The sequence below is a fragment of the Tachyglossus aculeatus genome, unplaced genomic scaffold (assembly GCF_015852505.1).
Source record: "Tachyglossus aculeatus isolate mTacAcu1 unplaced genomic scaffold, mTacAcu1.pri scaffold_89_arrow_ctg1, whole genome shotgun sequence".
NCBI lineage: Eukaryota > Metazoa > Chordata > Mammalia > Monotremata > Tachyglossidae > Tachyglossus > Tachyglossus aculeatus.
In genome coordinates this window covers 676,049-748,137 of record NW_024045097.1, presented here as the reverse complement: position 1 = coordinate 748,137, position 72,089 = coordinate 676,049, and the positions used below count along the sequence as shown (strand labels likewise).

The window sequence follows — 72,089 nt, the reverse complement described above, 5'->3', positions numbered from 1 at the left end:
CTGAACAAATACCCCAATTATTATTTTGGTTACTGAACACAAAAATCACTTTAAATATACTTTACTAATAGTGTTCAATTTTCATGAGGCTATAAAATATTTCCCAACATTCCCCGCCTATCCCATCTCCTTCTAGGCTTAAAGTTCCTCCTGGACAAGTAACATGTCTACCCACTCTATTGTACTGTACTCTTCCATGCACTTAGTACAGTGCTCTGGACACAGTAAGCATTCAATAAATTTGATTGATTGATCTACCAATACGCCCCTATTTCCTTTTTCTCCCTGGGTTGAAAGAACATGAACACATACTTCTTCTCAGGCCATATTTCGCCCTGTCCTTGCAGAGAAGCAGCACGGCCTAGTGGATAGAGCTTATGCCCGAGCAGGATGGATTCAGTGACTGAAACAGTGGGGTAACAGAATGGGTTTAGGGAATTAGAATGTTCCATCCTCCTAAACGTGCTCCCAACTGAGGCTTATCTGCTCACCCACACCCACCCTCACCAAACAAAGCCCCCACCCCATCCCTCCTCTCCATGCTGGCATAGAATGTAGAGAGGGGGTTGGTTCAAAGTCTTAGTGAGGCAGTCTTGGTCTATGAAAAGCTATCCTTCATACCCCATCATGGCCAACTTCCATCATACCCCACCTACAATCAATCAATCATATTTATTAAGTGCTTACTGTATGCAGAGCACTGTACTCAGTGCTTGAGAGAGTACAGAGGTGGTAGGCATGCAGTAAGCAAGGTGGTTGAGTGCTTTATAGCCAATAGTAATGAGTTTCTGTTAGACGCTGAGGTGGATGGGCAACAAATGGAGGTTCTTGAGTGGGGAAACATGGACTGAAACCTTTTGTAGAAAAATGATCCTACAACTCTCTAGGGTCTGAGAACCTGCCCATAGGGAAGGCTTTGTTAAATAAAAAAATGGTATTCGTTAAGTGCTTTTTACGTGACAAACACTGTACTAAGCTCTGGGATAGATACAAGCTAATCATGTCCATGCCCCACATGGGACTCACAGCCTTAATCCCCATTTTGCAAATGAGGTAACTGAGGATCAGAGAAGTTGAGTGACTTGCCCAAGGTCATGCAACAGACAAGTGGCAAAGCCAGGATTAGAACTCAAGTCTTTCTGACTCCCAGGCCCACACTCTATCTACTAGGCCAGGATGCTTCTTTTCAATTTTTAAAAAGGGTAAAGGATGCTATATAGTGAGAGGGGCTTGTGTTGGGAGAGAAACATGCATGAGTAGAAAAAGTAACTTTACCTAATAATTACTGATGGTGACATGCTGCTGTCTATAACCAACCCAAAGGAGTTTTGCAGAAGTAAAGGATTTTTGGCCGGGAGTGGAGACGATACCTGCTGGTGATCTCCGGTTTGACACCAATGTAGACAGGGTTGTGAGCCCACTTCCCGTGTTTCACTTATCATCATCGTCGTCATCACCAATGGTATTTATTGAGCACTTACCATGTGCAGAACACCGTATTAAGGACTTGGGAGAGTACAATACAACAAAGTTGCTAGACACATTTCATGTGCACAATGAGTTTACTGTCTATGGGGGAGACAGACATTACTGTAAATAATTCATAATATATAATTCATAGATTTATACAAAACTGCCGCAGGGTTGAGGATGTAGTGAATGTACAGAGGTCATCGATCCATGTGCATAGACGATGCAGAAGGGAGAAGGGGAAAGAGGGCTTAATCAGGGAAGGCTTCTTGGAGAAGATGTGACCTTACTGAGACTTTGAAGGTGGGGAGAATGGTGATTTGGCGTATATGGAAGGGAATGGAGTTTCAGGTTCTGGGGAGTATGTGGGAAAGAGATAGGCAAAAAAAGAGGTGACATCATGGTACAGTGAATAATACTAGAGGAGCAGAGTGTGTAGGCTACTAGGAGACCAATGAGGTAAGGTAAGAGGGGGCAAAGTGATTGACTTCTCCGTATTTAGTTTCCATCTCTTAATCGGAATCTACTTTAAAACTACATTGAGTGTGAGTCCTGGAGGTGGGGTGTTTGGTGGAAACAGAGTTGCAGAGTTCATCCTCTTGGGCCTGACTGTTAATACATGGATGTTTCATGACATTTTCCGGTATGTATCTTGTAACGTTAGTGGGAAATCTTGGAATGATCCTGTTAATCTGGATTGACCCTCAATTTTACTCTCCCATGTACATTTTTATCGGTCATTTGTCTCCGGTTGATCTTGGTTATTCCTGCGCTGTCACTCCACACATGCTATCAGATTTCTTAAGGAAGGGGAAGTCAATTTCTTTCAGCGACTGTGCTACCCAGACGCATTTTTTGTCACTTTTGAAAGCACAGAATGTTACCTTTCGGCAGCAATGGCTTATGACCGTTATGTCGCGATCTGTAACCTGCTGCTCCATGCGGTTACCATGGTGCCCAAAATCTGTGCCCAGCTGGTGATCGGACAATACCTCATGGATTTTGTGAATGCAACCCACCCAGACCATGCTGACATTCCGTCTATCTCTCTGTGCCTCCAATGTCATCAATCACTTTTTCTGTGACCTCCCTCCCCTGCTGGAACAGTCCACATCAAAGAGACTGCACTTCTCCTGTTTGCTATCTTCCTGGGGGTGTTCACATCTCTAGAAATCCTCCTCTCTTCTATATTCATCCTCACCACACTTTGAGGATTGGCTCTGCCGAAGGGAGGCACAAAACCTTTTCTACCTGCACCTCCCACCTGGCAGCTGTGACCAGTTTCTATGGGACCACAGTCTTCATGTACATGCAGCCGAGGTTCAGCTACTCCCTGGACTCGGACAAAGTGACCTCTGTGTTCTATAAAGCAGTGATCCCCATGTTGAATCCCATGAGAAATACGGAGTTGAAGAATGCCATGAACAGGTTTATAGTCAGGGAAGGGGACCTTGAAGGAAGATCCCTTTCGATTGGAGGGGCACTTTGTATGGAAAGGACAGGGTGGATTTTAGTTACATTGAGAGATAGAACCAACGGGATTTAATGACTGATTGAAAGTGTGGGTTGAATGAGAGAGATGAATTAAGGACAATGCCAAGTTTTTAGGTTTGGGAGCCAGTAAGGATGATGGTGTCGTCTAAACTACAGTGATGGGAAAGTCACGGGGAGATCAGGAATTGGATAGGAAGAGGTACAGTTCTGTTTTATCCTTTCTATAGGCTGAATGTCAGGTCCCACAGATTTTGAGTTCTTGGGGCTCTACGTAACCTGGAAAAACTCCATGGCTGTGAACCTTCCTGCCCATAGCCACTCACACTTTAGACTCTATACCTCAAGGCCAAGGTCATTGATGACCTTTGAGAGGGCAGTTTCTATGGGGTGAAGCTCCACTTCTCTCATTCAACCTACATATTCAGTCTGTCACCAAATCCTGTTTGTTCTACTTTCACCACCTTGCTAAAATCCATTTTTTCTTCCCCATCCATACTACTACTATGGTGATCCAAGCACATATATTATCCCACCTTAACTATTGCATAAGATTTATCGCTGACCTCCCTGCCTCCTGTCTCTCACTGCTCCAGTCATTTCTTCACTCTGCTGCTTAGAACCTTCTTTTCTAAAAGAAGTCTCTCAACTCCTCAAGAACATCCAGTGGTTGACCATCCACCTTCACATCAAACGGAAACTCTTTACCATTAGCTTAAAGCCATTCAATCAGTTCTCCCCCACCTATCTTATCCACTGGATAGTGCACGGACCTGGGAGTCAGAAGGCCAGGGGTTCTAATCCCGGCACTGCCACATGTCTTCTGTGTGACCTTGGGCAAGTCACTTCACTTCTCTGAGCCTCAGTTATTTCATCTGTAAAATGGGGAGTGAGACTGTGAGCCACGTGGACAGGGACTGTGTCCAACCTGATTTGCTTGTATCCACCCCAAAACTTAGTATAGTGCCTGGGACATAGTAAGTGCTTAACAAATACCTTTATTATTATTATTACTATTTCCTACAACCCAGTCTGCCCATTTCCCTCTTCTGACACCAAACTACTCTCTGTACCTCAATCTTACCTGACTTGCTGCAGGACTCTTACCTATATCCTCCCTCTGACTTGTAACTCCCTCCCATTTGACATTCATAGAGCACCATTCTCCCCATTTTCAAATCCCTACTAAAATAATATCTCCTTCAAGAGAACCTCCTTAACTCCTCATTTCCCCAACCTATTCACCATCCCCTCTGCATCACTCATACACTTGGGTCTGCATCGCTTAAGCACTTAGATCTTCACCCCATCTCCAGCCCACAGCACTTAAATACATATCCTTATACACTGACATTTCTTCTATTCATTCATTTTAATTTCTATCTCCCCCTTCTAAATTGTAAACTCCTTGTTGGCAGGGATTGTGACTACCCAGTCTATTGTATTATATTTTTCCAATCAATACAGTGCTCTGCACAGTTAGAGCTCAATAAATACCAATGACCGATTAATTGATTGGTAATGACTATGTAAATCTGGGGATTGAGGGTAGTAATAATAATAATAATTGTGGTATTTATTAAGTGCTTACTATGTGCCAAGAACTGTTCTATGTGCTAGGGTAGATATAAGATAGTCGGGTTGGACACTGTCCATTTTACTGTTGCAGTAACTGAGACAAAGAGAAGTTAAATGACTTGCCCAAGATCACAAAGCAAACCGGCCGCAGGGCCTGTATTAGAAGCCACGACCTCTGACTCCCAGGCCCATGCTCTTTCCACTAGGTCATGCTGCTTCTCTGTAAATCCTGTCACCTGGAGATTCTTGGGGCAAAGTGGGAGAAGGAAGATAATCACTGCTTTCCACCCAGGAGGTTTCATTGCTTCCATTCTGTGGCTGGAGAAGAGAACATGGCTCATTGTCCTACTCATGGATGTTTACATGCATCTTTGTGCATATGCATGTGTTCACGTGCACATGAACTTATGCAATTATGATCTTCATATATGCACATGTTCACATGTATATATTCACATACATGTGAATATATCTATATATGAATCTTTTCCACATACACTGTATATGTATATATGCACACTTCTGTGTGCTGAAGAATTCGAAATAGGACTACATTATTTCATAAGATATATACATATATACACATAGATATTTGTATATAGATATATATATATAGAGAGAGAGAGAGAGATTCATATATGTAAACATGGAAGAATTTGATTTCTTTTAAATAATTAACTATTTACTGTGAAGTTCTTCCAGACATTGACCATATGGGATTTTGGTTCCATTTTCAACTACAGTTATTGGAGACCTAGCTGCAAGGTGGTAGAAGGTGCTTTAATGCCCCTCACACAAGCCTTGGTGGAGAAGATTTATGTTTTGAACAGGAAGCCAGACAAAAAAAAATTCATAACTGTGAGGACTCTGATGGTACAGGTGCCCATGCCACCAAGAACCTGGTCTCTAAGGAAGAAGAGAGGCAGGGGATCAGAGACGAGGTAATGGCAGAAGGGGAGAGGGGAGATTCTGGGGTGCTGGTACACACAGGTGATTTGGGGACTCAGACCCAATCCAAGGATTGGAGGAATCAGTGGGGTTACCCAGAACATCCCAGGAGGTAACCCCAGGGCTGCAGACCTGGATCCTGAAAGCTCTTCCCATCTTTAAAATCTGAGCAGCTTTGAAAACCCTACTGCATTGTAAGAATAGCAGAATTGACAGGGTGGATTCCTTAGGCTCAACTGCATCCTGAATCCGACCCTGAAGACTGTATTTCTGCCTTGAGATGTAAGGAGAAATCAGGGAAGGATTTGATGCGGTGGAAGACATGGATCGAAAATCAGCTATGGCTGCTAATTATGGCCTGATGATTAACAGAAACTTCAAAGAGGGTCTGCTGATTGCCAAGAAAGGAGAAGCTTCAGGCAGCTTTAATCTCTAACTCAAGTTCACTACCTTTTCTCTCCTGCTCCAACTCCCTGATCATAATTGCTCATTCAGGAAGGTTAAACAATCTTTCTCACCTCCATCTATTGGAACATAAAATTAAACCTAGCAATATTACCTAAAAATGTTCTTATAGAGCTTTGTTGTAAATTTTAATTTAAAATGTGAAATTAATTGCATATGTTTATCCATTCACGTTAAGGCTAAACAGTGCTACCTGAACTATCTAGCTCTATCGCACCAGGGACCGTACATATTCTGCAAAAAGCCATTTTCTAAGGCAAACCATGAAAATGTCTACAATTTTGAGGAACACAGTTTTCTTCTCAGTATTTTCTTCAGTGCACCTTTCATCTCACTGCTTCTCAAACTGTAGATGAGAGGGTTTAGCAGGGGTGTGAGCGGAGAATATGCCAGAGAGAGTAATTCCTTGCTCTCTGCAGTATAACTGGCCTTCGGTTGCAGGTAGGTGAGATTAGCTGGGCCGTAGAACAAGGTCACAGAAGTCAAATGAGAAGCACAGGTTGAGAAGGCTTTTTGTCTCCCTGCTGTCGAAGACATTTTCAGAATAGTGTAGAGGATACGAATGTAGGACAGAAGTATCATCAGGAAAGGAAGCATAACCACTGAAACGGTGCCTATATAGGAATAGATTTCAAAGAGAAAGGTGTCTCCACACACGAGCTCCAGTACCGGGGGTGTTTCACAGAAGAGGTGGTTAACTTTATTGTGGCCACAAAACGGAAAACTAAATACCCAAGGGGTTTGAATAATGGCAATAACTGTCCCAGACATTACAGAACCCGCTGTTAGCTTGGTGACAACTGCTTTACTCATAAAGATGGGGTAATGCAGGGGATTACAGATGGCCATGTAGCGATCACAGGCCATTGCGCAAAGGAGAAAGCATTCCGTAACCCCTAGGAATAGAATGAAATACATTTGCACCGCACAGCCAGCAAATGAAATGGTTTTGTGATCCGTTGAAAGAATCAGAAGCATTTTGGGGACGATCGTTCCACTGAAGCAAGTTTCTAAGATGGACAAGATCCTCAGAAATAAGTACATAGGAATGTGAAGACTTTGTTCCAGGGTGATGATGAAGACAATGACCATGTTTCCTACCAAGATAATTAAATAAATGATTAAAAACACCACAAACAGAAGAAACTGCAGTTCGGGAAAGTTGGAAAAACCCAGGAGAATGAAGTCAGTCACAGCGCTCTGATTTCCCCTCATCATTTCAAGCATGAAAACAGGAACGCAAATCATCATCATCATCAATCGTATTTATTGAGCGCTTACTATGTGCAGAGCACTGTACTAAGCGCTTGGGAAGTACAAATTGGCAACATACAGAGACAGTCCCTACCCAACAGTGGGCTCACAGTCTAAAAGGGGGAGACAGAGAACAAAACCAAACATACTAACAAAATAAAATAAATAGAATAGATATGTACAAGTAGAATAAATAAATAAATAAATAGAGTAATAAATCTGTACAAACATATATACATATATACAGGTGCTGTGGGGAAGGGAAGGAGGTAAGATGGGGGGGATGGAGAGGGGGACGAGGGGGAGAGGAAGGAAGGGGCTCAGTCTGGGAAGGCCTCCTGGAGGAGGTGAGCTCTCAGTAGGGCCTTGAAGGCAGGAAGAGAGCTAGCTTGGCGGATGGGCAGAGGGAGGGCATTCCAGGACCGGGGGATGACGTGGGCTGGGGGTCGATGGCGAGACAGGCGAGAACGAGGTATGGTGAGGAGATTAGCGGCGGAGGAGCGGAGCGTGCGGGCTGGGCTGTAGAAGGAGAGAAAGGAGGTGAGGTAGGAGGGGGCGAGGTGATGGAGAGCCTTGAAGCCCAGGGTGAGGAGTTTCTGCCTGATGCGCAGATTGATTGGTAGCCACTGGAGATTTTTGAGGAGGGGAGTAATATGCCCAGAGCGTTTCTGGACAACGATAATCCGGGCAGCAGCATGAAGTATGGATTGAAGTGGAGAGAGACACGGGGATGGGAGATCAGAGAGAAGGCTGATGCAGTAGTCTAGACGGGATAGGATGAGAGCTTGAATGAGCAGGGTAGCGGTATGGATGGAGAGGAAAGGGCGGATCTTGGCAATGTTGTGGAGCTGAGACTGGCAGGTTTTGGTGACGGCTTGGATGTGAGGGGTGAATGAGAGAGCGGAGTCGAGGATGACACCAAGGTTGCGGGCTTGTGAGACGGGAAGGATGGTAGTGCCGTCAACAGAGATGGGAAAGTCAGGGAGAGGGCAAGGTTTGGGAGGGAAGACAAGGAGTTCAGTCTTCGACATGTTGAGCTTTAGGTGGCGTGCAGACATCCAGATGGAGATGTCCTGAAGGCAGGAGGAGATGCGAGCCTGGAGAGAGGGGGAGAGAGCAGGGGCAGAGATGTAGATCTGGGTGTCATCAGCGTAGAGGTGATAGTTGAAGCCGTGGGAGCGAATGAGGTCACCAAGGGAGTGCGTGTAGATCGAGAACAGACGGAGACCAAGCACTGAACCTTGGGGAACCCCCAGAGTAAGAGGATGGGAGGGGGAGGAGGAGCCTGCAAAAGAGACTGAGAAAGAACGACCAGAGAGATAAGAGGAGAACCAGGAGAGGATGGAGTCTGTGAAGCCAAGGTCAGATAGCGTGTTGAGGAGAAGGGGGTGGTCCACAGTGTCAAAGGCAGCTGAGAGGTCGAGGAGGATTACGACAGAGCAGGAGCCGTTGGATTTAGCAAGCAGGAGGTCATTGGTGACCTTTGAGAGGGCAGTTTCCGTGGAATGTAGGGGATGGAAGCCAGACTGGAGGGGGTCGAGGAGAGAGTTGTTTTTGAGGAATTCGAGGCAGCGCGTGTAGACAACTCGTTCAAGGAGTTTGGAAAGGAATGGTAGGAGGGATATGGGGCCATAACTAGAAGGTGAGGTGGGGTCAAGAGAGGGTTTTTTTAGGATGGGAGAGACATGGGCATGTTTGAAGGCAGAGGGGAAGGAGCCAGTGGAGAGTGAGCAGTTGAAGATGGAAGTTAAGTAGGGGAGAAGGGATGGAGCGAGAGATTTCATGAGATGAGAGGGAATGGGGTCAGAAGCACAGGTGGTCGGAGTAGCACTTGAGAGGAGGGAGGAGAGCTCCTCTGAGGATACTGCTGGGAAGGATGGGAAAGTAGCAGAGAGTGTTGAGAGCCAGGGGGTTGGAGAAGGGGGGGAAGAGACTTTGGGGAGGTCGGACCTGATGGATTTAATTTTGTTAATGAAGTAGGAGGCCAGATCGTTGGGGGTGAGGGAAGGAGGAGCGGGGAGGAACCGGGGGCCTGAGAAGGGAGTTGAATGTACGGAAGAGCTGGCGGGGGTGATGGGCATGGGTGTCAATAAGGGAGGAGAAATAGTTTTGTCTGGCAGAAGAGAGGGCTGAGTTAAGGCAGGAAAGGATAAACTTGAAGTGAACGAGGTTGGCATGGTGTTTAGGCTTTCGGCAGCAGCGTTCGGCAGCTCGAGCATAAGAGCGAAGGAGGCGGACAGTGGCAGTGATCCAGGGCTGTGGGTTAGTGGTACGAGAGCGGCGAAGGGAAAGGGGAGCGAGTGAGTCTAGCTGAGTAGAAAGGGTAGAGTTGAGAGCAGTAATCTTATCATCAAGACTGGGTAGAGAGGAGAGGGCGGCGAGGTGGGTTGTGAGGCGCTCTGAAAGATGGGTGGGGTCCAGAGAGCGGAGATCTCTGTGAGGGAGTAATACGGATTTACAGGGGAAAGGAGTGTGAGTGAGGAGGCAGGTGAGAAGATTATGATCAGAGAGAGGGATTTCAGAGTTGGTGAGGGTGGACACAGTGCAGCGGTAGGAGATGATGAGGTCGAGGGTATGACCAAGTTGGTGAGTGGGTGAGGTGGGGTGGAGGAAGAGGTTGGCAGCGTCGAGGAGAGATAGAAGGAGGGCGGCAGAGGAGTCGTTAGGGATATCCATGTGGATATTGAAGTCTCTGAGGATCAGAGTGGGCATGGAGAAGGAGAGAAGGAAGGTGAGGAAGGGGTCAAAGTCGTTAAAGAAGTTGGAAGTGGGACCGGGAGGGTGGAAGATGATGGCTACAAGAATCTGGAGGGGGTGGTAGAGGCGAATAATGTGGGCTTCAAAGGAAGGGAAGGAAAGGGAAGGGAGAGGAGGGATAGTGCAAAAGCGACATCGGGGGGCGAGAAGGAAACAGACACCTCCTCCTTTTCCGGTGAGTCTGGGGGAGTGGGAGAAGAAGATGCCTGCGCTGCAGAGAGCAGCAGAAGAGACCGTGTCGTCTGGAGACAGCCATGTTTCAGTTAGGGCGAGGAGGAGTAGAGAGCTGGAAAGGAATAGGTCCAGGATGAAAGGGATTTTACTTAAAACGGAGCGGGGGCTCCAGAGGCCACATTTGGCAGCAGCTGTCGATGGAGGGGAGGGAGGTGGAAGGGTGCGAGGGGTGGGGAAGGTTTGGATTGGGATGAGTTGGCGGGTGCCTGGGCAGGGAGAGTGGGAATGGGGGTGGCTATGGGAAAGGAGAACTGGGATGGGGTGGGGGCGGGGAGAAGGGGAGGGAGGGGGCCGGGAGGGAGGAGTGGAGGACTGGCGCTGGTGCAGAGGGATCCTTGGTTGGGGGTGAGGGGGAGTGGTCTTGGTGGGGGAGAGGGAGGGAGAAAGCTGGGTGGGAGAGGGAAAGGGGAAGGTGAGGAATGGGAATGGCAGTTGGGAGCAAGGGAATTGAAGGTTCATGGTGAGGTCAGCAGGGCGAGTGACAGTACAGCGGGAGGTTAACAATTGAGACGCAGAAGCAATAAAACAGTAGCAATGATATAAGTAGGCGATGGCATCACAGGGTGTAGTTAAACAATCAATATGCTATGGCAATAATAAAATTGGCAGATAATGATGTCACAGAGAGCAGATACAAACTATTAAGTGCTGGAGTAGGGTGGACCAGTTAAGGGGGGTCAGGGAGCAGAGATACCTGGGGAGAGCAGCGAACAGTCAACTAGCATGGGAGGGCTGAGGAGGTGCGAATGAGGTTGTCGTTAATGTTACATGGTTGTCGTTAATGTAACATGGTGCTCACAGGGGCTTTTTACCTGGGGGCGGGGGGAGAGTCATTCAGGACCGGACTGTGAAGGGGGGGATGAGGGGCACTTTAAGGAAGGTCACCTAAGTTTGGGGCGGTGGAAGCAGGGGGGCATCCGTGGGGGTGCTGTGATGGCGGGCGATGGCGGGCCTCTCGGGAACGGAGTCCCGGGCGTCTATGGCGGCGCTCTGAGGAGAGGATCCTTCCGGGAGCAGCGAGTCCTCGCGGTGTGATGGCGGGCGGGCGGGCCTCTCGGGAACGGAGTCCCGGGCGTCTATGGCGGCGCTCTGAGGAGAGGATCCTTCCGGGAGCAGCAAGGCCACGCGGTGTGATGGCGGGCAGGCCTCTCGGGAACGGAGTCCCGGGCGTCTATGGTGGCGCCCTGAGGAGAGGATCCTTCCGGGAGCAGCAAGGCCGCGCGGTGTGATGGCGGGCGGGCGGTGGGGCCTCTCGGGAACGGAATCCCGGGCGTCTACGGCGGCGCTCTGGGGAGAGGGTCCTTCCGGGAGCAGCAAGGCCGCGCGGTGTGATGGCGGGCAGGCCTCTCGGGAACGGAGTCCCGGGCGTCTATGGCGGCGCTCTGAGGAGCAAATGGCATGTTAATGCTCTTCAGCATGAGTTTAACCTATTCTGAAATCTGGCTTCTGCAATGACAACACCTTTTTCAACTTTAATTCCCAGCCATCCGTGAGAGATCAGAAATCAGCATTCCCATCTCTTCTGGGATCTCCATCTGGCATTTGTTACTTTCGCTGTGCAAATAACCATGATGATTTGCAAATTACCAGTATGGTAAATATCTCACAAAGCTGAAAAATGGATGATGGTTAGTCCTAGACCAAAAGGACAGAAGCAGATTTGCCATTAGGTGGAAAGTTTTATTCTACACAGTCACAGATAACACGGGATTCTGTATCCATAAGCATAAAAAAGGCTTTGCTGTTCATGTCTAAATCATTCAATCAATCCATCATATTTATTAAGCACTTACTGCATGCTTGGAAGAGCACTTGGAGAGCTTGGGAGAATACAATATGACAATGTAACTGAAACAACCCCTGTCCACAATGAGCTTACAGTCAAGAGAGGGAGAAATGTCAGAAATGGGATTCGAATACCCACCTCTCTTCAGAGACCAGAAGCCCCAACAAGGGGAAGTGACAACTTGAGTTTGTGTTCTCAGACCACTGGGCAAGGGCTCTTGCTCTTGCTCTTCCTCTAGGAATACAGGCACATAGATAGTTTCTGTTGACAAGATTTTCTGCTGGCAGGTATTCTATATGATCAGGTTTGGTTTCAGATGTTAGACCACTCTGAAGAGAGGAATAACTCCACCTTATCTAGGATCATATGACAGCCAGTGATGACATGCAATGTGACTTATTGTTGTCATTTGGAACAATGTACAGTAGTCCTCCCTAACCTATTTTTCACCCACCTGAATATATCCAACCGACCAATCAATCCATAATACTCTCCCAAGCTTATAGTACAGAGTAAGCACTCAATAAACATGATTGATTGATCGATTATATCCATTGAGCTATTCTTCTGTGTAGCACACTATGCAAAATACTTGAGAGAGGACATTAGAGTTAGGAGACATGATCCCTGCCCTCGAGGAGTTTACAATCCAGTGGGAGAGACAAACATTAAAATAAACTACAGATAAGGAGAAAGTATAAAGTAGGAAGATATGAAACTCAAATTCTGAAACTGCTACCTCTAGAGATATATCAATAATTCAAAAATCGAAATAGCAATTCTTCAAAAGTTCTGAAGAGAAAATCCATGATGATAAAAACCTTCAGAGTTTTGAGAGATCACTATACCTCAAAAGAAACTATCACCCCCGTGATGATGTACCCTGAGTATTAACGTCTCTTACAGTCTGAAACCTGTCCTGTATAAATGTGTGTCTATGTATATGTGTGTTTGTGTTCCTTGGGGAAGTCTCTGCAGTGCTCTATGGAATTCTCCTTTATTGGCTATAATCAAGAATGTGGTTTTAAGAACTCCAGAATAGCTCATACTTGGGGATTGTGGGATTCATTTTCATACCTTTATTTTCCTTCCATTCTCCCTGCCTTTATGTCATTTATGACTCTTCTGATTTGTACCTCTCATATGCAATTCATCTTCAAATCCTGTTGGTTTTTCCGCCACAGTTTTCCAGTTCCATCCCTTCCTCTCATCATTCCTCACTCTCTTATGCCCGCCATCTGCATCCATATCTCCCCTCTTCTTCCCCCTTCATCTTTGTAAGTTTGAAGTGACTCAATAGTAGTATTTATTAAGCACTTACTATTCGCAAAGCCCTGAACTAAGGAATAAGAAAAAATACATAGAGAGGCATTAGACATGGTCCATTAATTTTGTCTTGTCTTATGCCTATGAGTCGGCTCTGACCCATAGTGATGCCATGGACATATCTCTCCCAGAACGCCCCATCTCCATCTGGAATCATTCTGGAAGTGGATCCATAAAGTGTTCTTGGTAAAAATACACAAGTGATTTACCACTCCCTCCTTCCACGCAGTCAACTTAAGTCTCCGCCTTCGACTATCTCCCATGCCGCTGCTGCCCAGCATAGTTGAGTTTTGACTTGTAGCAGATTGTCTTCCACTTTCTAGCCACAGTCCAAGATAGGAATGAAATGGATATGCTTCTCCTTGACTCTCTATCCCTTAGTAGAGACTGGTAGAGTCCTGGAAACTCTCCAGGTGTGATCCTGAGAGAAGGGTCCATTAATGCAGCAATATAAATAAATAAATTATGGATATGTTAATAAATGCTGTGGGACTGTTGGGGTTAGTAAATGGTGAAAATCCCAGTGCCAGGGTGATGTGGAAGGGAATGGAAGAAGAGGAATTGAGGGCCTAGTTCAGGAAGGCCTCATAGAGTTTTTGCCTTCAGTAAGGCTTTGAAAGTAAGAGAATTCCAGAGAGATTCCAGGCCAGGGATAGGATGTGGGAGAGAAGTTGGTGGTGCGGTAGATGAGAATAGTCTCCAGTCGTGGCAATGGGAACTGTGTGATTATTTACGTATTTATTCTGCTAATACCTGTCTTCCCCTCTAGACAGTAAGCTCCTTGTGAGCAAATACTGTGCTTACCAAGTCTGTTTTATTGTACTCTTCCAAGTGCTTAGTACTTAGTGCTTAGTGCTGCATTAAGTGCTCAATATATACCATCAATTTATTGATTGCTGGTTGCCCTTATTGAAACATCTCAATGTTTAGGGATGTACAAACATTTACCCTTTCCAGCCCTGATTTGCTCTTTATAGCCCATTATACATCATTCATCCATTCATTTATAGAACTCCATCTTGAACCTGCTAATATTTTCTACCTGTACAACTTTCTGAAGCAATAGGTTCTGAATGTTCATCATCAAGTATGTGTAGAAGAGCTAAGCCCTCAGAGCTGGCTAACCTAAAGCATTCTTTCAAAATATGTCTCGTTATATACTTTACACTTCTATCATAATAATTCTACTTAGCAGAGTGAAGACCTGAAGTTTATATAGCACTTGATTAAAAGTCAGCAGACAAGGAACTATCAACCAATCAATCAATCAATCGTATTTATTGAGTGCTTACTGTGTGCCGAGCAGAGTAAAATGTAACAGAGTTTATAGAAGAATTCCCTGCCCACAGCCTGGTTTAGTGGATAGAGCATAGGCCTGGAAATCAGAAGTTCATGGGTTCTAATGCCCGGTCCACCACCTGTCTGCTTTATGACCATGGGCAAATCACTTTACTTCTCTGTGCCTCAGTTACCTCATCTGTATAATGAGGATGAAGACTGTGAGCCCCATGTGGGACAACGACTGTGCCAAAGCCGATTTGCTTTTATCCCTCCCAGTGCTTAGTACAGTGCCTTGGCAAATAGTAAGTGCTTAACAAAATGCCATTATTATTATTATTATTATCATTATCATTATTATTATTATTAGTATCTTTCTAAATGAGCTTAGTAGAATGACAAACTTCCTGGGTTTCATTTTGCCTACGTAATAAGAGGGAAAAAACTCCCCAGCCAATTGGTATAATTGTCATTTCTAAGTAATGATCTATGTCAAGAGCATTATCTTCTTATGAAGGAAAGTAGCAAGTCCCAGTGGATAAAGCATGGGCATGGAAACCAGCTCTGCCACTTGCTCACTTTGTGACCTTGGGTAAATCACTTAATTTCTCTATGCCTCAATTTCCTCAACTGCAAAATGGAGATTCAAAACATGTTTTTCTTCCTACTAAGACTGTTTTCCTCAGGTGGGCCAGAGACTGTATCCATTCTGATTAACTCCAGCACTTAGAACAGTGCTTGACATATAGTAAGCACTTAACTAATACCAAAAAAAAAGGATCTCAGGTAAATAAAACAAATGGACAACTTTCCTTAGAGATACTTCTAATTTTCAAAACAATTAAACATACTGAGTTCCTTAAGAAGTTGAGAAAATAAATTATTTTTCATATACTACTATTATCGATACATCTCAAAGCGACTAAAATAGCCTCACAAATAATATCAAAACAGAATGCCTTGGATGACCCTTTTAGGCTAGACCACCTGGCTCTCCTGTCCCTCTAATTCCTCCTCCTCAACTTGGAAGGGGATTTGGCTCAATTTTACAAATACATCATCATACATTCCCTCACATGAAAGCTGCAGTGGGAATTGGCTTTATGTGGAAATCCCAATTGAATGGTAATAGTTCCTTACTTTACACTACAATTTCTATCCGAGAAAAAGATAAGTACATCAAACTGATACTAGGAAAAAGCAGATTAAAACATAGACCTGAAAATCATGAAAAACTTCGAAAACAAATGCTGTCTGAAGCAGCGTGGCTTAGTAGAAAGAGCCCAGGCTTGGGAGTCAGAGGTCATGGGTTCTAATCCCAGCTCTGCCTCTTGTCAGCTGTGTGACCTTGGGCAAGTCACTTAACTTCTCTATCCCTCAGTTACCTCATTTGTAAAATGAGGATGAAGACTGTGAGCCCTATGTGGGACAACCTGATTACCCTGTATCTATCTGAACGCTTAGAACGGTGCTTGGCACATAGTAAGCGCTTAAGAAATGCTATTATTATTATTATTATTATTATTACTATCATTATTATTATTATTATTATTATTATTATTATTTTCTTTTTCAAGCCATTTCCCAGGCATTATACTTGACAACCTTTGGAATGAGAAAAACTATTTTTTTTATTTTCAAGGCAGAGTTTAATAATATGTCTTTCCAGTAGTAATTTTTGGAAGAAAAAGAAATAAACTTCTCTTCTTTCACTGCTTCCCTTTTCCCTCTTGTCTATTTTCCCAATAAAGCAAGGTTTGGGATGGAAGCATCCTTGTGTGGTCCCTGAGCAACTTTCCAACCACTGCAAAATGCATGCAGGTCTATAATTATTAATATCATTATTCTCACATACTAATGATAATATTTATAATAACTGCGGTATTTGTTAAGTGCTTACTAAATGCCAAGTAGATGCAAGATATCCTGGGTAGATAACATTCAACTGCATTTCATTCAATCATATTTATTGAGTACTTACTGTGTGCTGTACTAAGTGCTTGGAGAGTATAATTTGGCAAGAGGTCCCACACTGGGATCAAAGCCTAAGTAGGAGGGAGAACAGATAGTCTCCATTTTGCAAATAAGGGAACTGAGGCACAGGGAAAGTTAAGTGACTTACCCAAGGTCACACAGCAGAGAGGTAGTGTGGTTGGAATTAGAACTTAGGTCCTCTGACACCCAGGCCCAGGCTCTTTCTACTAGGCCCCGTTGCTTCTCAGGACATGCTACTTCCTTGCCCTCCTCATGCACTCCATGTATGTAAAGCCCACTCTGTGCTTCCAAATCTGGCAGGCTTAAAAGTGATAAAAGTGTCCAAACCTAAGTGCTAGAATTATGAGTAAACTTAGTATGAAGCATGCAATCACATCATGTCCATGTAATTGCTCATGTGATCTGCATTCTGCTGAGACTCGTACATCATCATCATAATAACAATAGTAATAATTATGGAATTTGTTAAGCGCTTACTATTTGCTGAGCACTGTTCTAAGCGCTGGGGTAAATACAAGGTAATCAGGTTGTCTCACATGGGGCTCACAGTCTTAATCCCCATTCTACAGATGAGGTAACTGAGGCACAGAGAATTTAAGAGGCTCGCTCAAGGTAACACAGCAAACAGCAAACAAGTGGCAGAGCTGGGATTAGAACTCACGTCTTCTGACTCCCAAGACTGTGCACTTTCCACTGAGCCACGCTGCTTCTCATCAAACCACAGTCTCCAATCCAAATGAAGATAGCAGAGTTCACAGCAAATACAAATCATCAAGTCTCCTCTGCAGTGATGTTGCACTGTGATTGAAAAATTTTGTTCTCAGATTCATAACAGCCCAGAATCAAATTGGGAATATGAAGACTATACTTTAGCCATAACTATATAAGAGCATCAGAAGAAGGTAAAGTGAGCAGGAGGGTAAAATTTGACAGATGAACATTTCAAAACAGATAAGTTTACTGTCAATTTGAAATGTGAACTAAGAAGAAGAAAGAGCAAGAAGAAATAGCATTAACATTTATTCACGAAAGAGATGATGAATTAACTTAGATTGTTTTCATAAAGATATAGTAAGAATAGTATGCTTACTATAAGACGATTACCTTCTCTGTTCTTCAGTACGTGGAAATATATTTATAATTACATTACAATAAACACCTTTACCTCCTAGCTGAAAAAGAGTAGCCAATGCTTTCACTATTGCAGAGGGCTTTTGATTCCATTATATTAACTGTCCTCAGTTACTGCTGAGACTAAATCCCTTGAGTATCTTCTGATACAATGCAAGGGAATATAGCAACAATAACATCAACTGTTGCCTAAATTATGCTCTTATGCAGCCAGATTACTAAATATATTGACCCCAATATATTTTCCCAAATTTTCCATTCTTTTATTTAAATGTTAACACGAAGCCGAGATTTATCCATGCCCCACCAAATCTAATAAACACTAATCATGACGGTTGAGATGTCACCCCAAATATAAGGAACATAAACATTCTTTACAGATATCTTTTAATGGAATGTAAGCCCACTTCCATCATCCTCTTTCACCCATTATCTACAGTTGGAATAACTGACTATATAAAATGTAAGTAAAGGAAGTAAGAATATATGCATAACATTTTGGTTTTAAATATACTCATTGCAGTACCATTAAGAGTTGATAATAAATTATGAATAAAGACAAATATTTATTAGTAAGGATAAATTATGCGTGAAACAGGAAAGCAGCATTAAAATATTCATCAAGACATCCTGTGCTCAGTTTTATATTAGGTGTTAGGACCTTGCTGAATTTAGGACATTTTCCAGGCTGCCCAGTAAAAGGTCAGATTTGTTCATCAAATGGGATATCAGAAATTTTGTTATCCTATAACCCACTTGGAGAAATTATTAGCACACTTCACACCATAAACCACATAACAGCATGGTTCAGTGAAAAGAGTCCAGGCTTGGGAGTCAGAGGTCATGGGTTCTAATCATGGCTCTGCCACATGTGTGCTGTGTGACCTTGGGCAAGTCACTTCACTTCTATGAACCTCAGTTCCCTCATCTGTAAAATGGGGATTAAGACTGTAAGACCCACGGAGGGCAACCTGATTACCTTGTATCTACCCCGGGGTTTAGAACAGTGCTTAAGAAATATCACCATTTTTATTATTATTATTATTATTATTATTATTATTAATCCCAGAATCTATATAATGATAAATATTTAATTTCCACACACTAAATCTCACCAGTACATCCTATATAATACAGCACAGATTCAACCTATAATTTCCACCCAAATAACCACCACCTTGGTTCAAGATCTTGTCATCTCTGGTTATATTACTCTATCAGCCTCTTCGATGACCTACCTTCTTTCGGATTCTTCCCACTTCAGGTTAAAATTCACTCCATAGCCCGCATCAACTCCTAAAATGCAATTCTACTCACAGCTCTCTCCACTTGAAAAATTAACAATGTCTACCCATTTCCTTCTGGATAATGTAAATCTCCAGATGACTGGCTCTAAGGCTTAGCTTGTGACCTCTTAGACGGTGAGCCCACTGTTGGGTAGGGACTGTCTCTATACGTTGCCAACTTGTACTTCCCAAGCGCTTAGTACAGTGCTCTGCACACAGTAAGCACTCAATAAATACGATTGATTGATTGATTGATTGATTGATTGGTCTCCCTTTGTACTTACCTACCCTCATCACACATTAGGCCTTAGCCTGCAATCTATGCTAGGCCCAAGTCAGTTGGTCATTTGATTGTGTTTATTGTGCAATTACTGTGTGTAGAGCACTGTACTAAGCACTTGTGCAGACACAATCCCTGCCCACAATGAGCTACAGTCTAGAGGGGGACTATACTTACATACTATACACACTTACATATACTATAGTTATAGAATAGGTACATATAGTATGTAGAATATATATGTATATATGTATATATATATATATATATATATATATATATATATATTCTTTCCATTTAGTCTTACTAAACTATGATTTGGATCAATAACTGAAAATATTAACCTTTCTAGGTCAAATTTAAAACACAATTTAATATTCTATATTTGCAATGAAAAATTGAATCCCTTGAGATAAATAAAATTAAATCATTACTTGACCAACTATCTCCAGTAGAATAATAAGGATAATGTGGCATAAAATAGTTCAATATGTAAATAGGGTAATTTGTCAATATTCAACATGATTTGCTAAGGAGTCGTTGTTATTGTCTTATGCTGTCCAATCATGTCCAACCCATAGAGACAGAATAGAGCATCTCTCCCAGAACACCTCACTTCCATCTGCAGTTGTTCTGGAAATGTATACAGAGAGTTTTCTTGTAAAAATGCAGAAGTGGTTTACCATTGCCTCCTTCCACACAGTAAACGAGTCTCTGCCTTCGACTCTTTCCCATGCTGCTGTCACCCAGCACAGGTGAGTTTCGACTTGTAGCAGATTGCTTTCCACGCACTAGCCACTGTCCAAGCTAGGAATGGACTGGATATGCCTCTGCTTGACTTTCCTTCCTGTAGTCGGGACTGGTAGAGTACTGGAAACTCTCCAGATAAGACCCTGAGAGGGGTGCCAAGGAGTAAGTGTTCAATAAATACCATTGATTGATTGATTTGCAAGGGTATTTATATTACTAGTATAAATGAATATTATGTGGAATTTATAAAAAAAGAGATGAATTAGAGCAATATTACTCAAAAAGAATAAAGCCTCCCAAAATGAATTTTCTGCATATTGTCATAAAACAGATTTGAGAGCATTTCCATGGGCTAAGACTCATACCATTACAAAATGATCTTATACTTCATAAGAGAATATTCATTCATTCATTCTTTCAATTGTATTTATTGAGTGCTTACTGTGTGCAGAGCACTGTACTAAGTGCTTGGGCAGTACAAATCGGCAACATATAGAGATGGTCTCTACCCAAAAACGGACTCACAGTCTAGAAGAGACAGACAGACAACAAAACAAAATAAGTAGAAAGGTGGCAATACCATCAGAATAGACAAATAGAAGTATAGGTATATACACATCATTAATAAAATAAAGTAATGAATATGTACAAATATACAAGTGCTGGGGGAAGGGGAAGGGCAGAGGGAAGGAGTGGATGTGATGGGGAGGGGAAGAGGGGACAATTATATCTAGCACAGTCACCTTTATGCAATGTGAGAGAGTGGATGCAAGGAGTTAGAGTGGCTCGATACAAATCTAAAGGACTTGTTAATTCAAACATATTTGCCTTCTTCTGTGTGTACTGAGTTAATCATTGGAATACTAACTAATCTGGTAATTATTCACAAATAACACCCAGACTAAACCTGTGATTTGCTCCAAGAAGCTCACCGGAAATTTTTTAAAATTGATAACTCATTTCCTTTCTTCTGATTTTCTGTTTTAATTTTGTTTCCAAAGAAACATTATTCATTGCTCAGATACAGGTATTACATTGGATAATGTAGTGGATGAACACAATCATCAATAATAATAGTTATTATTATTATTATTATTATTATGCTATTTCTTAAGCACTTCCTATGTGGCAAGGACTGTTATTAGCAGAGTGCTAAATATAAGGTAGTCACGATGGACACAGTCTCTGCTAAATACAAGGTAGTCAGGATGGACACAGTCCCTGTGCCACATAGGACTCACTATAAATCCCCATTTTAAATATGAGGTAACTGGGGCCCAGAGAAGTGAAGTGCCTTGCCCAAGGTCACACAGTAGACATATGGTGGAACCAAGATTAGAACCCATGATATTCTGACTCCTTGGCCCATGCTATATCCACCAAGTCATTTTGCTAGATCATATTAAGAAACATTTCCCAGCATCTGACTAGGCTAAATTGGAAGCAGGGAATACAAGTGCTGAAAAGTCATTTTTTTTCAATACTCTGCATTGGTGAAACCTGTGAGTATTTTGTCCTGGTCGCTGATCTTTAAATAGGACATGGAGAAGCTGGAGAGGATCCGGAAAAAATGATAAAAACTAGGAAGGACAGAGCAGGTAAAGCCTTTAAGAAGTAGCATGGCTTACGTGCAAGCACAAAGTCCTGGTATTCAGAGGACCTGGGTTCTATGTGGCTCTGCCACTTGTTTACTGTACGACCTTGGGCTACTCACTTAACTGCTCTGTGCCTTAGCCACCTCATCTATAAAATGGGAATTAAGACTGTGAGCCCTATGTGGGACCTGGACTGTGTGCAAATTTATTAGCTTGCATTTACTCCAGAGCTTAATAGAGTGACTGGCACATAGTAAGAAATTAGCAAATATCAATAAAATAAGAAATACATTGGAATTCTTTATCCTAAAGGGAAAAAGGTTTAAAGGGTAATTTACATATTTATTTATGTATGAAAGGCTGTTATGATGAACATGATAGTGACTACTTCTCCATAATCATAGAGTAATGAAGAAATGGAAATAGACTTCAATTAACCTAAGAGAGTGCTCAGGCAGATAGAAAGGATTTCCTGATGGCAAGGATGGTTTTACAATAGCCAGGATATTGTGTGAGGTTGAGGGACATCCACCTTAAAATATTTTTAAATAAACATGGGTAACCATTGGTCAAATGATTTAGACCTTTTTCACTCTAATCATTTTGTTGAAAGTACACTCGGTCACAATCCCCATCTCACAGTATGATTGAAAAGGGGAAGCCGACTAAAACTAATAGATAGAATTGCAAACCCAAATCAGTGGAACAGAGAAAGCTCCATCAAAAACTAATGACTCTTTCATTCTCCTTGTGTTCCACCCAGTGAGGACATGATGCAATAAGTATTACTTATTTGCTGGTGCTTGGATGTTTTTCCTCAACCTCATTGTTTGCAATCTTCTTTGATGATGATTGAATCTTTTGTAGGGAATGATGGATGAGCAGCAGTCCTGAGACTCCAAAGGGATTTACTATAGTGTTCATTGTCCTCAGCGCTTAGAACAGTACTCTGAACATAATAAGTGCTTAATAAATGTCATCATTATTGTTAGTATTGTGCAGTGCTAGTCACATTATCTCTTTCCTACCCGTTGTTTTCCCACTGGGGCACAGAGTGCAGTGAACACGAAAGTGGTCCGAGGTGATGCACATTGTGAAATGCATTTCAATCCCTGTCACCCTCTCTAGACTGTCAGCTAGTTGTGGGCAAGAAATGTATCTACCAAACTCTGTAGAATTGTATTCTCCCAAGTAGTTAGCAGAACAGTTTAGTGGATAAGAGCACAGGTCTGGGTGTCAGAAAGCCTTGAGTTCTAATCCTAGCTCTGCCACTCATCTGCAGTGACCTAGGGCAAGTCAATTAACATCTCTCTGCCACAGTTACCTCATCTGTAAAATGGGGATTAAGACTGTGAACCCCATGTGGGAAATGGACCATGTCCTAACTGAAGATCTTGTATCTACCCCAGAGCTTAAAACAGTGCTTGAAACATATTAAGCACTTTAACAAATGCCATCAGTTTTAGTGAATGCTCAATAAATGATGGATTGATTGTTTGATTGAAGGGCCCATCTAGTGTTGAAGAGGGAGTCTAAATGAGGGTGGAAGGAGGTGGATTTGGGGTACTTCTATAAATGAGGGCCATTCAGTATGTTTGAGAGACCATTCTGCAATTCCTAGTCTCCAGTAAATTTCAATACTCATTTTTCTTTGTTTTCTTTCCAATTTCCAGGTCAGAGCTGAACAGTTTCAGTGAAAATGACATTATAGAAATCAGTTTGGTACAAAACGGAGAGCACTTAATTTACTAGATGTGTTTGGGATGCTGAATATAAATTATAATGTCAAAATCATTTCAGCCTTCTCATATGTCTATAATTTTACACCAATTACTCCACGATGCAGAAAGATCACTTCAGCCTTCTCATATGGCTATAGGTTTACAACAATACCTCCAGGAGGCAGAAAGCTTGGGAAAACAATGAAGACATATGGTCTTCATTTTCATATCATAATATGATTATTATATACTCATTATTATATCATAATAAATAGGTCTTTCATTAGGATCATCTTTTAAACAGTTCACTTTAATTAAATAACCATAAAAAATTGATTACCGTGCATCCACATAGGCCTTAATACAAAATAAGCACTAAATACTATTGATATTGTTGTCATTATTATTTTTATTATTATTGAATAATGAATCAGTAATCAGGGTCAGAAATAATTTAAAGTAGTGTGATGGTATGATGGTATTTTATTGAGTGTTTATTGTGCAAAGAGTACCGTGCTCAGCACCTGGCAGAGTATACTACATTAAATAGACACAACGCCTGGCCTCAATTTATTTGGAATATTCATTCATTCATTCAATCGTATTTATTGAGTGCTTACTGTGTGCACAGCACTGTCAGTACCACTTTCAGTTGCTCAAAGGATTCAATTTTTCACCTCTATGTCTATCAGCATCACTGAAGCAAAATTCAGGGGCAATATTGAACTCAGTGACATCACTGGAGATCCTTGTATGTTGCTTGCTAGATAAAGGATGCTCTTTAGGTAAGTGAATTTAGAAGCACTGTGCTTTCTCTGAAAAAAAATTGACTAATCGTCTGCATGCATCTTTAGGGATGTCTTCCAAAGGCACAGTTGTATTCAAATGAATGTGTGACAACGGTTTGGGTGGTACAAAAGATCTATACTTGGTAAACAGAATTGTGTTCATTAAATCTCAAAGCAACAATAGGACGGGTAGGCTCGAAGCTTGAAGATGGTACATGTTAGCTCACTGTGGGCAGGGAACATGTCTTCCAGTGCTGCTTTATTGTACTCCCACAAATGGTTAGTACAGTAATGTGTACTCAATGAGTGCTCAATAAATACCACTGATTGATTAAAACTAAACACAAAGAGAACTGACTCATTTGGCAGTTCCTAAGTACATGGGATTCCTTCCTAGAGGAAGTTGTGAAATCTGAAATGTGATATGAAAGGGAAAATTAGAAATGTAAAGGGAAGAGTTAGGGAAATTAGGAAGTACACACTTAAGGAATGGAGTCGTTCATTCTCAGTCTCTTTTGCAGGCTCCTCCTCCCCCTCCCACCCTCTTACTCTGGGGGTTCCCCAAGGTTCAGTGCTTGGTCCCCTTCTGTTCTCGATCTACACGCACTCCCTCGGTGACCTCATTCGCTCCCACGGCTTCAGCTATCATCTCTACGCTGATGACACCCAGATCTACACCTCTGCCCCTCCTCTCTCCCCCTCTCTCCAGGCTCGCATCTCCTCCTGCCTTCAGGACATCTCCATCTGGATGTCTGCCCACCACCTAAAGCTCAACATGTCGAAGACTGAACTCCTTGTCTTCCCTCCCAAACCTTGCCCTCTCCCTGACTTTCCCATCTCTGTTGACGGCACTACCATCCTTCCCGTCTCACAAGCCCACAACCTTGGTGTCATCCTCGACTCCGCTCTCTCATTCACCCCTCACATCCAAGCCGTCACCAAAACCTGCCGGTCTCAGCTCCGCAACATTGCCAAGATCCGCCCTTTCCTCTCCATCCATACCGCTACCCTGCTGATTCAAACTCTCATCCTATCCCGTCTGGACTACTGCATCAGCCTTCTCTCTGATCTCCCATCCTCGTGTCTCTCTCCACTTCAATCCATACTTTATGCTGCTGCCCGGATTATCTTTGTCCAGAAACGCTCTGGGCATATTACTCCCCTCCTCAAAAATCTCCAATGGCTACCAATCAATCTGCGCATCAGGCAGAAACTCCTCACCCTGGGCTTCAAGGCTCTCCATCACCTCGCCCCCTCCTACCTCACCTCCCTTCTCTCCTTCTACAGCCCAGCCTGCACCTTCCGCTCCTCCGCCGCTAATCTCCTCATCGTACCTCATTCTCACCTGTCCCGCCACCGACCCCCGGCCCACGTCATCCCCCGGGCCTGGAATGCCCTCCCTCTGCCCATCCGCCAAGCTAGCTCTCTTCCTGCCTTCAAGGCCCTACTGAGAGCTCACCTCCTCCAGGAGGCCTTCCCAGACTGAGCCCCTTCCTTCCTCTCCCCCTTGTCCCCCTCTCCGTCCCCACATCTTACCTCCCTCCCTTCCCCACAGCACCTGTATATATGTATATATGTTTGTACATATTTATTACTCTATTTATTTATTTATTTATTTATTTTACTTGTACATATCTATTCTATTTATTTTATTTTGTTAGTATGTTTGGTTTTGTTCTCTTTCTCCCCCTTTTAGACTGTGAGCCCACTGTTGGGTAGGGACTGTCTCTATATGTTGCCAATTTGTACTTCCCAAGCGCTTAGTACAGTGCTCTGCACATCGTAAGCGCTCAATAAATGCGATTGATGATGATTATGATGATGATGATGAGTGGATACCATGGAGAACAGACACTGGAGTGGTTTCTCAAGCTTCTTACTGCCACTGTTGAAGACAATACTCTTGACTGGGGATGGAGAAGATAACTCCCCAGCAAAGGGAGGAAGGGAGAAACTAGCAGTAGGCATTGAGTATAGAAAAAAACTATCTTCACCCTTATCCTTAGCTTTCCATATAAGACCAGACTACAAAATAAAAGTTGAGCCCACACTATCAGCCCATGTGTAACTTGGGCTACATCCAACGTGTAGCTTGTATCTACCCCAGCACTTAGTATGGTGCCTGGAATATAGCAAGTGCTTAACAAATGCCATTAAAAAAACACAACAGCAGCATGGCCTAGTGGAAAGAGCACCAGCCTGGGAGTCAGAAGGACTTGGGTTCTAATGCCAGTTCTGCCACCTGTCTGCTGTGTGACTTTGGAAAAGTCACTTCACCTCTCTGTGGCTCTCTTACCTCATCTGTAAAATGGGGATTGAGACTGTGTGCCTCAGGTGGGACAGGGGCTGTGTTCAATCCAGTTTGCTTGTATCTACACCAGCAATTAATACAATGCCTTGCACATGGTAAGTGCTTAACAAATTCCACAGTTACTATCAAGAACAGTGCAGAGATTCAGATGTTCATCTTGTCCCTGTTTTGGAGTATTTTCCCCACCAAAGTAGTCATTAATATAATGATTTCATATAGATAAATGTCATACTCTATTAATGATGATTTCTAAAATTAGAAGATTTTAGTTGAAATAACCTCAGTGCAGAGCAGAGTTAAGATTGCTTCTCCACCTACAACATTCAGAATGAATGAGGGAGAAAAGAAGTCTGGCCAGGATCCAAATGGGAGCTCTACAGAAATATTAGAGAATGGGACTGAAAGTGTAAAAAATTTATCAGGGAAGAGGAGAAAGGGAAGAGAGGAAGGCTGTCTGTATCCTGAGAATGTGCTAACGTATCCCTTTTATGATTGAATGCCGAGTCACCACTCTCCCAAGTGGCAGAATGCAGAACCATGCATTGCTGTACTAACTGAGGATGTGCAAGTTTGAGCAAACTCATGCTGCCTAGGGCCTTCAAAAGAAGTAGATTTAAGGGAAAGGATAGTAGAGCGAGGAAAAAGAATTGAGCGACAGGGAAGAAATAATTAGGCTGGAAAGCATGTAGAAAAGTGGACTAGTAAGAATCATGCTGGTCTCCTTTTCCCCTGAACAGACAGCATGGCCTAGTTGAAAGAGCACAGGCCTGGGAGTCAGAGGACCTGAATTCTAATCCCAGCTCTGCCACTTGTCTGCTATGTATCACTTAACAACTTTGTACTTCAGTTACCTCATCTGGAATATGGGAATTAAGACTGTTAGCCCTATGTGGGAAAGGGACTCTTTCCAACCCAGTTATCTTGTAACTACTCCAGCACTTAGTACAGTACCTAGGAAATTGTAAATGCTTAACAAATGCCATTTAAAAAAGGAAAATGGCAAAGCAGACCCAGGAGAAAAACCACACAGCCACGATAATTACTATTATTTATTTTTTTATAACAGAACAGTCAAGCACCTGGAGTAGATACAAAATGAGACGCACTTCATGTCCCATTTGGGGCTTACAGTAGCAGCATGGTCTAGTGGATAGACCAAGGGCCTGGGAGTCAGAAGGTCATGGGTTCTAATCCCAGCCCTGCGTCATGTCTGCTGTGGGCCATGGGCAAATCACTTGACTTCTCTGGACCTCAGTTCCCTCATCTGTAAAATGGGGATTAAGAGTGTAAGACCTATGTGGGATGGGGACTGTATCCAACCCGACTACCTTGTAACTACCCCAGTGCTTCAAACAGTGCTGTGCACACAGTAAACACTTAACAAGTACCATAAGTATCATTATTAAGGAGTGGGGAGAACAGGTATTGAATTTCCCTTTTTCAGTTTCTAGTTTAGGAAACTGAGACACCGAGTTCAGCGACTTTCCCTGGGTCACATAGAAGGTGAGCACCAGAACCATTTTAATAATTTCAATATCAACTTTAGCTTGATTCATTGTCAGCCCATCTTTGAAGGCTGTCCAAGGAAACTGACAAAATAATAGAAGCTTTTTTTAGTGCTTGGAGTGATGGCTTTGAATCATTTTGGTAAGGTTTTAGGTAGATTCAGAACACTGAGTAAGATTGTAAAATATCAACACACTACTGTGAATGAGGTGCAGTAAAGCCTAATGCTAATCGTGCAATCTGTGGTAGATCCTCAAGTCAGTATCTAAAGCTGAATTTGGCAAAAGGCCACCAGAGAGCTGTCTTGTTCTGCTCTGGAGTGTCCCATTGTGATTAATAATGTTGGTTAGCTTCAGGGATCCTGTCTCCAGGGTCCCAAAGTGAAACATGAAAACACCTGCATTTTCCAGAAGAGCAGTATTCCAAATCAGAGAAATGACTGAATACTTTCCTCTCCCCTGCCAGGTAAAACCCATTCAGATTTTTGTTTTTCAAGCAATGGGAGTAAATGTGACTTTCCCACGACGAGACAATCCTTTAGTTCTTGTCTCCAGGTAGATGGAGTGGAATCTTTTAACTTGGGACCACTGGGTTTCTTTTCCTTCTTGTGCTTGAACTCACCCTGGCTCCTTCTTCCTTCTGGTAGTGGAGGCGATAAAGTGGGGTGAGTATGTAGATGGCATTGTCTCAGTGGAGAAGCCATGAGGTCTGATGGATAGAGCAAGGGCTTGGGAGTCAAACGAACTTGGGTTCTAATCTGGATCCACCATGTGTCAACTTATGATCTTGGGCAAATCACTTAACTTCTCTGTGCCTCAGTTACTTCATTTGTAAAATGGAGGTTTACACTGTGAGCCCCACGTGGGACATGGACTGTGTCCAACCTGATTTGCTTCTATTCATTCAAGCATATTAAATGCACACTTACCGTGTGTAGACCACTGTATTAAGGCTTGGAAAGTGCAATACAGCAATAAAGAGAGAAAATCTCTACCCACAGTGGGCTTACAGTCGTTGGGGGGGAGGGGGGAATGGGGAGGGAGACACAGACATCAAACCTACTAATATAAATGAATAGAATGTATATACACATAAGTGCCGTGGGGCAGGGAGAGGGAGGAAGACCAAAGGAAGTGAGTCAAGGTGATGTTGAAGGGAGGGGGAGCTGAGAAAAGGAGGGCTTAGTCTGGGAAGGCCTCTTGGAGGAGGGGTACCTTCAGTAGGGCTTAGAAGGGGGGAAGAATGATTGTTTGGTGGATTTTAGGATGGAGGGCATTCCATGCCAGGGGAATGACAAGGACCAGGGGTCAGCAGCAAGACAGGTGAAGTCAAAGCACAGTAAAAAGGTTAGCACCAGAGTAGTGGATTGTGGGGGCTGGGATGTAGAAGGACCGAAGGGAGGTGAGGTAAGAAGGGGCAACGTGATGGAGAGCTTTGAAGCCAATAGCGAGGAGTTTTTGTTTAATACAGAGGTTGATAGGCAACCACTGGCGATCTTTGAGGAGGGGGGTGACATACTAACGTTTCTGTAGAAAGATAATGTGGACAGTGGAGGGGGGAGAGGCAGGAGGTTGGGAGGTCAGAAAGGAGGTTGATGCAGTAATCTAGTCAGGATAGGATGAGTGATTGTACTAATATGGTAGTGTTATTTACCCCAGAACTCCTAAACTGGGCACATAGTAAATGCATAATAAATACCATTAAAAAAATCTTATGACTGAAAAGAAAGCCTCCATATTGACGAAGGAGTCAGATGACATTTTTGCTTTGACCTATGCTTTATTCAGAGTCCACTATTGAACTACAGTGCCACAAAGGCAAATGTTAAAGTGAATTAATGACTGACCAAAAGTAGGTCCCAAATTACAGTGTCACCTCACCCAGCACTTCCAGTAGGCCTGAATGCTTTTATACGGCATTTATTAAGTGCTTACTAAGTGTCAGGCACTGTTATAAAATGCCGGGGTAAATACAAGTTTATGACGTTGGAAACAGACCCTGACCCCATGGGGCTCACAGTCTAAATTGGAGGAGGATTTAATCCCCAATTTCCAGTTGAGGTAAGAGAGGCATAGAGACGTTAAGTGACTTGCCCAAGGTTGCATATTGTTATATCCATTTTAAATGAGTCTCTGAGAAGCACCTTGTATTCTGTCTACTAATTTACATCACGGTGAAGTTGAAAGTAGAAGGAACTTTCTAAAAGTTTAGTCATTAGAGCAAATCCTTAAGAGACTTTTCCCTGTGGGAGCAAGCCCTTGGGAAAATACTCAGGATTAAGGAAAACATATATCTGATGAGATTTCTGAGAAGGCAGGTTTCCTGAAATACTTACCTCCTATCTCTGTTTTAGTTTGCCTGAAACATACTGTAATCTCCCGAATTGTTGGGTTTAATTTCCCTATCTTTTCAGGGAACAAATATCTATTTACTGGGAAAGGATGAAAGAAGATTCTTTCTTGAAACTCCGCTTCCTCTAGCTTTCTTTTCTGTTAGTTTCAGGTGTCTTCAAAACCGTCAGTTTCTTGATTCTACTAAGGTCATCAAAAACCCTGATAATCATATTTTGATTATAAGAAACAGCATGGTGTAGTGGATAGAGCAGAGGCCTGGGAGTCAGAAGGTCATGGATTCTAATCCCGGCTCAGCCACTTGTCTGCTATTTGACCTTGGACAAGTCACTTCACTTCTCTGTACCTAATTTCCAGATCTGTAAAATGGGGATTGAGACTGTGAGCCTCACATGGGACAGGGACTCTGTACAACTAGATTTCCTTGTATCCACCCCAATGTTTAGTTAAGTGCCTGGCACATAGTAAGTGCTTAACAAATACCATCATTATTATTCTATGCCTCAAGGGCAATAATAATGATAAAGAAGCAGCGGGGCTCAGTGAAAAGAACATGGGCTATGGAGTCAGAGGTCATGGGTTCAAATCCTGGCTCTGCCAATTGTCAGCTGTGTGATTTTGGGCAAGTCACTTAACTTCTCTGTGCCTCAGTTACCTTATCTGTACAATGGGGATTAAGACTGTGAGCCCCCATGGGACAACCTGATCACCTTGTAACCTCCCCAGCGCTTAGAACAGTGCTTGCTCATGGTAAGCGCTTAATAAATGCCATCATTATTATTAAACCAAATATCACTTTCATGTTCTCTTCCTGGGAAAGGATAAGAAGAAATTCTTTGGTCATCCATCCCTGAAGAATGAATTTATGACTTGGTTCACCCACTTTCAAGTGCACTAGGAAAATGGAGAAGGAAAATTGCACTATGGTGACTGAATTTATTCTCTTAGGATTTTCGTATCACCCTGAACTGCAGCTCTTCCTCTTAGGTCATTTATTCATTCGTTCAATCGTGTTTATTAAGTGCTTGGGATGTACACGTTGGCAACATATAGAGATAGTCCCTACCCAACAATGGGCTCACAGTCTAGAAGGGGGAGACAGACAACAAAACAAAACATGTGGATAGGTGTCAAGTCATCAGAATAAATAGAAATAAAGCTAGATGCACATCATTAACAAAATAAATGGAATAGCAAATATGTACAAGTAAAATAGAGTAATAAAGTTGTACAAACATATATACAGGTGCTGTGGGGAGTTGAAGGAGGTAGGAGGTAGGGCCGGGGGAATGAGGAGGGGGAGAGGAAAAAGGGGGCTCAGTCTGGGAAGGCCTCCTGGATGAGGTGAGCTCTCAGTAGGGCTTTGAAGGGAGAAAGAGAGCTAGCTTGGCGGATGTGCGGAGGGAGCGCATTCCAGGCCAGGGGGAGGACATAGGCCGGGGGTCAACAGTGGGACAGGCAAGAGCGAGGTACAGTGAGGAGGTTAGCAGCAGAGGAGTGGAGGGTGAGGGCTGGGCTGTAGAAGGAGAGAAGGGAGGTAAGGTAGGAGGGGGCGAGGTGATGGAAAGCCTTGAAGCCGAGAGTGAGGAGTGATATTCTTAGTGGTATTCTTGGTTATGTATGGTATCACGGTGGTGTGAAATCTGGGGATAAGTGTTCTGATCAGGATCAGCTCCCAACTTCATGCACCCATGTACTTTTTCCTCCATTATCTGTCCTTTGTGGATCTCTGCTATTCCACTACTGTCGTGCCCAAGATGTTGACCAACATCTTGACACAGGACCACACCATTTCCTACCCAGGATGTTTAGTTTTACTTGTTCTGCACTTGTGTGATCACTGAGGTCATCTTGCTGGCATTGATGGCTTATGATCGGTTTGTGGCCATATGTTACCCATTGCTATGTGTAGTCACCATGTCCTCAAACCTCTGTATCCAGCTGGTGACTGGGTCATACCTTTGTGGCATGGTGTGTTCCATGATTTACACATGCTTAGCCCTTAGAATGGAATCTTCCTTCCATTCTAAATACATAAACCACTTTTTCTGTGACCTACTCCCCCATCATTGTCCTGCTCTTAAATAAGACTAAACAAGCTGTTACTGCTCACAGTGGCCACCTTTAATGAGATCAGTGCCATTTTGATCGTTCTTATCTCTTATGGGTTCATCCTCATCACCATCCAGAGAATCCATTCTGCTGAGAGCAGGCATTGAGCCTTCTCCACCTGTGCCTCTCACTTCACCACCATTGCTGTCTTCCATAGGATGGTTCTCTTCATCTACTGCCTACCCCGTACTGGCAAGACCGTGGACACAGACAAAGTGGCCACTGTGTTCTACTCTGCTGTGATCCCCATGCTGAACTCCCTGATATCCAGCCTAAGGAACAAAGATGTGAAACATGCTCTGAGGAAATGGATTGGACCTAAAATTATTTCTTAGTCAGTGCATTGTGTCGGTGGTTCCAGATAGCTAACCACCATAGGCCTTATGAAGGATCAACCATCTCAGAAAAGCTTTGGTCTTAGGCATATCAGGCTAAACCCAATTGATCGTTCAAAAGCATTTACTGAACACCTCCTGGGTGTAGACCACTCTTCTAAGGGATTGGATGAGTGTTATGGAGGTAAAGGATGCATTCCCCTTTTTATGATATTTCTTAAGAATTTGTCTTGTCTTATTCCATCACCATAGCGACACCACGGGCACATTTCTCCAGAACACCATGCTCTCCACCTGCACTTGTTCTGGTTGTGCATCCGTACAGTTTTCTTGGTAAAAATACAGAAGTGCTTTACCATTGCCTCCTTCCGCGCAGTAAAATTGAGTCTACACCCTTGACTCTCTCCCATGTCACTGCTTTCCAGCACGGGTGAGTTTTGCTGCCCAATAAGAGAGGCTATGTTTATTTAGGGATTTGTCATAAATCAATGGTATTACTGTGTGCAGAGCACTGTGCTAAGTGGTTGGGAGAGTACAGTGCAACACAGTTGGTAGACATGTTCTCTGCCCACAAGGAGCTTACAGGCTAGAAATGAGCCAAAAGAACAAATTTTTGGTAATAGCAAGGGGTGGACATCATTTCCTCCATCCTGTATCACAGGATCTAGGCAATGTCCAAGAAGGATCAGATTATTCTTTAGCAGTTGCTTAGGACTTTCTTTCCTGAAATCCTTCAGTTGATAGCCCTAGGGTTCCCAAGTGAAATAATAGAGCTCTCCAAGGTCATAACTGTGTTTTACTTGAGGCTTACTTTCCCCAGACCATTCTAAATTAATTAATCAATCAAGTGTATTTATTGAGCACTTACTGTGTGCAGGACACTGTACTTAGTGCTTAGGAGAGTACAACACAATAATATAGCAAACACATTCCCTGCCCACAATGAGCTCACATTGAGGGGAGACAGATATTAATACAAAAAATACATTACAGTTATGTACCTAAGGAAAGCAGCATGGCACAGAGGATAAAGCATGGGCCTGGGAGTCAGAAGGTCATGGGTTCTAATCCCAGGTCTTCAACTTGTCTGCTGCATGGCCTTGAGTGAATCCCTTATCTTCTCTGTGCTTCAGTTACCTCAAATGTAAAATGGGGATTAAGACTATGAGCCTCAGATGGGACAGGGACCCTGTCCAACTCAGTGTGCTTGTATCTAACCAGCGCTTAGTACAATATCTGGAAGATAGTAAACACTTAACAAATGACAAATACATAAGTGCTCTAGGACTGGGAGGTGGATGGTGAATAAAGGGAGTAAGTCAGGGTGACACAGAAAGAAGGGAGTGGGAAAAGAGGAAATGAAAGCTTAATCAGCAAATATCTCTTGGAGGAGATGTGCCTTCAATAAGGCTTTGAAGGGGGAGAGAGTAATTGTCTCTCGGATATGAAAAGAGGGGGTAATTCAGAGCAGAGGCAGGATGTGGACAAGAGGTCAGCAGCGAGATAGAGAAGATCTAGGAACAGTGAACGGGTTGGCATTGAAGGAGTGAAGTGTGTAGGCTAGATCGTAGTAGAAGAGTAGCCGAGTGAGGTAAGAGTCACCTTCTGGCTTGTCAGGTCAAGGGGAAGATCATGTATCATTTTTTTTTCTTTCATATCCCACTGTTTCCTTTCCAAGGTCCCACTTCTCTATTTGAAGAGACTATCTTTTGTGATCCTTGGCACTGTTGTTGTCAACCTTCATAGCTCAAGTGAGGTAGGAGTCACCTTCTGGCTTGTCTAGTCAAGGGGAAGATCAAGTATCATTCTTTGTCTTTCATATCCCACTGTTTCCTTTCCATGATCCCACTTCTCCATTTGAAGAGACTATCTTTTGTAATCCTTGGCTCTGTTGTTGTCAACCTTCATAGCTCAACCTTCACTATGTTGCCTAGATGTTTGGTGCTGTTTGGGATATGAGGTGAAATCACCCCTCCTCCTCACCTTTTACCCTAGCACTGCTGAGGCATTCTTTTCAGTGGTGACTCTTGATTGCTCTTTCCATATCTTAATCCACCCCAACAAAAACCTTGGATAGACTAGAGACCTTGAAAACCTAAACACACCAAGAGTGATCTCTCCAAAACCAGATCTGATTAGTTCTACTCTTCACAACTAGAAGTGGGGGAAAAGTGGTATCATGGGTCACAGGTTCATGGGAAAATGGGCAAATCTGTTGAGGAACAGCAATGTTGGTGCTGAGCCACTTCTGGAAAGAAAGTTTGCATTCTTAAGATAATCCCTCTGTCAGATAAGGAAAGGCAGCAGGTTGCATAGTGTCTTAAGACAGGAGCCCCCCTGAGAAACAGGTGAAATTAACTCCCTAAAATCGACTCATAAACTCACCATGAGGACCAAACATGCACAAAATTGGGCCCCAGAGTTGCTGGTTGCAGAGAGCTGGTGACATCTACAAACTTCATGCCCATTCTGCCTTCCTCTTAATTAGGGTTCTGGAACAATTACTCCACTTTCCCACCACTCTGATCTCAGGAACATTTTACATGCTTCGATTCCTAGGGTAGGAGGATACTCTCCTCCCAATTTGACCCATAGTGGGGATGATAACTTGTCTATCATAAATGGGTAGGAAATTTCAGGGAAGGAATTTCCCTAACACTGGTCCCTTTTGTTCTGCTGGATATAGTGATTTGTGTGTCCACCTGGGAGCCCAGAGGATTTAGTCTCCTTTACTTCTGTTGGATATTTTCCTGGCCTTGCTTGCATTTCATTGCCCAAAGCTGAGCCAGAAAAGGGAGATAAAGGGATGTTTGGAAACCATTTAGGTCTCAGAGGAAGAGTAAAGGGTTCTGTTCTGCTCTTATCAATGGGACACAGGTTAGAGTTAGGGGACCCTGGACCTTGAAATAAGAGAATGGGTCCCGAGGATTTGGATCTTTATTATCATCACTCAGCTCAAAATCCCTTGAGAATACAGTGTGATTCCATATCCCCAAAGGGAAAAGGTTATTTCCAGAGATACGATGGCCTGGTGGCTCTCCTGGTCCAACTGAATCCCCAAACCCATAGAACTACAGCCTAAATAGCCCTGCCCAGGCCCATTGACCAAGAGGTCTACTGGACTTGGCCCAGGACTCTACAGAAAATCAATGATCTACTCTGGTTCCATCACAAACTCAGAAAACTCAATGAAATTGGTTGCAATCATTCAGATCAGGAATTGTCCCTAAACATTTTCAAAATTCAGAACAGGAATTGACCTTAAGTATTTTCAATAATAAGACGATATGATGTTGCAAGGGAAATCCATATGCTCCCTTGAATAATATCTTACCATCCCAAGAACCATTCAAGACATTCTGTGAAATCTTCCTCTGTACAGTGCTCTGCACACAGAAAGTGCACAATAAATACCATTGATGCTGATGTGTTTTTTCTGTCATAAATATTATAATGGAGCAATTAAAAATCATTTTTGTTAGCCCATTGAAAATATTTTCATATTTGGCTTTTTTGTGTCCGACCTGATTACCTTGTATCTATCCCAGTGCTTAGAATAGTGTTTGGCACATAGTAAGTGCTTAACAAATTCAACCGTTACTATTAGTTGTATTATTTGCTAAATTATATTTGAAATTTACTGCATTTCTCAGCAAAGCTTCATCACCAATGGCCATATGATCATGGATATAATAAGCTATTATCTGCAAGACTATTTTCAATTTTTTAACAAATACATACATCTAAGGGAATACAAAAATGTTACTTCATTGCTTATGAAAGGGAGTTTGATTTAATAATATTAATGGCACGTATATTTTTAGCATTCAATCAATATGAAGCTGCTCACCTCAAAATTTCCATTGACAAAGAAGTAGATTCAACAATTAGTTTCTAAGACAAGTCTTCTGGCACAATGTTCTCTTCAAGGCCTCTTTCACCTCACTGTTCCATAGGCTGTAGATCAGGGGGTTCAAAAAGCGAGTCAGGGGAATAAAAGCATCAGCAGTTTCTTGCTTTCCACTGAATAGCCAGTCTGGGACCACTAATAGGTTAGAATAGCCATACCGTAGAGCAGAGTGACCACAGTGAGATGGGAGGAGCAAGTAGAAAAGGCTTTCTTCCTTCTTTCAGCAGAACACATCTTCAGAATGGCGGAAATGATGTGGACATAGGAAAACAAAATGAGAAGGAATGGGACTGGGACCATAACGACCAAAATGGTACCCATCAGCTCATAGAGATCAAACAGATAAGTATCTGCATACAGCAGCTCTAACACTGGAGGGGTGTCAAAGAAGAAATGATCGATGCCATTAGGCCCACAGAAGGGGAAATTAAATACTCATATAGTTTGTATTATTGGTACCGTCAGCCCCAAGCACCAGGAACCACCGGCCAGGTAGGTAAACACACGTCGGATCATAAGTATTGGGTAGTGCAGTGGGTTACAGATAGCTACCTAGCAGTCATAAGACATTGCACCCAACAGAAAACATTCAGCAGACCCAAAGACAAGAAAGAAGAACGTTTGGGCAAAGCACCCAGCAAAGGAAATACTCTTATTCTCAGTCGAGAGAATGACAAGGATTTTAGGGACTGTGAAATTAAAAGCACATTTCTAGAAAGGACAAATTCCTTAGGAAAAAAATACATTGGTGTTTGAAGAATGTGATCCACTGTGGTGACCAGAATAATGAGGACATTTCCCATTAGGACTATCAGGTAAATGATTCAGAATAACATAAATGATCGACACTGCAGTTCAGGAAGTGTAGAAAATCTTAAATCTTAAGAGAAGAAACTCGGTCACCGAGGAGTGATCTCCCATCCTCGTGTCTCTCTACACTTCAATCCATACTTCATTCTGCTGCCCGGATTATCTTTGTCCAGAAACGCTCTGGGCATATTACTCCCCTCCTCAAAAATCTCCAGTGGCTACCAATCAATCTGCACATCAGGCAGAAACTCCTCACCCTGGGCTTCAAGGCTCTCCATCACCTCGCCCCCTCCGACCTCACCTCCCTTCTCTCCTTCTACAGCCCAGTCCGCACCCCCCGCTCCTCCGCCGCTAATCTCCTCACCGTACCTCGTTCTCGCCCGTCCCGCCATCGACCCCCGGCCCACGTCATCCCCCGGGCCTGGAATGCCCTCCCTCTGCCCATCTGCCAAGCTAGCTCTCTTCCTCCCTTCAAGGCCCTGCTGAGAGCTCACCTCCTCCAGGAGGCCTTCCCAGACTGAGCCCCTTCCTTCCTCTCCCCCTCGTCCCCCTCTCCATCCCCAATCTTACCTCCTTCCCTTCCCCACAGCACCTGTATATATGTATATATGTTTGTACATATTTATTACTCTATTTATTCATTTATTTATTTTACTTGTACATATCTATTCTATTTATTTTATTTTGTTAGTATGTTTGGTTTTGCTCTCTGTCTCCCCCTTTTAGACTGTGAGCCCAATGTTGGCTAGGGAATGTCTCTTGATTTCCTCTTCCCATTTCTGCAGCAGGCTTTGAGTAGAACATGAAGAGGAATTTGGTGTCTTCTTTCAAAATATTTTCAGTGAATTGCCAGCTGTGTGACTTTGGGCAAGTCACTTAACGTCTCTGTGCTTCAGTTGCCTCATCTGTAAAATGGGGATGAAGACTGTGAGCCCCCCGTGGGACAACCTGATCACCTTGTTACCTCCCCAGTGCTTAGAACAGTTCTTTGCACATAGTAAGTGCTCAATGAATGCTATTATTATTTTTATTATTACTATGTAATTTTGTAGTGAAAGGGAGTAGAATAGAATTTTCCAGGATTTTTTTGCATTTGCAGTTCTGCATATTTAGGGAAACAGAGAATCAACATAATGACGTGACAGGAGAAGTGAAATGAATGACTGAAAACGTTTAACCTTCTTGTTAATGGCCCACCTCCAAGTATATAGCTTAGGCAGTAGGATAATCCTAGTGCTAAAAGGGACTTACTGTGTTACCTAGAAGATCCCTACGATTTGAGGAAAAAATCAAAAATAAACCTTTCCAGGCAGAAGAGGATTTGTCTTCCCAGTAAAAAGGCAACCCCACCATCTCCCTTATTAATGCATTTCAACATATTAAAACCCCCACCATCAGACTATTCTTCATTGTGTCTCACCTAATCTATCATTCGGCAAGCATTTCATACCCGTCTCTTGTTCCTGATACATTCTTTAAAGGGGTATCTCATTCTTAACTTCTCTGACCTAATTCCTCCAGCCTTAACTGTTAGTTTAAGATGATTAAGAGTCCTTTAATCCAAACACCCACCTTAGAATGCTGGGATTTTCACCACTAAATGTGTGCTGGGTCTCACTGGGGTGTTGCCCCAGGACCTATGGGGAGATGGTAAGCTGTGATGACTCTAAACTGGCCAAGGGTTGGCTATCACCTGTGGGAATCAATCAGAATAGAGTCAGAGGAAGCTCCACTCTTCAATAATTTCCCCTGCTGCCTAGTGTCTTGGTAGTGGGAGAGGTCCCTGTTATTTCAGCACTCCAGTTCCCTTCCCAGTACATATCTGGCCCCATTTTCAGAGAATCTATGTCATGGTTCAAAAGGATTATATGCAGGTTCTTCAGAGACCTGTGGGACCAGGTCTCTAGGGGTGATTTCAATAGTAATGAGCTCGTTAAGCTGCAAGGAAAGCATTCAGAGATTTGATATGGTTGCATAGCCCCCTAAGACATCATTAGTCTGGTGCAGGTTTCTCCTTAATTCCTTTATTCTGCTTCGTTCTCTACTTTTCTCCTTACCTGGAAACAGACTCTGCTAGTTAAAGAAATGAGATGTCTCCTTTCCTCCAGGAAATATGAATATGAAAAATATACTGTATTATTCCTACTTGGATAGAGAGGGGTAGTACTGCCCTCTCCCCTTTAATCCTCCCTTCTGCATTATCTAAAGAATCATTTGGTGTTGGATACATCCAAACTCCTAGACGTTTGTCTACAAAAAAATCCCCTTCTCTGCTTCAGAGTAAATCCACACCTAACCTCCCCCACATATTCAATGAGAAACTCACCTTTACTTTCAAAACACCCAATGTCCCTCCATACTATACAAACTTCCAGATACACACCCCTGCCTGTGTACTAACATGTGCAAAGTACAGTGCTCTGCACACAGTAAGTGCTCAATGAATACGATTGAATGAATGAATGAACACATAATAGAAAGAGTATTAAATTAAAAATGGAGTGCACAATGAGAATAGTATTTACGTAGGAACAAGATCCAGGACAAGGCAACATGAAAAAGACAGCAGACTCCTTAAACACAAGGATGCAGGGAACACTGCAACATAGCGAAAGAAGTAAAACTGGAAATCCAGAAGTGAGTATGAGGAACTGAAAATGGGCAGGGAGGGAAGTTTGGAAAAGAAAGTTTGGGAAATGGGGAGAAAAATGTTGAAGCAGGAAGGAAAAAATGAAAGGAGAGGGAAAAGTGGGGATTTAGATGAAATATAGTATCTGTAGATTGGTGGTAAGAATGAAGCCAGAGTGTTGCTGGACCAGAGCAGACATGATCTCCACAGAACATCGAATTCAGAAGTTCAGGGAGCAGCAACAAGAATTATATTCTATTTTTAGGAACTTCAAAACAGTATTTTACATTAATGATGGGTTTCAGTAATTATTAAGTCAATTTTAAGATTGCTCAGTGATGGAATGCTTGGTGCTTTAAGAGATGAAGATGTATTATCTCATTAATGCCTTGCTACCATAAGGATAAATAGTTGATCCAGGCCTGTTGAACTTATCCTACCCAACCATTCGGGGATACAACAGTCAATCGATCATTAGTGTTTACTGGACAACTCGTGTGTGCACACAACTATAGTAAAGCCCTTGCAAGTGTGACTCAGACAATGCAACGTTTTGAAAGATAATCTGTGCAGCTGAGTAAAATATGGTCTGGAAAACAAAGAAACTGGAGGAGGGAGATAAGCAAAGAGGTTGGTGTAATAGTCAAGCCAGGATATGACAGGGGATGGGTGAGCCTGGTAGTTGAATGACTGGAAAGAATAATAATAATAATAATAATTGTGGTGTTTGTTAAGTACTTACTACGTGCCAAGCATTGTGCTAAGCACTGGGGTCAATACAATTCAATTTTGTCTACCCCACATGGGACTCAGAGTCTAAGAGGGAGGGAGAAAAGGTATTTTATCCCCATTTTACAGATGAGGTTATTGAGGTACAGGAAAAGTAAGTGATTTGCCCGAGGTCACACAGCAGGCAAGTGGCAGAACTGAGATTAGATTCCAGGTCCTCTAACTTCCTGGACCTTGCTATTTCCACGGGATCATGGGAAGATCCTTTCCTTTCCAAGGGAAAGAAAGGATGGATTCTGAAAATTTTATGGGGAAAAACTGACAAAATTTGGTAATGAAGTGAGCATGGAGGTTAAAAAGAGGGAGAAGATAAGGATAAAGCCAAAGTTGCCAGTGATAGGGGAGGATCATAGTAGTGTCAACTGTTATGGGAAATTTAAACAAAGGAGAGGATTTGGCAAGCTATATAATAAGGCATCTGGTTCTTGGTTTTGGAATACATTTTTGATCTTCCAGAAGGAGACAGTATTCATGATTGTCTTTGAAAGAGAATCTTTTGCATGCTATCACTATTCATCAATGAAAATAGAATAGTACACTTTATCTGGCACCTTGTCATTCAGGTGATCATTACTCAGACACCAATAGCCTCACCACACTTCTAGATTGTGAGCTCATTGTGGGCAGAGATTGTTACTCTTCATTGCCATATTGTTTTTCCCAAGCACTTAGAACAGTGTTCTGCACACAGTGAGTGTTCAATAAATATGACTGAATAAATGAATGAACAGGAATGTAAATGTAATTCCCACTACCAGCATTATATGTGCTTGAGGTATGTTTGCAGAAATAGTGATGGCTTGCATTGAGCCATCCACACTCTTTTGCCCCACCCCTCTAGGCCCAACAGCACATAGTACTTAGTACAGTGTCCAGTGCTTAGTACAGTGTCTGATCCATAGTAAGTGCTTAACAAATACCAAAATTATCATTATATCATAAGCCAGTTGGTAGGAGGAATGAATGTCATCTGTGGTCACAGAACAGAATAGCTCAATAACTTCACAGCAGCCTCTGACATTGCTGTGCCCGCACCCACTTGGTAAGCTATTATTGAGTATAATATTCAGAGAGACTTAACAGGAAGTCTAGAGTGGATCTTTTCCACCTTCTTACAAAAAACAGAATAGCTCCTGCTGGCATGGCAAAATAAATGCTTCCAAGTCAGTCATCTGGAAAACAAATAATAGCTGACTTTTAATATAATTCTAATAGTTATCCAAACTATCCAAACTACAAATGAATTTCTGCTATTGTATAAAACTAATAACAATAATGGGATTTATTAAGCACTTAATACGTTTCAACCACTGGTATACAAAGTAATCTGGTCAGACACAATCTGTCTCATGGGGGCTCACAATCTAAGGAGGAGGAAGTACAGATATTTTAATTCCATTTTACAGATTAGTAAACTGTGGCACAAACAGTTTAAGTGACTTGCTCAAGGTCATGAAGTAGGCAAGTAGCAGAGCTGGCACTAAAACCTGGGTCTACTGATTCCCAATCTTGGCCTCTTTCCTTTAAGTCTTGCTGCCTCTCTATATAGATAAGTTTTGTGTTTTTTCACATTTGGTTTAAACCATGTGAATGTGCTTTTTACTGCTTTGGGTAGCAAAGGAGGAGAAACCGAATAAATTAAACTAAATGCTGCCTAGGATATGATATTTCTTGTAAGGCACTTTCCCACTCGTGCTATGTACTCTTAGACAGATTAGCTGGTCTTTGGCTATGCCAGCTTCTGCCAGTTGTCACCAAGGGTACTGCTTTTTCAGGGAGATATCTATCTATGCCTCTCACTGATGCATTTTTATCAATCAATCATATTTATTAAGTGCTTACTGTGTGCAGAACATGTAGTAAGTCCTTGGGAGAGTGCAGTACAACAGAGCAGGTAGACAGGTAGGCATGTTCCCTACCCATAAGGAGTTTACAGTCTAGAGGAGGAGTTTACATTGAAGATCTGCAGGCACAAGTGGAGCTACTTCCTGAGCTCCAAGCTTCAGCAGCTATACCAATTCCTCCATTCCTCCATCAGCTGCCTTCTCCTTTATAAAGCTGACAAATGTACTTGGGCCACTGAACAAGAGCAGGGTCAGATGAACAGGAGAGTGGTAGGTAGAGGAGAGTCACAGAGCAGGAACGTGGACTTAATGTCTGCACCTTCTCTCCCCATTTCCAACACTGCTCCTGTCAGATAACCATTTTAGGAAATCCTATAACTTAGTGCCAAGTCTCACTTCACTGGGGAGCTCTTCTCCCCTTCCTCCCCATTGTCCTCACACAGAGAACGACAGACAGCCACAGAGAGAGGCAGAGGCAGACACAGACCCAGAGTCAGAGACAGAGATATAGTTGGACACAGAGACAGACACAGAGACAGATGGACACAGGAAGAGACAGTGACAGGCAGACACACAGGAAGACAGACACAAACCGACACATGATGGCAGGGGAAATACTGTGTCCCACTGACAGTCATTCACAAGGTCATTGTCCCTCTTAAGAATCAACACACAAGCTTGTAGCTTTCTTTTTGGTGAATGTTATGTTTCTAACAGAACATGAAGAAATGAAAACTCAGCCCCTTGGGCACCAATTAATTTTCCCTCAAAACTTTGTGTAGATATGGCCTAAACAAGGGGACTGAAATCAATTACTTTATTGACTCTAAAATAGCAACAATAACTATAATGATAATGTTAAACATTTGTATAGTTTTTACTTTGTACCATGCGTTGTACTAAGCCCTGGGGAACATATAAGCTAATCAGGCAGATACAGTCTTTGTTACACAAATAGAAACAATTCAGTTGGACCAAAAACACTACATCCTCTCAAACTCAGAATTAGCATTGACAGAGAATAACCAAAAGAAATTTTTAGTCACTACAAGCATGTTTTCTGGCAGAGTGTTCTTCTGAAGGTCCTTTTCACCTCAGCGTTGCATAGGCTGTAGATTAGAGGGCTCAATACGAAAGCAAAGAGAATGTACAAGAGGGTCAGTAGTTTCTTGCTTTCTGCCGAGGAGCTAACTTTGGGCCATAAATAGGTCAGAATGGCTGCAGCATAGAAGAGAGTGACCACAATGAGGTGGGAGGAGCAGGTAGAAAAGCCCTTTTTTCCCCTCATGGGTTGGCATCTTCAAGATGGTGGAGATGATGATTATGTAGGAGAACAGAATGAGAAGGAATGGGACAACATTCTCCAAAATGGTGCACATCAGGATATAGAGTTCAAGCACACAGGTGTCTGCACACACCACCTCTAACACTGGAGGGGTGTCACAGAAGAAATAATCCATGCCATAATCCATAATCCATAATCCATTGGGCTCATAGAAGGGAAAACTAAATTTCCAGGTGGCTTGGACAATCGCCACAAGCAGTCCCAGAAGCCGCAAACCTCCTGCCAGTTGGATTAACACCCATTCGTTCTTAAGTACTGGACAGCACAGGGGATTACAAATAGCTATATTATGGTCATAAGCAAATGCAACCAGGAGACAACATTCACCAATCCCAAATGTAATAAAGAAAAGCATTTGCACAAAGCAGCCTGCAAAGAAAATGCTGTTTAGTCGAGAGAACAGCCAGGATTTTAGGGAACATGACTGTAACAAAATACATTTCAAGAAAGGACAAACTTCGAAGGAAAAAATTCAAAGGGCTTCGAAGTGTGCACTCTACTGTGGTAATCAGGATAATAAGGAGATTTCCCGTCAGAATCTTCAGGGTCAACCCTCTCTTGACCCTACCTCCCTTTCTAGATATAGCCGTATCTCCTTCCTACCATTCTTTTCCAAACTCCTTGAATGAGTCGTCTACACCCGCTGCCTCGAGTTCCTCAACACCAACTCTTTCTTCGACCCCCTCCAATCTGGCTTCTGTCCCCTACATTCCGCTGAAACTGCCCTCTCAAAGGTCAACAATGACCTCCTGTTTGTCAAAACCAACGGCTCTTACTCTATCCTAATCCTCCTCGACCTCTCAGCTGCCTTAGACACTGTGGGCAACCCACTTCTCAACATACTATCCAACCTTGGCTTCACAGACTCTGTCCTCCTGGTTCTCCTCTTATCTCTCTGGCCATTCATTCTCAGTTTCCTTTGTGGGCTTCTCCTCGCCCTCACATCCCCTTACTGTAGGGGTTCCTCAAGGGTCAGTTCTTGGTCCCCTTCTGTTCTCTATCTACACTCACTCCCTTGGTGAACTCATTCGCTCCCACAGCTTCAACTATCATCTCTACGCTGATGACACCAAAATCTACATCTCTGCCCCTGCTCTCTCTCCCTCCCTTCAGGCTCGTGTCTCCTCCTGCCTTCAAGACATCTCCATCTGGATCTCTGTCTGCCATCTAAAACTCAATATGTCCAAGATTGAACTCCATATCCTCCCTCCCAAACTCTGCCCTCTCCCTGACTTCCCCATCACTGTTGACGGCACTACCATCCTTCCTGTCTCACAAGCCCGCAACCTTGGTGTCATCCTCGACTCTGATCTCTCGTTCACCTCTCACATCCAATCCATCACCAAAAACTGCCGCTCTCACCTCCACAACATCGCCAAGATCCGCCCTTTCCTCTCCATCCAAACCACTACCCCGCTGGTTTAATCTCTCATCCTATCCTGACTGGATTACTGTATCAACCTCCTCTCTGAACTCCCATCCTCCTGTCTCTCCCCACTTCAATCATCTTTGTGCAGAAAAGCTCTGGGCATGTTACTCCCCACCTCAAAAATTTCCAGTGGTTACTAATCAACCTACGCATCAGGCAAAAACTCCTCACTCTAGGCTTCAAGGCTCTCCATCACCTCGCCCCCTCATTCTTTCATTCAATCGTATTTATTGAGCGCTGTGTGCAGAGCACTGTACTACGCGCTTGGAAAGTGCAAGGTGGCAACATATAGAGACAGTCCCTACCCAACAGCGGGCACAAGGCCTAGAAGGGGGAGACAGACAACAAAACGAGACATATTAACAAAATGAAATAAATAGAATAAATATGTACAAGTAAAATAAATAAATAAATAGAGTAAAAATACGTACAAGCATATATACATATATACAGGTGCTGAGGGGAGGGGAAGGAGGTAAGGCGGGGGGGATGGGAAGGGGAGGAGGGGGAGAGGAAGGAGGGGGAGAAGAAGGAGGGGGAGAGGAAGGAGGGGGCTCAGTATGGGAAGGCCTCCTGGAGGAGGTGAGCTCTCAGTAGGTCTTTGAAAGGAGGAAGAGAGCTAGCTTGGCAGATGTGCGGAAGGAGGGCATTCCAGGAGAGGGGGATGAAGTGGGCCGGCAGTCGATGGTGGGACAGGCGAGAAAGAGGCACAGTGATGAGATTAGCGGCAAAGGGGCAGAGGGTGCGGGCTGGGTTGTAGAAGGAGAGAAGGGAGGTGAGGTAGGAGGGGGTGAGGTGATGGAGAGCCTTGAAGCCGAGGGTGAGGAGTTTTTGCCTGGTGCATAGGTTGATTGTAGCTACTGGATATTTTTGAGGAGGGGAATAACATGCCCAGAGCGTTTCTGCACAAAGACGATCCAGGCAGCGGCGTGAAGTATGGATTGAAGTGGGGAGAGACAGGAGGATGGGAGATCGGAGACGAGGCTGATGCAGTAATACAGTCGGGATAGGATGAGAGATTGAAGGAGCAGGGTAGCGGTTTGGATGGAGAGGAAAAGGCGAATCTTGGCGATGTTGCGGAGGTGAGACCGGCAGGTTTTGGTGACAGATTCGATGTGAGGGGTGAACAAGAGAGCAGAGACGATGATGACACCAAGGTGGCGGGCTTGTGAGATGGGAAGGATAGTAGTGCCATCAACAGTGATGGGAAAGTCAGGGAGAGGGCAGGGTTTGGGAGGGAAGATAAGGAGTTCAGGCTTGGACCTGTTGAGTTTTAGATGGCAGGCAGACATCCAGATGGAGATGTCCTGAAGGCAGCAGGAGATGTGAGCCTTGAGGGAGGAAGAGAGAGCAGGGGCAGAGATGTAGATTTAGGTGTCATCAGCATAGAGATGATAGTTAAAGCCATGGGAGCGAATGAGTTCACCGAGGGAGTGAGGGTAGATCGAGACCAGAAGGGGACAAAGAGCTGACCCTTCAGGAACCCCTACAGGGTGGGAGGGGGATGGGAGGGGGATGAGGAGCCCGCAAAACAGGCTGAGAATGAATGGGCGGAGAGATAATAGGAGAACTAGGCGAGGACAGAGCCTGTGAAGCCAAGGTTGGATAGCGTGTTGAGGAGAATGGGGTGGTCCACAGCGTCGAAGGCAGCTTCGAGGTCGAGGAGGGTTAGGATAGAGGAGCAGCCGTTGCATTTGGCAAGCAGGAGGTCATTGTTGACCTTTGAGAGGGCAGTTTCGGTGGAATGGAGGGGACGAAAGCCAGATTGGAGGGGGTCGAGGAGCGACCTCCTCACCTCCCTTCTTCCCTTCTACAGTCCAGCCCACACCCTCCGCTCCTCTGCCGCTAACCTCCTCACTGTGCCTGGCTCTCGCCTGTCCTGCCATCGAACCCCGGCCCACGTCCTCCTCCTGGCCTGGAATACTGTACCTCTGCACATCTGCCAAGCTAGCTCTCTTCCTCCGTTCAAGGTCCTACTGAGAGCTCACGTCCTCCAGGAGGCCTTCCCAGACTGAGCCCCCTCCTTCCTCTCCCCCTCCCCATCCCCCCTACCTCCTTCACCTCCCCACAGCACCCGTATATATGTTTGTACAGATTTATTAGTCTATTTATTTTATACTGATTTGTCTATTTATTTTACTTGCACGTATTTACTATTCTATTCATTTTTTTTGTTAATATGTTTTGTTTTGTTGTCTGTCTCCCCGTTCTAGACTGTGAGCCCATTGTTGGGTAAGGACCATCTTTATATGTTGCCAACTTGTACTTCCCAAGCGCTTAGTACAGTGATCTGCACACAGTAAGCGCTCAATAAATATGACTGAATGAACGAATGAATAAATGATGAAGAATGACACAAACAATAAAAACTGCAGCTCAGGCAGGTTAGAAAATCCCAACAGAATGAACTCAGTCACTGAGATCTGATTTCCACTTGTCATTTCTGTGGCACACATGCTAATTTTTTTCTTTCAGTGTAAGATCAAGAAATCACCACTTTGAACAGAACTTAGGTTCTTTTCATTCATGTGATGGCATTCATTTTTGGTATAATTTTCTCCTTTATCAATCAATCAACCAATCATATTTATTGAGTGCTTACAGTGTGCAGAGTACCGTACTAAGCGCTTGGGAAGTACAAGTCGGTAACACAGAGACAGCCCCTACCCAGCAGTGGGCTCACAGTCTAGAAGAGGGAGACAGAGAACAAAACCAAACATACTGACAAAATAATATAAAAAGGATAGATATGTATAAGTAAGATAAATAAATAAATAAATAAATAAATAAATGAATAGGGTAATAAATATGTACAAACATATATACATATATACAGGTGCTGTGGGGAAGGGAAGGAGGTAAGATGGGGGGATGGAGAGGGGGGCGAGGGGGAGAGGAAGGAAGGGGCTCAGTCTGGGAAGGCCTCCTGGAGGAGGTGAGCTCTCAGTAGGGCCTTGAAGGGAGGAAGAGAGCTAGCTTGGCAGTTGGGCAGAGGGAGGGCATTCCAGGCCTGGGGGATGACGTGGGCCGGGGGTCGATGGTGGGACAGGCAAGAACGAGGCACGGTGAGGAGATTAGTGGCAGAGGAGCAGAGGGTGTGGGCTGGGCTGTAGAAGGAGAGAAGAAGGGAGGTGAGGTAGGAGGGGGTGAGGTGATGGAGAGCCTTGAAGCCCAGGGTGAGGAGTTTCTGCCTGATGCACAGATTGATTGGTAGCCACTGGAGATTTTTGAGGAGGGGAGTAACATGCCCAGAGCGTTTCTGCACAAAGACAATCCAGACAGCGGCATGAAGTATGGATTGAAGTGGGGAGAGACAGTAGGATGGGAGATCAGAGAGGAGGCTAATACAGTAGTCCAGACGGGATAGGATGAGAGCTTGAACGAGCAGGGTAGCGGTTTGGACGGAGAGGAAAGGGCGGATCCTGGCAATGTTGTGGAGCTGAGACCGGCAGGTTTTGGTGATGGCTTGGATGTGAGGAGTGAGTGAGAGAGCGGAGTCGAGGATGACACCAAGGTTGCGGGCTTGGGAGATGGGAAGGATGGTAGTGCTTTCAACAGTGATGGGAAAGTCAGGGAGAGGGCAGGGTTTGGGAGGGATGACAAGGAGTTCAGGATAAGAAAGTGACTCTCAGGTGACAGAGGAGAAAGGAGAAGAAATAACACAGATGTTTCACATGCTTGTATGACCCATAGGAGTTATTGCAATAACTATCCAAAATGTTTAAAATAATGATGGTATTTTTTAAGTTCTTATTATGGTGAGAAGCAGCACAGCACAGTAGATAGAGCATGGGCCTGGCATTCTGAAGGTCATGGGTTCTAATTCCATCTCCAACGTTTATCTTATGTGTGTCTTTGGGTAAATCGGTTCACTTCTCTGTGCCTTTGTTACCTCATCTGTAAAATGGGGATTAAGAGTGTGAGCCACATGTGGGACAGGGACTGTGTCTAACCTGATTACATTGTATCTATACCAGTGCTTAGAACACTGCTTGGCACATAGTAAGTGCTTAACAAATACCATAATTATTATTATATGCCAAGCATTGTTCTAAGTGCTGGAGTAGTTTAGCAACATAATCAGGTTGGGCACAGCCCCTTTCCCACTTGGGGTTAACAGGCCCAGTAGTGGGAGGACATGTATTGAATCCCCATTTAACAGATGAGGAAATTGAGGAACAGAGAAATTGAGTTGCCCAAGATCACACAGGAGGCAACTGATGGAGCTGAAATTAGAAGCCAGATTATCTGACTCCCAGGCCCATGCTCTTTCCACTAGACTATGCTGCTTTTCTAGTTACATGTATTTACTAAGAGATTTAGCATTTTATTTCATCTTCTGTTTTTTCCCTCTAAATTGGACTTTTCTGGAAATGGGATTGAAGTTGTCATTCAGCTAGCGTCTAAGAAGCCTCATTACTACTTCCATTCTTAGAAATGTCCAATCACTGTTTCTTAAATACAGAGTTTCCCCAGCTCAATATGTCAAAAACTGAACTCCTCACTTTTCCTCCTAAATTCTCTCTTCCATTTAACCTTCCCCTTTTCATTTGATAACATCACCATTCTCCACTTCTGAAACCCACAACCAATTAATCATATTTATTGGGTACTTGCTGTATGTAGAGCACTGTACTAAGCACTTGGGAGAGTACAATATAACAGTAGAGATGGTAGACATGTTACCTGCCCACAACAAGCTTAACATCTAGTATTATGTTTGAATCACTCTCTTTCAACTGCCACACCCAGTCTGTTGCTAAAATCTTGTCCATTCTCTTCCATATTTTTCATATCCACACTTTTCTCTTTAACAAAACAGTCGCCATGCTGATCTAGGAGTTTATATTCTGTCTTGATTACTGTATCAGTCTTCTGGCCTCCCTGCCTCCACCGTTGCCCCTCTCCAGTTTATATTTCACTCTACTACCCAAAACATCATTCTAAAATGGCATTCTGCACATATTTCTTCATTCCTCAAAACTCTTGAATTGCTACCCATCCATCTTCACTATCATATGAAACCTTGACTTTGACTTTAAGGCCCACAGATAATCAATCATTTATTGAACACTTACTGTGTGCAGAGCACTGTACTAAGTGCTTGGGAGAGTACAATGTAAGAGTTGGTAGACCTGTTCCCTATTCACAATGAGCTTGCACTCATCAGATTTTTCTTCACCTATTTTCTTCTCCTACCAGACCCCAGCTCACATTTTCTGTTCCTCCCAAGTTCATCTTCTCACTCTGCTTCATTCTCAGCTGTCCTATGCATGGCTCCAGTTCACATCCTCTACCTTTCATAATTACCAGTTCACAGTTCTCTGCATCTTCAAAATCCTTTCTGAAATCACATCTCTTTCAGAAGGCTTTCTCAGATCAATTTATCTTCTCTCCAGGTCAAAGTCTCCCTATCATACCCACACGTTTTCACCAATTATCACTTCAGAAATAACAATTATGGCATTTGTTAAGGACTAACTATATGCCAAGCACTATAGTAGATATGAGCGAAACGGACCAAACACAAACCCTGTTCCACAAGAGTATCCCATTTTAAAGGGGAGAGAGACCACATACTGAATCTCCCATTCTACTGATGAGAAAACTGACACAGAGAAGTTAAGTAATTTACCCAAAATCACACAGCAGGCAAGTGCCAGAGCAGGATTAGAACTCAGGTCCTCTGATTACAAGCCAATATTTTTTTCACTAACCCATACTGCTACGTGTCAATTTATAATTTATAGTATGTGAGAATTTCCTCCAAACTGTACATTTTTTTTACTGTCTTCCCAGCTAGAGAGTCAATTTCTTGTAAACAGGAGCAATGTCAACTTGTATTATAGCACCCATGTGCTTAACAATGTGCTCGGCGTGCAGCAGGCACTCAATAAATATTAGTTGATTGATTAGCTGGTTGAACAGAGAAAGTTTCGTCTCCAGCAATCTCTCCCTCATCTTCTGAAAAAAAATCATTTAGCCCCAAGCACTGCCAACATCCTGTCTCTATGCTCTGATTTTTAGCAAATGAAATGGATTGACTGAACTATCATTGGCAGGTGAGAGAATTACACAGTGTATTCCTCTTTTAGTGGAATCACACTGGTCTCACACTCCCAAATCTGAATATGCAGGCTGGGAAATATAGGGTACAACAGAAGCAGTGAGAAAAGCAGTGTTGTCTAATAGAAAGAGCAAGGTCTTGGGAGTCAGAGGTCCTGGGTTTTAATTCTGGCTCTGTCACTTCTCTGCTATGTTACATTGGGCAGTTCACTTCACTTCTCTCTGCTTCAGTTACCTCTTCCATAAAATGGGGATTAAGACTATGGGACATAGACTAGGTCCAGTCTGATTAACACGCATCTATCCCAGGACTTAGTACAGTACCTGGCATATAGTAAGTGCTTAACAAATACCATTAAAAAAACTTAGTTGTCTGTCTTCCCTGCTAGACTGTAGGCTTACCGTGGATAGGCAGTGTATCTGCCAACTCTGTTTTATTGTGTGGCTTATTGGAAAGAGTATGAGTTTGGGAGTCAGCAGTCATGGGTTCTAATCCCGGCTCTGCCACTTGTCAGCTGTGTGACTTTGGGCAAGTCACTTCACTTCTCTGGGCCTTAGTTACCTCATCTGTAAAAAATGGGGATTAAGAGTGTGAGCCCAATATGGGATAGGGACTGTGCCCAACCATGTATCTACCCCAGTGCTTAGAACAATGTTTGGCACATAGTTAGTGCTTAACAGGTACCATTATCATTATAATTTTTTAAATAAATTATATTTTTCAGAGGAAAAAAGTTAAATGATGCCCCACACCCAGCCCTGAAATCAGTTTTTGTTCACCTGAACCAGAGAAAATTATCCCCTCTAGGCCAGAGAAAATAATTCCTTCTTTATTCTCTTTTAGGGTCTCACAAATCCCAACCATCATATTGAATTCTGAGAAACGAAGTTGCTTGTATACCTAAAAATGGATAAGACTGCAAGTCCTATATAGTATAGGGACTGCATAAAACTCAAGTACCTTTTATCTACTCCAGCACTGAGTACAGTGCCTAGCACACAGTAAGCAGTTAGCAAATACCACAATTATTAAATCCCCTGTTGGTCTCATCAGCAATCAGGCAGTTGTAAGATAACAAAAGATGAAATGGTATATTCTAAAATCTATGATTGTTTCCCAAGTTTCCGCTGTTTATGAGTTTGGAACCCAGTGATTTCCTCCACATATGAGGAGAACAGGTTGGCTTCATCAGTGTGGGGGAGTGGGTTTCCTGTTCTCAAGTGTGTAGGAGGTGGAGGGGCAGAGGTGCAACCTTCTCCCGCAGTGTGGAGCCCAAAAACCTTGTGTGTTGCCTTTGTGCATAGAGCAGAATTAAGGGTGCAGAGCATCATTTGATAGTTTGCTTGAGGGAATAATGGGAAGTGGCAGCCACCTACACCTTGAGGTTTTCAATCAGTCTGACAACTGCTATTCAGCTGCCTCCTCTTTCACATTAGTTTCTTGTACAAATATAATTTAGGGACAACAGTGAGCTGGAGGTTGTTCATAAGAGATAGAATATATAGGAGTTCACATTGTAAATAGTAATGATATCTATTTGAATAGAATTAACCGATTCTGTGATTTGCGAGTACAGGATGCCCCGTGTGCATTGGCTACATGCTTTTATTCAAAGGTTCTGATTTTGTCCTTTTCACAGCTGAATAATTTAGAAGGAATGTAGCAGGGAAATCTGACTGTGGAAGAATTTGTTCTCCTGGGATTTCTGGATCTTCCCAAACTGAAATAATTCCTCTTTGGGATTTTCTTTTTCAGCTACATGATCATCCTGGAAGGACATGGACTCATAATTATAATAACCACAACAGATCAAGCTCTCCACACACACATATAGTTTTTACTTAGGAACGTCTCCTTCTTGGAAAGCTGTTATACATTCGTAACTCTGCCCAGAATGATGATGAGTCTCCAGACACAGGATGGAACTATTTCTTTCCTTTCGTGTGCTGCACATATGTGCTTCCTCCTAATTCTTGGAGCCACAGAGTACTTCTTCCTGGCTGTGATGGCATATGATCATTACATAAACATATGTAACCTGCTGTGGTATCCAATCTTCATGACCCATAAAGTGTGTGTCTTGCTGGAAGCTGGTTCCTGGATCAGTGGCATTCCAGTCCAGATAGGGCAGACAGGTCAGATATTCTACCTGCCCTTCTTTGATTCCAACAAGTTGAACCATTTTTTTTGTGTGTGATATCCCACCAGTACTCAACCTGACCTGAGGGGACACATCTATGAATTAATTAACAACTCTTAAGTCTATGCTGTGGCCCTGCTGTTTGTAACCGCCCTGTTTCTCTTGATACTGGTGTCCTATGTCAAAATCATCTCATTCATGCATTATTCAATCGTATTTATTGAGCACTTACTGTGTGCAGAGCACTGTACTAAGTGCTTAGCACTGTACTAAGCACTTAGCACTCCACCATCCTGAAGTTACCTTCAACCACAGAGAGGTGCAAAGCCTTCTCCACCTGTTCTTCCCATCTCATTGTTGTCACCTCATTCTTTGGATCCGGTATCATCACATATTTATGGCCCAAACCAAGCCACTCAGTGGAGGTGGATAAATTTCTGTATTTGTTCTACACCACTGCAACACCACTACTTAACCCCATGATATACAATCAGAGAAACAAGGGGGTGATGGCTGCCCTGAAAAAATTTCTATACATAGATTAGTTAGGTGATCATATGAACTAAAGAGGCTATTTTCCTAATAGGTCATCATGTATTGATACCAAGAAACTATTACTCCTGGTTAGCTCAATCACCCCAAACCTGTATAGATATGCCTTTAATACTCACTCCCTTGTGTCCAGGGTAACCTTGTGTCAAAAAATGGAATCTCTACACTGTCTGCAGACTATTTCACATGCAAATGAGGTCAGATATCCCCTTCAGAAGAGAGAAAATATATAGGAGTTCACATTGATTTAACTTCTATTTGCTCAGCAGTTAAATATAATCATTCATTTACTAAGGAGAGAAAGAATAAATTGGTAATAAGCTACGTGGAGCCTGACTCAAACTATCTCCTCATTGTATTTTGTATGAGTGTGCTTTTATATTCTTGATTCTTATCCAATGAACTAAAAAGGATTATTTGATTGACAAGTCTGTTTAGGCAGATATAATTTCTTAAAGCATTTTTTTCAGAAGAAAACCATTTAGGATTGAATCCACTCAAATACTTTAGGAACCGACTAGTTGCAGGAGTTGAACCTCTCAGGCAGAACTAATACTTCTAGAGTCTTGTACCATTAGTGTATATCTGCCATGAGAGCTCCAGTTCCATACCTCAGGCCAGTGATCCAAAGTTAGGGAATGGGGGGAAAAGGGTAAAAAAGGGAGTTAGAGTCAGAGTGAAGGAGATAATGGAAATGGTTTTGTTGACTATTGAAATCTCTATGTTTGAAATCTCTTCCCAGAAAACACTACCACTTCACTCAGAGTTTAGTGATTTTTATAGTCTTTGCTTGGTAACCAAGACTCAGATTCAGGTAGAAAGATGACAACAAGCAAGGTAAGTGATCTGTGTCTCCATGGTGGTTGGAAAATAAAAAAGAAGTCACACATCCTTCCACTGTGTTGCCCCAGAAAAAGGATACTTCTGGGGAAAATAGTAATTTAGGAATCCTACGAGAATTGGATTAAGGCAGAAGATGTAATCAGAAGCATATAGTGCCTCTCTCCCTCGCCCCCTCTCCATCCCCTGCATCTTACCTCCTTCCCTTCCCCACAGCACCTGTATATATGTATATATGTTTGTACATATATATTACTCTATTTATTTATTTATTTTACATGTACCTATCTATTCTATTTATTTTATTTTGTTAGTATGTTTGTTTTTGTTCTCTGTCTCCCCCTTCTGGACTGTGAGCCCACTGTTGGGTAGGGACTGTCTCTATATGTTGCCAGCTTGTACTTCCCAAGTGCTTAGTACAGTGCTCTGCAGACAGTAAGTGCTCAATAAATACAATTGATTGATTGATTGATTGATATAGTGAGAGAGTCAAGGAAATCTCCACATTTTGAAATTCACTTCTGAAGAGCCTTCAGTCTGGACCAATGGTAGAAACATTTGCCCAAGTCTAATGTTAACCTACAAATCATACAGTGATATTTAATGAGCACAGGACTAAGCACTTGGAAGAATACAGTATTACAGAGCTTGTAGACATGCTCCCTGCCCATAAGGAGATTAGAGAGAAGCAGCGTGGCTCAGTGGAAAGAGCCTGGGTTTGGGAGTCAGAGGTCATGGATTCTAATCCCGGCTCTGCCACTAATCAGCTGCATGACTTTGGGCAAATCACTTAATCTGTAAAATGGAGATTAAGACTGTGAGCCCCACATTGGCAACCTGATTACTTTGTATCTACCGCAGGGCTTAGAACTGTGCTTGGCACATAGTAATTGCTTAACAAATACCATTATTATTATTAAAGTCTAAATGATTTGGCCCATATGAATTCTGTCATGTAAGATCATCATCATCAATACTCAATAACTATACTGCTTTAAGTATGACTTCGCTTGGGAAGGTATCATGGAATTGTATAAGGCAACCTCTGAGGATATTAACTACGGTATTCATTTATTATATGGCAAAGCAAAAGCCAGCCCTGAGCTAGACCAAATTATTGTTATCATTATCATCATCATCATCAGTGGTATTTATTCATCATTTACTATGTGCAGAGCACTGTAATAAACACATAGACAAATATAATAATAAAGAGGTGATACTCATGTTGCCTGCTCCCATCTAGACTGTGAGCCTATTGTGGGTAGGGATTGTCTCTCTTTATTGCTGTATTGTACTTTCCAAGTGCTTAGTACAGTGCTCTGCACACAGCAAGTTCTCAATAAATATGACTGGATGAATGAATACAGGCTAGAGGGAGAGACAGACATTTATATAAAGAAGCAGCATGGCTTAGTGAAAAGAGTCCGGGCCTGGAAGTCAGAGGATGTGGGTTCTAATCCCGGCTCCACCACTTGTCAGCTGTGTGACTTTGTGCAAGACACTTCACTTCTCTGGGCCTCAGTTATCTCATCAGTAAAATGGGGATGAAGACTGTGAGCCCCACGTGGGACAACGTGATCACTTTGTAACCTCCCCAGCTCTCAGAACAGTGCACATAGTAAGTGATTAATAAATGCTATTATTGTTATTATTATTATTCTCTGTGCCTCAGTTCCCTCATCTGTAAAATGGGGATTAAGTCTGTGAGCCCCACGTGGGAAAACCTGATTACCTTGTATTTACCCCAGTACTTAGAACTGTGCTTGGCACATAGTAATCGCTTAACAAATACCATTATTATTATTATTATTACATGAATGAGGCATTAATCTTTCTACATGAGACTCGTTATCTACTGAGTCACATTTAGCATCAATCAATGGTAGTTATTGAGCACTTACTGGGACTAGAGCACTGCGATAAGTGATTGGCAGAATACAATAAAACAGAATTAGCAGACACATTCCCTGTCCATGTTCCTGGGTACATGCAGGTAAATAGTGATATAGATTTTATGTATAAATATCAAATATTCCAAAGTGACTTGCATAAATCCTGGGGAATATGGAGTGGATGAGTGGTCCAGGGATATGGAAACAGTTCCAATTAACCAAGATGTTTTACAGAATACGGAAGTTACATAACATTTATTAATGAATTTAATGAGAATATAAATCTTCACTTGCATTTAAAAAGTATATAAAACACACTAAGGGCTAATAATAAAGTATTCAGAATATTTCTGTTTTCATTGACCTCTAACCTCTGACCTCTATTCAATTATTCTTATCTGGAGTACCAATTTTGGAGTGCTGGTTTTTACAGACAAAATACTCAGAAGATATCTTGATGGGAAATATTGTTCCAAAGTGATGGGATTAATTCTCATGGATTTTCCAACATGTACAAGCTTCAGGGGCTTCTCTTTGGGTTATTCCTGGTCATTTACATTATTATTACTATGGAAAATGCCTTTACAGTTTTAATAACCAAGGCCAGGAAAACACTCCCTCCCCCTAAGCATCTCATTTTTCCATGGGAATCTGTCCTTCCTGGAAATCTGTTATCGACAGTTACTCTTCCCAGAATACTGCTGAACCTCAAGACAGAGGACAGAGCTATTTTTTCCCTGTTTGAACTACTCTGCTATTTAGTTTTATTTTTCTTGGTGTTACAGAATATGTCCTCCTGGAAATTATGGTATATACTTTTTTATCGTGTTTGTTAATCATCTACTATGTGCCAGGCACTATACTAAGCTTAGTGGTAAATATGAGCGAATCAGGTTAGACACAATACAAGTCCAACAAATGGCTCCCAGTATTAATCCCCATTTTACAGAGGAAACTGAAGCACAGAGAAATGAAGTGACCTGCCCAAGGTCACTCAGCACACGAATGACAGAGCTGGGATTAGAACCCAGGTCCTTCAGACTCCCAAGTCTAAACTCTTTCCTCTTGGCCATGGAGCTGCTCTTGTTATGTGGCCATATGTAATCCCTTGAGTTACCCACTTATCATGAGCTACAAACTGTGTGTCTAGCTGGTAGCTGTTATCTGGAAGTTACCTTCCGATCTAGATAGGGCAAATATATTGAGTCCTCACATAACCCTTTGTGATTTGAATAAATTAACCATTTTTTCTCTGACTTTCACCTGCTTGTGAAGCTGGTATTGGTATTTGGTAAGTGCTTACTATGTGCCAGGCACTGTACTAAGCGTGGAAGCAAGCAAATGGGGTTGGACCCAATCTCTGTTCCACATGGGGCTCACAATCTCAATTACCATTTTACAGATGAAGTAGCTGAGGCCCAGGGAAGTGAAGTGACTTGCCCAAGGTCACACAGCAGACAGGTGGAAGAGCCAGGCTTAATGATAATAATAGTAATGATGATGGTTTTTGTTAAGCGCTTACTTCATGCCAAGCACTGGGGTAGATACAAGGTATATAAGCGCTGGAGTAGATACAAGGTAATCAGGTTGTCCCACGTGGGGCTCACAGTCTTAATCCCCATTTTACAGATGAGGTATCTGAGGCACAGAGAAGTTAAGTGACTTGCCCAAAGTCACACAGCTGATAAGTGGCAGAGTTGGGATTAGAAACCCATAATGTCTGACTCCCAAGACCATGCTCCTGTCTCTAAGCCACACTGCTTCTCCAGAAATCTTCCCCAATACGTTTCTGACATATAATGTGACCGTGCTGATTGTGACAGTTCCTTTCCTGTTGATACACATGTCCTCTGTCAAAATCATCTCCCTTTCCATAAACTGTCCTTAGGCTATGGGAAACCACAAAACCTGTGCCATCTGCTCTTCCCACCTCATTGTCATCACCTTGTTCTTTGGAGCTGCTATCCTCATCTATTCTCTGGCCAAGTCAAACCACTCAGGAGATGTGGACAAGCTGCTCTCCTTCTACTCTATGTTCAACCCCCTGATACTCAGCCTGAAAAAAACAGGAGGTGACCACAGCACTTAAGCAATCTTAGACCACCTAGTGGATTCCTAAACTAATCACCCAAGACAAGGAAGACTTTTCATTATAGCTAGTGGAATGGACATGTGTCTGAGAGTCCAAGAACCAGGCATGTGATATCAGCTCTGCACACTTACTGCTATTATTTTGGGCAAGTCACTTAAATTCTATCTGCATCTGCAAAATGAGGATTCAAAACCTTTTATTCATTCATTCAATCATATTTATTGAACACTTACTATGTGCAGAGCATTGTACTGCTTGGAAAGTACAATTCGGGAACAGATAGAGAAAATCCCTACCCAACTATGAGCTCACAGTCTAGAAGGGAGAGACAGACAATGAAACAAAACAAGTAGACAGACATCAGTAAACTCAAAATAGATAAATAGAATTATAGATATATTCACATTATTAATAAAATAAATAGAATAATAAATATGTACAAATATACACAAGTGCTGTGAGGTGGGGAAGGGGGTAGAGCAGAGGGAGGGGGTAGGGATGATGGAGTAGGCAGGAGGAGCAGAGGAAAAGGGGGGTTCAGTCTGGGAAGGCCTGGAGGGGGTGAGCTCTCAGTAGGGCTTTGAAGTGGGGAAGAGAGCTAGTTTGGTGGATGTGAAGAGGGAGAGCATTCCTGTTCTCTCTCCTCAGATGGTGAGCCTCATGTGAAACTTGGTTATCTGTCCAGGCTCTGTCCTTACATGTGTTATTTTTCCCCAATCCCTCTTGAATTTCATTCTGTTTTCATAGAACACTTTTTAAAGGGTCAAGGTTACCTTCAATTATATTTCAATCTATCAAATGATAACCCCACCCAAAAGAAGATAGGCACAACCTGAATGGACAAACTTAATTGAGAAGCAGCGTGCTTAGTGCAGAGACAATTGCACTGGGATTCAGAAGAACATGGGCTCTAATTGTAGCTCCACCACTTCTCTGCTGGGAAAGTCACTTCACTTTTCTGTGTCTCAGTTATCTCATCTGTAAAGTGGAGATTAAGACACTGAGCTCCATTTAGGAAATGGAGTGGGTCCAACCTGATTAGCTTATATCTTCACACTTCTTAGTACAGTGTCCAGATCATAGTAAGTGTTTAACAAATAACACTGAAAAAGAAAAATGTCTGATGAAAGGAACGGAATAAGCAGTAGATCTCTAGGTGTTACTATTCATTCATTCATTCAATCATATTTATTTAGAGCTTACTGTTTGCAGATCACTGCACCAAGTGCTTGGGAAGTACAAGTTGGCAACATATAGAGACGGTCCCTACCCGACAACAGGCTTACATTCTAGAAGTCTACTATTCAAGGATCTTAATTTATTTTTCTTTTGGAAAGAGTAATTTGAGTTATGTTGGGTACAGACAATTATTAGATGTCACCATTTAGGACACAGTTTCAAAAATTAGTCCCTTTATGTATGTGTATATATACACACACACATATAATGCATACACACACATGTATACATACATACACATATGTGTGTGCATATACACATATAATGCATACACACACACACACACACACACACACACACACACACACACACACACATAAGACCCAGTCCACAAACTTCATCCCTCTAATGCTAACCTTCATACCGTACCTCAATCTCATCTATCTTGCTATCGATCTCTCAACCACATCCTGCCTCTGGCCTGGAACGCCTTCCCTCATATCCAACAGACAATTTCTCTCCTCACCTTTAAAGCCTTATTGAAGGCACATCTCCTCCAAGAGGCCTTCCCTGACTAAGCCCTTCTTTCCCCTTCTTCTACTCCCTTCTGCATCACTCTGATTTGCTCCATTTGTTCACCCACTCATTCAGTCCCAAAGAACATATGTACATATCTGTAATTCATTTATTTATATTAATGTCTGTCTCCCTCCCTCTCTAGACAGTAAGCTTGCTATGGGCAGAGCATATGTCTGTTTATTGTTATATTGCATTCTTCCAAGTGTTTATTGCAGTGCTCTGCACACAGTAAGTGCTCAGTAAATGGAATTGACTGACTTGATTTTAAAACATGTCCAGCATCTGTTTAAATACAAATGAGGGAGTATTCCTCACAAGAATAGTATAGGGGTCCTGGAAATGGAAGCATATCACGAGCAGAGGAACTTTTCTATAGGATGAAAACTCGAAAAAACCTTCAACTTCCAGGAATATCTAAAGCATTCCTTTATGATCCTCTCTCTCTAATTTTTAAATAAAACAATAGAACATTAATGCATATTAATGATTCTGTGATGTCACAAAACTTTGGACTCATTTTCTGCACACAATAAGCCCTCAATAAACACCATTAATTGAGAAAATGCCAAATTTTATGTGCTGATGTCTTGATATCTTATCTCTTACTAGCCTACTACCATGTGAGTTTGGGCTGGTGTTGTCCATTGTAATTCTCAGATCAAGTTATGGGTCTCTGACACTCTTCCATGGTCTTTCCAAGAGCCCAGAATATTCTGGGCACACAGTGAGCCCTCAGCAAATAATAAATATGAGAATGTGCTAGGTAATGGTGACTAAGCACTGACTTTATACTTCAATAAAAAAGTCTCATTCCCTAATCAAAGCCTCTAAGATTTCGGGAATCCATCTTTTTACCTAGAATTCTCTTCAGGGCACCTTTCACCTCTTGATTCCTCAGGGCATTTAGCATGGGAGTGAAGACGGAATAGGAGAGAGAAAGCTGATTCTTCCTCTCGGGAGAGTAGGAAAATTTGACCCGGAAATAAGTCGAACCCACAGCCCCGAAGAAAAGCAAGACAACAATGAAGTGGGACAAGCAGGTGGAGAAGACTTTGTGACGACCCCCGGCAGAGGACATCTTCAGGATGGTGACGAAGATGTGGATGTAAGATGCAATGATCACTCCAAAGGGGAGGATCAGGACTATCACAGTCCCAGTTACACTGAATACCTCAATCACAAAGGTGTGTGTGCTCCAAGAGAGAAGCTTAGCATAACTGAAGAAATGGTTAATCACACTATGCTAGAAGAACAATGTAAATATCACTGTAGTCTGTACTGTTGCCACGGGAATCCCTGCTAGCCAGGAAGCCAGGGCCAGCTGCAGACAGAACCTCCAGTTCATGATGAGCGAATAGTGGAGAAGATCACTGATGGCAGCCTGTCTGTCATAAGCCATCATTGTCAGGATCCAGCACTCTGAGGACCCGAAAAAGAAGGAGAAATACATCTGGGATGCACAACCTTCAAAGGAAATACTTTAATCCTTGGACAGGAAATTGGTGAGCATTTTTGGGATGATGACAGTGGTATAGCCAATATCCATAAGGGACATATTCCTGAGGAAAATGTACATGGGGGTTTGAAGGGCAGGGTCCAGAGTGGATACCAACACTAAGAGGGTGTTTCCAATCATGGCTATTAGGTATATCACAACGAAAATCATAAACAGGATGACCTGAAATTCATCGAGACTGGAGAAACCCAAAAGAATGAATTCAGTCACATGTGACTAATTGCCTTCTTTTGTTCTCATGGTATTTTTAAGAGCAATGTAAGTCAGAAATATGTGGGCCCAAAATATGTATTCTCTGTTCAGGAAAAAATATCAGTAGCTACGTTTTCAGACTTCAGGTCTTCCCTACAAACATTTGTCAGCATGAACTTGGGTAGCTTGTTTAGCCCTGGATCAAGGAGGTGATTTGGAAATATATGGTGTCTAGGTTCTCTTTGGGTAGAAGCAAGTTAAGGAAACTGGGGAAGTGGTAAAGATAGCCATTAATACAAATTCTGCAAAGGAATTATTAAAAAAGTGTTTAATTTTATCTTCACTTGCTACTAATGTTTCTCATTATTAAACTCACATTTTTCCCACCACACTATATCCTATCATGCTCACTAATGAAATCATAAAATGTAATTTAATTAAGGAATTAATCACAGCTTGTCTGCAGGGAACAAAGCACCCCAATCCCTGACTTCCACATAGAAATCTCCTCAACTCCCCATCACACACACACACACACACACACACACACACACACTAACACCCCCCCCCCCCCACATCACACACAGAAACCACCTGTAGATAAACACACTTACACACACACATAGGCTGGGTGCTGATGTGCCTAACAATGACAGGGTTAAGGATTTTCACACACACACAGATACACAAATAAATGTGTTTCTGAGCAACATGGAAGATCCCCAAATTGATTCCCTGCATCTCTGCCCCTCCTCTTCTCCCAGTCTTCCTGTGACTACATTGTTACAAATCCACTCCCTCTTCCCTATGACCTTTTCTCTCTCAAGTCCTATCCTTAGGAAAGTAGAGCTATTGATATTAGCTCCATGAAACAGGTTCCAAATAGAAAAATATTGGTCTTCCCCTTCTCAAAAACCTGGAAATCCTTCCATAATCTTCCTTTCTCCTTTTGGAAATGACAAGAAGGACAGATGCTATCAAATCGACTATGGGGTGGGGAGAGGAAGAATAATTTGAAAAGCAGGGAACCTGAACCCAGGAATCTGAATTTCCTAGCGTCTTACTCTTTCCCTAACATAGGTTTATTGTTTGACATTTTTTTGTTATATCGGTGTAGGATTTCATTTTTCATAGCTTTAGTAAAATGAAAGGAAAGAAGAAAACAAAATCCCAAATTTATCTTGAGACTCCATTCCAAAACTGTGTAATGTGTGACAACCATTTCTGTTTCTAGGAGAAACGTAGCTGTTTTTATATATTTAAACCAAACAGCAAATCACTCCTTTTCAACACATTGGATGGTGGAACTCCATTCCTGGGAAATCTGCAGTGTCACTTATCACCACCAATATCAAATGAAATCTTTTGAGTGTAGATTTCATGGCTCTCAATACCCCTTCCCACACTGTCTCACTCAACTACCTTCAGATTTGGTTGTAGTCTTTTACATTTCTGTTTGTTGCACATGGTTATTTTAAACACCTGGCTCATCTTATGTAGTTTTGTAAGAGATTCCTGCTTTTCTACTGGACCTATCTCCCTAACCAGCTTGAAATCTCCTGGGAAGCAAGAATCTTACCTTATCCTAACTTTATAATTCCACATCCAGTACCTACAACAGTGCATTGTGCAAAAATGGTGTTCATCAAGCACTGCTGCTAATTAGTCAATCATATTACTGGGTGCTTACTATGTGCAGAGAACTGCACTTAGCATTTGGGAGAGTACAATATAACAGATTTGGGAGGCATTTCTCCTGCCCACAAAGTGCTTACAGTCTAAAGAACTTTACTAGTATGTCCTTTTCCATCCTCCCAATATCCCTGTGAGAGGCAACAGAGCTACAAAAGTGGTATCTTCCTTTTATAAATGGGAAAGGGAAAAAGGAGAAGGAAGAGATTCTGGATTAGAAGTCTCTTGACACCATCCACCTTTCTGAGTGCCTGACACCCCAACTCACCTCCCTCTCCTATCTACACAGTCTTGATGATCAGATTACTGCTCTCATCTCTACTCTTTCTACTCAGCTGGACTCATTCTCTCCCCTTTCCCTTCGCCACTCTCGTACCACTAACCCACAGCCCTGGATCACTGCCACTGTCCTCCTCCTTAGCTCTTATGCTCGTGCTGCTGAACGCTGCTGGCGAAAGTCTAAACACCATGTCAACCTCGTTCACTTCAAGTTTATCCTTACCGGCCTTAACTCAGCCCTCTCCTCTGCCAGACAAAACTATTTCTCCTCCCTTATTGACACCCATGCCCATCATCCCCGTCAGCTCTTCTGTACATTCAACTCCCTTCTCAGCCCCTCGGTTCCCCCCCATTCCTTCCCTCACCCCCAACGATCTGGCCTCCTACTTTATTAACAAAATTAAATCCATCAGGTCGACCTCCCCAAAGTCACTCCCCACCCTTCTCCAACCCCCTGGCTCTCAACACTCTCTGCTACTCTCCCATCGTTCCCAGTAGTATCTTCAGAGGAACTCTCCTCCCTCCTCTCAAGTTCTACTCCGGCCACCTGTGCTTATGACCCCATTCCCTCTCATATCATGAAATCACCTGCTCCATCCTTTCTCCCCTCCTTAACTTCCATCTTCAACCGCTCACTCTCCACTGGTTCCTTCCCCTCTGCCTTCAAACATACCCATGTCTCTCCCATCCTAAAAAAACCCCTCTCTTCTCACCTTCTAGTTATCGCCCCATATCCCTCCTACCATTCCTTTCCAAACTCCTTGAAAGAGTTGTCTACACGCGCTGCCTCGAATTCCTCAACACAAACTCTCTCCTCGACTCCCTCCAGTCCGGCTTCCGTCCCATACATTCCACGGAAACTGCCCTCTCAAAGGTCACCAATGACCTCCTGCTTGACAAATCCAATGACTCATATTCTATCCTAATCCTTCTCGACCTCTCAGCTGCCTTCAAGACTGTGGACCCCCCCCTTCTCCTCAACATGCTATCCAACCTTGGCTTCACAGACTCCGTCCTCTCCTGGTTCTCCTCTTATCTCTCTGGTCGCTCATTATCAGTCTCTTTTGCAGGTTCCTCCTCCCCCTCTCATCCCCTTACTGTCGGTGTTCCCCAAGGTTCAGTTCTTGGTCCGCTTCTGTTCTCGATCTACACTCTCTCCCTTGGTGACCTCATTCACTCCCACGGCTTCAACTATCATCTCTACGCTGATGACACCTAAATCTACATCTCTGCCCCTGCTCCCTCCCACTCCCTTCAGGCTCGCATCTCCTCCTACATTCAGGACATCTCCATCTGAATGTCAGCCCGCCACTTAAAACTCAACATGTCCAAGACTGAACTCCTTGTCTTCCCTCCCAAACCTTGTCCTCTCCCTGACTTTCCCATCACTGTTGACGGCACTACCATCCTTCCCGTCTCACAAGCCATCAACCTTGGTGTCATACTCGACTCCGCTCTCTCATTCACCCCTCGCATCCAAGCCGTCACCAAAACCTGCCAGTCTCAGCTTTGCAACATTGCCAAGATCCGCCCTTTCCTCTCCATCCAAACCACTACCCTGCTCGTTCAAGCTCTCATCCTATCCCGTCTGAACTAGTGCATCAGCTTTCTCTCTGAACTCCCATCCTTGTGTCTCTCCCCACTTCAACCCATACTTCATGCTGCTTCCCGGATTGTCTTTGTCCAGAAACGCTCTGGGCATGTTACTCCCCTCTTCAAAAATCTCCAGTGGCTACCAATCAATCTGCGCATCAGGCAGAAACTCCTTACCCTGGGCTTCAAGACTCTCCATCACCTCGCCCCCTCCTACCTCACCTCCCTTCTCTCCTTCATCGTCATCTTCATCAATCGTATTTATTGAGTGCTTACTATGTGCAGAGCACTGTACTAAGTGCTTGGGAAGTACAAATTGGCAACATATAGAGACAGTCCCTACCCAACAGTGGGCTCACAGTCTAAAAGGGGGAGACAGAGAACAAAACCAAACATACTAACAAAATAAAATAAATAGAATAGATATGTACAAATAAATTAAATAAATAAATGAATAGAGTAAAAAAAAATATGTACAAACATATATACATATATACAGGTGCTGTGGGGAAGGGAGGGAGGTAAGATGGGGGATGGAGAGGGGGACGAGGGGGAGAGGAAGGAAGGGGCTCAGTGTGGGAAGGCCTCCTGGAGGAGGTGAGCTCTCAGCAGGGCCTTGAAGGGAGGAAGAGAGCTAGCTTGACGGATGGGCAGAGGGACGGCATTCCAGGCCCGGGGGATGATGTGGGTCGGGGGTCGATGGCGGGACAGGCGAGAGTGAGGTACGGTGAGGAGATCAGCGGTGGAGGAGCGGAGGGTGCGGACTGGGCTGTAGAAGGAGAGAAGGGAGGTGAGGTAGGAGGGGGCGAGGTGATGGAGAGCCTTGAAGCCCAGGGTGAGGAGTTTCTGCCTAATGCGCAGATTGATTGGTAGCCACTGGAGATTTTTGAGGAGGGGAGTGATATGCCCAGAGCGTTTCTGGACAAAGATAATCCGGGCAGCAGCATGAAGTATGGATTGAAGTGGAGAGAGACACGAGGATGGGAGATCAGAGAGAAGGCTGATGCAATAGTCCAGACGGGATAGGATGAGAGCTTGAATGAGCAGGGTAGTGGTTGGGATGGAGAGGAAAGGGCGGATCTTGGCAATGTTGTGGAGCTGAGACCGGCAGGTTTTGGTGACGGCTTGGATGTGAGGGGTGAATGAGAGAGCAGGGTCGAGGATGACACCAAGGTTGCGGGCTTGTGAGACGGGAAGGATGGTAGTGCCATCAACAGAGATGCGAAAGTCAGGGAGAGGGCAAGGTTTGGGAGAGAAGACAAGGAGCTCAATCTTCGACATGTTGAGCTTTAGGTGGCAGGCAGACATCCAAATGGAGATGTCCTGAAGGCAGGAGGAGATGCGAGCCTGGAGAGAGGGGGAGAGAGCAGGGGCAGAGATGTAGATCTGGGTGTCATCAGCGTAGAGATGATAGTTGAAGCCGTGGGAGCAAATGAGGTCACCAAGGGAGTGCGTGTAGATCGAGAACAGAAGGGGACCAAGCACTGAACCTTGGGGAACCCCCACAGTGAGAGAATGGGAGGGGGAGGAGGAGCCTGCAAAAGAGATTGAGAAAGAACGACCGGAGAGGTAAGAGGAGAACCAGGAGAGGACGGAGTCTGTGAAGCCAAGGTCAGATAGCGTGTTGAGAAGAAGGGGGTGGTCCACAGTGTCAAAGGCAGATGAGAGGTCGAGGAGGATTAGGACAGAGTATGAGCCGTTGGATTTGGCAAGCAGGAGGTCATTGGTGACCTTTGAGAGGGCAGTTTCCGTGGAATGAAGGGGACGGAAGCCAGACTGGAGGGGGTCGAGGAGAGAGTTCTTATTGAGGAATTCTAGGCAGCGAGTGTAGACAACTCGTTCAAGGAGTTTGGAAAGGAATGGTAGGAGGGATATGGGACGATAACTAGAAGGTGAGGTGGGGTCAAGAGAGGGGTTTTTTAGGATGGGAGAGACATGGGCATGTTTGAAGGCATAGGGGAAGGAACCAGTGGAGAGTGAGTGGTTGAAGATGGAAGTTAAGGAGGGGAGAAGGGATGGAGCGAGAGATTTAATGAGATGAGAGGCAATGGGGTCAGAAGCACAGGTGGCCGGAGTGGCACTTGAGAGGAGGGAGGAGAGCTCCTCTGAGGACACTGCTGGGAAGGATGGGAGAGTAGCAGAGAGTGTTGAGAGCCGGGGGGATGGAGAAAGGGGGGAAGAGATTTTGGGGAGGTCGGACCTGATGGATTTAATTTTGTTAATGTAGTAGGAGGCCAGATCGTTGGGGGTGAGGGAAGGAGGAGGGGGAGGAACCCGGGGTTCCACCCCCTGGGCTCCTTCTACAGCCCAGCCCGCACCCTCTGCTGCTCCACCGCTAATCTCCTCACCGTACCTCGTTCTCACCTGTCCCGCCATCGACCCCCGGCCCACGTCATCCCCCGGGCCTGGAATGCCCTCCCTCTGCCCATCCGCCAAGCTAGCTCTCTTCCTCCCTTCAAGGCCCTACTGAGAGCTCACCTCCTCCAGGAGGCCTTCCCAGACTGAGTCCCTTCCTTCCTCTCCTCCTCGTCCCCCTCTCCATCCCCCCATCTTACCTCCTTCCCTTCCCCACAGCACCTGTATATATGTATATATGTTTGTACATATTTATTCCTCCATTTATTTATTTTGCTTGTACATATCTATTCTATTTATTTTGTTTTGTTAGTATGTTTGGTTTTGTTCTCTGTCTCCCCCTTTTAGACTGTGAGTCCACTGTTGGGTAGGGACTGTCTCTATATGTTGCCAACTTGTATTTCTCAAGCGCTTAGTACAGTGCTCTGCACACAGTAAGCACTCAATAAATACGATTGATGATGATGATGATGATGGAATGCCCTCCCTCTGCCCATCCGCCAAGCTAGCTCTCTTCCTCTCTTCAAGGCCCTACTGAGTGCTCACCTCCTCCAGGAGGCCTTCCCAGACTGAGCCCCCTCCTTCCTCTCCCCCTCATCCCCCTCCCCATCCCCCTGTCTTACCTCCTTCCCTTCCCCACAGCACCTGTATATATGTATATATGTTTGTACATATTTATTACTCTATTTATTTATTTATTTGTTTTACTTGTACATATCTATTCTATTTATTTTATATTGTTAATATGTTTGGTTTTGTTCTCTGTCTCCCCCTTCTAGACTGTGAGCCCACTGTTGGGTAGGGACTGTCTTTATATGTTGCCAACTTGTACTTCCCAAGCGCTTAGTACAGTGCTCTGCACACAGTAAGCACTCAGTAAATATGATTGATTGATTAGAAGTCAAATATGCCATTTCCTAGCTGGGTGTCCTTTCTACACTATTTGATCATACATGGTGACACTTAATTGAGAAATTTACCTGCCACTTGAAGGAGTATTGCTCTGCTCTGGTTGATTTGAAAGGCTCATATTCTGGATGATAAGGCCTCTTTGACATTTTGCGGTGACTTCTGAGAGGTAGTCCCTAGACCATTGCTTATAACAAAGGAAGCAATGGGATAGCTCATTATCCTTTTTTTGTCTTTATAGGAATATGGAAAGTTTGAAATGCTTGTATTTTTCACACAAAATATATTGTGAAATCATTGAATTTTTAATTGTGCACATTGGGGATAAAGTGTACAATGTGTTTGCCTGAGCTTGTAGGAATTTTGAGTTTTCAAAAGCCTTGCCTCCAAAGTCTGTCTAAAAGGGAAATGTCCTCTAAATTTTGCCTGAATTTAAGCTAGGTAGATAACTGTTGGAATTCTACATTGTATTCACATTAGGAGTATCATATATATTATGAAACTGAATCCCTGGTGGGATTTTTTATGACATTATATTCATCTCTGTCTTCAAAGGTTTAGAGACTGGGAGAGAAAAAAACTCCGCAGAATTTGTTAAGCACGATGAAAGATTTCTGATTATTATATTTAATATTATCTGTTCATTCAGTTCTAAACTTTTCTTCAGTGAAATAAAGACAGATAGACTTTCCTGAAGACTTTAAAATCCTTATGGGCAGGCCAATTCTACTGAACTGCACTTTCTTTGAAGTTTAGTACAGTGCTTCCAAACACAGTACTTGCTCAACAAAAACCACTGATTGATTTTGGTATTCAGTTTTTCAAATAAAAACTGATGTAGACATCAACAGTAACAGAAATCAACACAGATCAGACTACAATGGCTGCAGGAGTGAGCTCTGTATCTGAACATTTATCATCACAAATGTTTCAGTGTGCTCTCCTAATAACAGTGTTGGTTCTTAAGGCAAAACAGCAAGCAAACATGAGAATCAGCATGGTGTAGTGGATAGAGTATGGCCCTGGCAGTCAGAAGGTCATGGGTTTTAATTCCAACTCCACCACTTGTCTGCTGTGTGATCTTGGGCAAGTCACTTCATTTCTCTGGGCCTTAGTTACCTCATCTGTAAAAAATGGGGATTAAGAGTGTGAGTCCAATATGGGATAGGGACTGTGCCCAACCAGGTATCTACCCCAGTGCCAAGAACAACGCTCGGCACGTAGTAAGTGTTTAACATGCACCACTATTATTATAATTTTTAATACATTATATCTTTCAGTGGAAAAAAGTTAAATTGATCCCTCATACCCAGGCCTGGAATGGGTATTTTCTGTTCACCTGAACCAAATAAAATTATCCCCTCTAGGCCAGAGAAAATAATTCCTTCTTTATTCTCTTTTAGGTTCTCACAAATCCCAACCATCATATTGAATTCTGAAAAACGAAGTTGCTTGTATATCTAAAAATGGATTGCTGTGATCACAATTACACTGATTAGTCATAATATTTAATGTCAACATCAATCAGTTATGTCAGTCAAAACTGAACAAACTCAAACATGGATGTCACTTCTCCCATAATACTTTCAAGTTTAATCACAGAAGTGAAAAATAGTCCACTCTAAATTGAGTAGAGGCATAGGTAATTCAAAATAATTAACAATGCAAAACTGAGAGGATGCCACCCAGAAACAGAGATAAGGGAGTTACTGATTCAGATTTGTGAGGTTGCAATATGGGGTTAAACTTGAAGAGAATGTACATGTTGCAGCTGATGACGATTTGAAAGCCTGCTACAATCTACCTTGAATAATTAAGAATTCAGTAAATATTTTGCCCCCCCCCCCCGAAATTATTTGGTTATAAATATACTTTCTGAATTTGTTTTGTGATATCTATTTATCCTTATCTATGTGCCAGGTACTGTACTAAGTGCTGGGGAAAATACAAAATAGTTATATTGGACATAGTCCAAGCTTGATTGAATATTAGTGTCACTCATTTTCCAGTCAACCTGGTACATGGTCTTCAGCAGTTGTTTTTCAGTCTCCTGAACAAGTAGCTTGTGGCCCCTTTCTTAAATTCCTAATCTCTCTGAATCTGTGGTCTCTAGTTTCACTTTGGTGCTGTTCCCTTTAGGCCTACTTTTAAATTCTTTGCTAACTGACCAATTGTCAATGTTAGGTTCCATTCTTTAGTAATTAGTTTTAATTTATAAGGATGTTAAATATCAATTGAAATCATTTCAGCCTGGAATACCAGGCTTCAGGGCTACCTTGTGACTCATGGATTTTCTTAAGAAATCCTTAGTAACTCCTCCTCCAAGAAACCCCAAAACTGCATGGATCACCTAACATCTCTTAGGACAGAGATTAGCCCAGTGATGATGAGACCTCTCCACTGAGAGGCCATAAATCAGTGTGGACCACTGAACATCACCCAGGACTGAGCACTGCCCGAGGAAACTGAGATTTCTCTGCCAGGAGACCACAAACCAGTGTGGACCATCGACCATTGCCCAGGAAGAGATCTTCCCAAGAATACTGAGACCTCTCTGCCCATTGGCCACAACCCTTTATAGAGCATCATCCATCTCCCAGGAAAGAGACCTGTCTAAGGACATTGAGATTTCTCCGCTGAGCAGCCACATTTGATTCTAACATTCGATAATCCCACTCAAAACATGATAGGAAAAACCTGGTCTA

General features: G+C 43.1%; 1 protein-coding gene, 1 non-coding gene and 2 pseudogenes across 2 annotated transcripts; 2 read left to right on the top strand and 2 right to left on the bottom strand.

Moving 5' to 3' along the window:
* Positions 1-6,225: 6,225 nt before the first annotated feature.
* LOC119924249 (olfactory receptor 10A3-like) lies at positions 6,226-7,170 on the bottom strand. Its single transcript, XM_038743194.1, has one exon. It carries the CDS (start codon positions 7,168-7,170, stop codon positions 6,226-6,228), a length of 945 nt encoding a protein of 314 aa, XP_038599122.1.
* Positions 7,171-20,044: 12,874 nt separating this feature from the next.
* On the bottom strand, positions 20,045-20,182 carry LOC119924283. Its single transcript, XR_005449090.1, has one exon. It is a non-coding gene; the product is annotated as a small nucleolar RNA SNORA7 (small nucleolar RNA).
* Positions 20,183-31,203: 11,021 nt separating this feature from the next.
* On the top strand, positions 31,204-32,748 carry LOC119924270 (annotated as a pseudogene).
* An 11,747-nt stretch (positions 32,749-44,495) lies between these two features.
* Positions 44,496-53,768, top strand: LOC119924248 (annotated as a pseudogene).
* The last annotated feature ends 18,321 nt before the right edge of the window (positions 53,769-72,089 follow it).

Bases quoted from the DNA above. Each gene is read 5' to 3' on its own strand.
- LOC119924249 (XM_038743194.1), bottom strand. From the start codon at position 7,170: ATGATGAGGGGAAATCAGAGCGCTGTGACTGACTTCATTCTCCTGGGT.